The sequence below is a fragment of the Nicotiana tabacum genome, chromosome 11, assembly GCF_000715075.1.
Source record: "Nicotiana tabacum cultivar K326 chromosome 11, ASM71507v2, whole genome shotgun sequence".
Taxonomy (NCBI): domain Eukaryota; kingdom Viridiplantae; phylum Streptophyta; class Magnoliopsida; order Solanales; family Solanaceae; genus Nicotiana; species Nicotiana tabacum.
In genome coordinates this window covers 175796058-175868146 of record NC_134090.1, presented here as the reverse complement: position 1 = coordinate 175868146, position 72089 = coordinate 175796058, and the positions used below count along the sequence as shown (strand labels likewise).

The following is a 72089-nucleotide window of genomic DNA, read 5'->3' as shown; positions in this document are numbered from 1 at the left end:
AACACTGAATAGTTAATTAAATTTTCATTTTAATATTTTTGAAATCATAAATTTCCTTCAATTTAACTAGTAGAAGATGAACGTTACAGAATAAATAATAATGTTTTCAAATTTCAATATTAAATATCCCATAATCATCCCAGAACCAGGTGTCACAAGTGCATGAGCATTTACTAGGAAATAAAATAAAATACAGTAACTGTCCGGAATACAAATTTGGATAGAAAGAAAATGCAAATACTCTGAAGGATACTCTACTGGCTGCGGGTCGTAATATGGAATGCAACCCACCTAAGTCCCCATGTCAACCATGCCGCTGTGCCCACTAGGCCATTAGCCATACATGTACTTGTACAACAAAATGTACAGCAAGTGTAGTATGAGTACGAAAACAATGCGTACCCAATAAGTATCCAGTCTAATCTCGAAGAAGTAGTGGCAAGAGGTCGATTCCGACACTTACTATGGCCAACAATAATATGCCGATAATATAATTAATCATTGATTTTATAAGACGAGTGTAAACTCAATAACACGAAGCAGGTAAATAATTCTTTTGTTAATAGGAGATTTCCAAATTTATTTTCATCTTTTAACAATTTATATCTCCGGCCAATGAGGCCACATTAATTATCAATAATTCCAAACCAATCAATTAAGTCATGCGCAAATCATGTCGAGGTCGCACAGTCCGATCCAACATAATATTTATATTGTGCATTGCCGGAGGGTCAAACGGCGCGAACCATAGATGCATCTATTTAATCTGCTGAGGCGTTCGACCCGTTCCACAAAAAGGAAAACACAATCAAACAGTCAATCAAGAATTCATCAAAGAGCAATTATCCAAGGAAATATAAATCCTCTTTTACCGGTTAAGAAAACAAAGTTTAACCTTTTAGAAATTCATTTATCAAGTTCGGTATGATTTAAGCAATTTAAATTGACAATAAGGTTACAGATATCGCAAGTATAACATGCTTTTGGGGTTCTAAACTACCCGAACTTAAGCGTAACAGTAGCTACGCACGGACTCTCGTCACCTCGTGCGTACGTAGCCCCCACAAATAGAAGCACATATTGAATTATTTCACCTATAGGGTTAATTCCCTCTTACAAGGATAGAAAGAAGACTTACCTCTCTCCGAAGTTCCATAGCCGGCTCCCAAGCCTTTCACAATTCAAACCGATTCCCAACGCTCCAAAACAAGTCAATAAATGTGCAAACCCATAAAAATATACTCTAATACTCGCAAAAATTCGATTTATATAATTTTTCAACTCTGCTCGAAAAGTTGATAAAAATCACCTTCAGGCGCACGTGCCCGAATTTCAAAATTTTTTAAAAATAAACTTTAACCATAACCTCACGAACTCAAATATATAACTTATTCTCAATTCCGTACCCAAATTCGTAGTAAAAATCCAAAAATACCAAATTCTAAATTTTTCTTCAAAACCCCAAATTCTACTAATTTTCATGCTTGAATCCATATAAAATCCCTGTATTTAACTCACAATAGGTGGGAATCACTTACCTCATGCTTGATGATGAAATCCCCTCTTCAAAATCTCCAAAAATCGCCCAAGAACCGAGCTCCAACAATCCAAATGAAAATGACGAAATGGCCAAGTTCGATCCCCTTATGTTCTGCCCGGCTCTCGCTTCTGCAGATCACTTGACCGCATGTGCGATCCCGCTGCTGCAATTTTGCCATCGCTTCTGCGACCCATGACTCAAGTCCATTTATGCATCTGCGGTCTCCCCAGCGCAGATGCGCACCTGCATCCGCGGATAATTTCCGCACATGCGCCCCCAAGCTTCCTTTCTCATTCTCGCACTTGCGATGCCTCACCACATCTGTGACCTCACAAGTGCGGACAACCCTTTGCACCTGCGGTCACTACCCTTCTTCGCCTATGTCACCACCCAAACCGAAGGGCCGCAACGGGTGCCCGAGCCCTACCTGTCGAGCACCCCTAAGCATGCGTCTAAGCTTTAAACCTAATTAACTGTTGAATTACGAGAATAACATACATGAAGAAAACCTGTTGAAAATACATATATACGTATACGTTCAGGTTACAGTGGGCGAGCCGACAAGGCCGTGATAGACAATTATATACCCAAACTAAAAGCCTGCAAGGCCACATACTATTGTCTACAGACCTCTAATAGAAATAAAACTGTACAAAGACGGGACTGAGCCACGTCATACTCATATATGTATATAAGTGTATCGTACCAAAATCAAAAGCAGCTCCGAATCAAGTAGAGCACGCCAACTCTCGCTGATCAAGGATCCTAAGAAGGGGGACCGTCAGCTTGCCTACCTGCACCTGCGAGCATGAAACGCAGGCCCCGTGAAATAGGGTATCAGTACGAAAAATGTACTGAGTATGTAAGGCATGAAAATTTGTACGTAAAATGAATAGATGAAACATAGAATAAAGAAATCCATCTGTAAATCTGAATAACTTTGTAAGTTCTGAAATATTTATAATGTTATGCACGTGCATATAAATGTCGTGTCATGCATGGATATAGGTGTACATAACATCATCAAGCCATTGAGGGTATCCCGTCATATCATCTCAGCTACTGTGGGCAACATCATCAACATATACCAACTGATCAGGTGGTGGTGCGTATATAACGCCGTAACCTTTTTTCCATATCTCATATACATAAATATATACATATAAATACGCGCATATAACGCTGTCTGGTCATGGGTCAATGTACATGCATAAATGAATAAAATGCATGAAAATATGTTAAAAAGCTTAATATTCTTTTCGGATAAACTTTATCAATTGCATATTATTTTGAGACCCATGAACCGAAGATATAATAATATGTCACATGGGGAATCAAGAACACAAAGACCCATAGTATTTCTATGAATAGAGTCATTTATGAAAACAGTGTATTTGCTCATTTTTTCTGTATAATTGGACCGTGCCAAAAAGAAGGAAGGGGTAGCCTTAATATACCTGGAGTAGGGAAAGCTCTGTATAATACTCTTGGAGAAAATTGCACATACTCCTTTAGAACCGCAAAATTTTACGTTGCTACGATTCTAACAAATTCTCGTTGGAATTGTGTTGTCGCACGTTGGATTGTTAGAATCGCAAGAACTAGATTGAATTAGCTTTTGTTCTTGAAGTATTCGAACCAGGAAGGGACGTTTCTTGCTTTAAGATTTTGGACCTTTTCTTGGTTGCTTAGTCTAAATGAAAATGGAATAAGATTGTAGTGAATCTTTATCTATTAAATTCTAAGTGTTTCTTAGTTAGCCACCTAATCCTTAGAATGACTAAGAGTCATTTTATGTGGTTTAGCTAATGCTGCCACGTTACTTTTCTTGGGGGGTTAGGCTTATCTCATAATTCATTAATTAACTAGGTAATGTCCTGTATTACCCGTATAATTAAGAATTATCTCAAATTACCTAAAAGTACTATTCATTTTTTTTATATATTTTATACATCATACTACCGTGGTCATATAGTACCTGGCATGGTACTAGTCCATAATCATCGGGTATTATCGCTCAATCCGTATTTTCTTCCAAATCGGCCACCTTCAACGAAACTCATTTTCTTTAATTCGTGCACCTTTTATCCTTCATGACACTTATTTATCGCTTGTTATAAATTGCGTAAATACGTTAACCTCAAGATAATCTCATCCCCGAGTCTACGTCGATTAACTGAAGACGAAACTTTTAACATACGAAAAAGCGAGATGTAACAGCCCAAACCGCACCTGCGACCATTTCCTCGCCCCTGCGGTCAAACTTGCGCGGGTGCGATTACACCAGAACTGATGCACTTCAGCCATTCCTTAAGTTTCCACTTGATCCGTTAACCATCCGAAACCACCCCGAGGCCATCGGGACCTCAACCAATTATACGAACACGTCCCAAAACACATTACGAACTTAGTCAAGCCTTCAAATCACATCAAACAACATAGAAATCACGAATCACAACCCGATTCAAGCTTAATGAACTTTAGAACTTCAAACTTCCATATTCAATGCCGAAACCTATCAAATCACGTCCGATTGACCTCAAATTTTGTACACTAGTCACATTTAACATTACGGACCTACTCCAACTTCCGAAATCGGAATCCGACCCTGATATCAAAAAGTCCACCTCCGGTTAAACTTCTCAAAAACCTTCAAATTTCTAACTTTCACCAAATGACCCCAAAATGACCTCCGGATCCACTTTCGGTTGCGCTCCCAACACCAGAATCACCATACAGAGCTATTTCCAGACTCGGAATCCCAAACGGATATTGATAACATTGAAATGCACTTTAACTCAAATTTATGAAATTCTTCCAAAATGCTAACTTCCACAATAGGCGCTGAAACGCTCCCGGGTCATCCAAAACCCGATCCGGACATATGCCCAAGTCCAAAATCATCATACAAACATGTTGGAACCTTCAAATCCCGATTTCGTAGTCGTTTTCAAAAATCCAACCTTAGTCCATTCTTCCAACTTAAAGCTTCCGAAATGAGAATTTTCTTTCCAAATCAACTCCGAACTTCCCGAAATTCAATTCCGGTCACGCGTACAAGTCATAATAGCTGAAGTGAAGCTGCTCATGACCTTAAACCACCGAATGATGCGCTAGATCTCAAAACGATCAGTCTGGTCGTTACATTCTCTCCCACTTAAACATACGTTCGTCCTCGAACGTGCTAAGGACTGCTCTAGGGTTGTCTGAAATCACTGTTTAACACCTCGTGCACCTACCCGTGCTACCACAACTCAGTTGAGAATATTTGCCTAAGCTAATCTGAAGATTATTCCTTTTTTTACCTAGCCAAATAGGCCTTAGAGCCCAATTCCAACATTCGGAATTCTTTACCAGGCCTGCTTCCAACATACAAACACCGTATCAATCACTACACGATGCACCAATACATGATTGCATACCTTTGCTGAATCCACACTATGCACTACATAACTTACACCATAATAACATCCTCTGATAACAATAGCCGAAATTTCACGAATCTGATGCTCATAATGCACCTCATGACATATATAAGTCTTGTTTCAACTCTGGCAATACCATCACGATAGACGAGATGTGTAGAAATTCATAACCAATTGCCAAGTCAACAAATCATTGAATCTCTCCCCTTGACTAGAATCATCACCCCATTATGAACCAAATAACGGTATTTGCTCTTTAATATGCTCCATATAATTCGATCGCACTGATCCTAGATCTAATAATCTCTTCTCACCCAGTACGAGCTACTCAGGAAATAAGCCACTTCAAACACGACTAAAAGTCTCATATGATGCCACAATGTGCCAACAAGCTACCAACTCGAATGTGATACATAAGGAAAACAAACTCTGGAAAGGACTACTCAACCTGCGTAACTAATTAGACAACCGAAAAGGTGTTATGAACCTTCCTCAGAAAATGGGAAACAAAACACACAAGAATAGATATAGGGGACTGTACTCAACATCACATTGTTGCGGTGTGCGAGCCGATCCACACATAATACCGTTGTGGCGTGCAACCCTATCCAAACAACATACTCTTGGCGGCGTGCCACCCGATCCACACATAAATCTATATAAGGAGATACTTATCGATCTAGAATACTCATTACTATAAAATACTCAAATATCGGCGACAAGCACGCCAAGTGCATAATACCATCCCTAGGAGACAAATATTGCCATACGCTACAAAACTCAAGTACAACTAAGGTGCGATATATGATCTGAATCTCGAGAGCCATCCTGCTCACATATTACCATCGCTACGCAAAACCTCAACACATATGAAATTTATCAAGCCGTTTCATAACTTACACGGTACAATATAGTAGTACAGGAAATAGCCGACGACAAAACAACATCCAATGTCCGAATACTCCTCCATAAGGAGCGCTATGCTGAAATGAATACATTTGGCCTAATATAGATCCCACATTCACATTTAGATCCATCCACAGACCTCAAGACGATTCTGATCGTACTGCACTAGGCTAGTAACCTTTCAAGGATCCATAATAACCCTTATTCTCATGACACACAAGAACAACCGTTGATTCGGAACAAAATTCTACACTCCACAACCAAATGAATCGAGCGCCCTTCAGGCATAAATTCTCACATTAACGATAGTACCCCAATCTCCATACTTGGTTTCAATCTTTAATCAATTAGGTGACTACATGTCACACTTATACCATCTTCCTATGGGACATGCTCCCACGACCTTCCGCACCAGCTAACAAGTCTGCACATCCATACCACGACAATACTAATCAAGGATCTGCAAGTCAGTACACCAAGCCTCTTATACGGGACACCGATCTCAGGTGACATTAAAGACAACACCAGCTTACTCTAACCATCTGAATCCTTTTCTGCTCATCCGAGCTTTGTGACATTCTTGTCAACACCGAACCACAACCTTGATCCTTGACTTTCAAATTTCATGCCGCTCACCGCACCTATCTTACCAATATGCAAGAACCTAAGAATTTTATCATAACTCCTGAACCACTAATAGGATTCACACTTCATTTTGTATAAACCTTTCACTTTACTCGTTTCAGGAGAATTATTGCACACGCGGCTGAATTTTCATAACCACAAAAAATATGATCCTCAAGTAGTGGTCTAAACCACTATAACTCTTTCGGGATCCGCCTACACATAACATGCCATAATACTCGAATGCATCCAAATACAATCAATTACGGCGACCCTCAAGCCTCATGCGTACCTCCACAAATAACATGCATGACTCCACGTGCTGAAGGAACTGATCATTGCCATCATCATGCCAATTCAACCATTACTAGCCGACCCATCTTCTCCCAATTCATTCTTACCTTGCCCTAGAAATAATAGTAGCTCCATCCAAACATAAAGAACTTAATCCGTACTCGTCTTGAGTGATCCATTTCACAAGACCACATTGTCTCAAAACCCATGAATCATTTCATACCTTCCTTGTGCGCACATTCGCATCTTCAACTGGTACACCCATTCTGATAATTCTTCGATGAATCCAAACTTATTTCCTCTCATTCCTCTCATACTACACCGCAGACCGGAGATAATGTAGAACACTCCAAGCTTCTTTATCATAATCCGCTACAAAAGCTCGATACTAAACCATACTATGGACTCGAAATCCTTAGGCACTATATTTTAACCTTTGAATCCACTAGGACCGTTGCTGAGAATCGCCCACTTTGACTTGGTCCCAAATATAATCAACTCCAAGGCTATGCTAGCGCATGAACACCCTCTCAAAGAAGCACGCAGCTATCTCACCTTCCTTGTAACTCACCTCTACACGAAGTATAAATCCTCAGTCTTTCCAAAGCCGGAACATGAATCGATAAGGCCAATTATAGCACACATCCCTTAGATCCTTTGCTCAAATTATCACTGATGTTCTCTTTCCTTAGTCATAATAACCCACCGATATGCCGATAACCAGAACTTCACAAGTAGGCAACCATGCAATCCAATTCATAGGCTGTGAGGCTATCCTACTTAGCTTGAAGCTACTATTGCATAAACCTGGAACCTACGAAGATTCTTTCTTCATCGTTGACATGATCTTGCACAATCAACCCGCCAATTCTCTCGAAATCTTTCTGTTAGCATTTCATGAACACTCTGAATCCCTAGCCATATTTACATATTCAACCTCTTACCGGATAGCCAGTAAGAATCTTTGTAGAAGCTGCATCAACACCACGCGTCCACTAATCTTCTCATAAGAGATAATCCACCGGTGGAACTACCTGCCGACCTCTTCCAACGACGCTGCGCTGAGTACAATTACTTACAAGAATGGTAACCCATCCTGAGCTCGTGCTCATTCATCAGATATACAAGTCCGTTCACTTCTCATGGACATCAACTAAAGGTGCGACAATACATTCCAATCCAAGGTCACTTGTATCCTTCTTCATATCAAGCAACTCCTTCCTGTTGTATCCAATCTCCTGCTGTATAATAGCCAATATTTCAAATTAAGTCTGTAGACCCAGTCACCGTCCACCATAAATCCCAAATAACTACTCGACTCTTTTAAATAAATTCCACTCTCTCACTTTGGTCAAACTCTCTCACTTTGGTCAAATAAATTCCACTCTCTCACTTTGGTCAAACTCACTCCTTTAAATAACTACTCGACTCTTGTTTCTCATACTTGGCTTTCTAGAAGTTTATCCACCGTAAGACACCTCCCACATGTCCTTCCTCGTCCTTTGTTGCCCAGCTGTTGCCTTAAGTCAAAATCCCTCTTTATAACATCTGAATCAATGGATTGCTACCAACCTTAAACCCCTTCGAAGATCATCTTTCTCGAGTCATCAACACCCAGAACACCGATTCAATCTTGAACCACCGCACACCACCATTTCTGATAGGCACTTTCCGGCACTATTTCGCACTTCCCTGCCCTGAGGGAGATTTGACGAAGACCACAACACCGGCGAACTTAACACATTCGATCAAGGTCGACGACACCACAATACTGATGAAAATTCTACCACGCTCGAAAATACCAAGTCTCGTTACTCTACCAACCCAAATCTGAGCATTCGCAGTCCGATTGCCTTTCCTCTGCCGAAAATAAAATTCTAAATCTCTTAATCTTGCATTGAGTAAACATCCTTCCAAGTCATTCACTGTTGCAATGCATAGACAAGCATCCTACCATTACACCAATATTTTGTGATAGCCATACACGAATCATCATAACAATCAATGCCAAATCTCAAAACCTTAGGTAATACTAATACTGAGCTGAAATGATAGAACAACCTTCCGCAAGGCGACGACAATAGCTCAATCAAACACGCAGGGAGAAACATCCTGCACCATATCTGTAGTACTATTACAATTCCTCAATTCCCGATTTATAATAAGCGCTTCACATCGCATAAGATTGAGTAGGAAAGAAACAAAGGCATAAGCCTCAAAGGAATCAAACCGCACGATGAGGAATTAAGAAGGAAAGTTCTCCTAACAGCCCTATAGCCTCTCGAAGATAAGTACAAACGTCTCCGTACCGATCCACAAGACTCTACTAGGCTTGATCATGACTCGTGAGATCTAAGTGAACCTAGGGCTGTGATATCATGTTGTCACGACCTAAAAATCTATTAAAGGTCGTGATGGCGCCGGACACCACTATCAGGAAAGCCAACACTAAATAGTTAAAATTCTCATTTTAATATTTTTGAAATCATAAATTTCCATCAATTTAACTAGTAAAAGATGAACGTTAAGTGCATGAGCATTTACTAGAAAATAAAATAAAATACAGCAACTGTCCAGAATACAAATTTGGACAGGAAAGAAAATGCAAATACTCTGAAGGAGACTCTGTTAGTTGCAGGTCGTAATATGGAATGCAGCCCACCTAAGTCCCCATGTCAACCATGCCGTTTTGCCGACTAGGCCACTAGCCATACATGTGTCTATACAATAAAATGTATAGCAAGTGTAGTATGAGTATGAAAACAATGCATACCCAGTAAGTATCCAGTCTAATCTCGAAGAAGTAGTGACGAGAGGTCGACTCTGACACTTACTATGGCCAACAATAATATGTCGATAATATGATTAATCATGGATTTTATAAGACGACTGTAAACTCAATAACATGAAGCAGGTAAATAATTCTTTTGTTAATAGGAGATTTTCAAATTTATTTTCATCTTTTAACAATTTATATCTCCGGCCAAGGAGGCTACATCAATTATCAATAATTCCAAAACAATCAATTAAGTCATGAGCAGATCATGCCGAGGTCGCACGGTCCGATCCAAATAATATTTAAACTGTGCACTGTCGGAGGGTCGAACGACGCGAACCATAGATGTATCTAATCTGCCGAGGCGTTCGGCCCGTTCCACAAAAAGGAAAACACAATCAAACAGTCAATCAAGAATTCATCAAGGAGCAATTATCCAAGAAAACATAAAACCCCTTTTACCAGTCAAAAAAACAAAGTTTAACCTTTTAGAAATTCATTTATCAAGTTCGGTATGATTTAAGCAATTTAAATTGACAATAAGATTATAGATATCGGCAGTATAGCATGCTTTTGGGTCCTAGACTACCCGAACTTAAGAATAATAGTAGCTACGCACGAACATTCATCACCTCGTGCGTACGTAGCCCCCACAAATAGAAGCACATATTGAATTATTTTACCTATGGGGTTAATTCCCTCTTACAAGGTTAGAAAAGAGACTTATCTCGCTCCGAAGTTCCATAGCCGACTCCCAAGCCTTTCACAATTCAAACTGATGCCCAACGCTCCAAAACTAGTCAATTAATGTGCAAACCCATAAAAATATACTCTAATACTCCCAAAAATTCGATTTAAATAATTTTCCAACTCCGCTCGAAAAGTTGATAAAAATCACCTTCGGGCGCACGTGCCCGGATTCCGAAATTTTTCAAAAATAGACTTTAACCATAACCTCACGAACTCAAATATATAATTTATTCTCAATTCCATACCCAAATTCGTGGTCAAAATCCAAAAATACTAAATTCTGGATTTGTCTTCAAACCCCCAAATTCTACTAATTTTCGTGCTTGAATCCATATAAAATCCTTGTATTTAACTCACAATAGGTGGGCATAACTTACCTCATGCTTGATGATGAAATCCCTTCTTCAAAAGCTCCAAAAATCGCCCAAGAACCGAGCTCCAACAATCCCAAATGAAAATGACGAAATGGCCAAGTTCGATCCCTTATGTTTTGCCCAGCTCTCACTTCTGCGGATCACTTGACCGCATATGCGATCCCGCTTCTGCGATTTTGCCATCGCTTCTGCGACCCAGGACTCAAGTCCATTTCCGCATTTGCGGTGTCCCCAACACAGATGCGCACCCACATATGCGGATAATTTCTGCACCTGCACCCCCCAGGCTTCCTTTCTCATTCTCGCACCTGCGACGCCTCACCGCATCTGCGACCTCGTAGGTGCGGACAACCCTTTGCCCCTGCGGTCCCTGCCCTTCTTCGCCCAAACCGCACCTGCGACCATTTCCTCGTCCTTGCGGTCAAACTTGCGCAGGTGCGATTACACATGATGCACTTCAGCCATTCCTTAAGTTTTCACTTGATCCGTTAACCATCCGAAACCACCCTGAGGCCCTCGGGACCTCAACCAATTATACCAACACGTCCCAAAACACATTACAAACTTAGTCGAGCTTTCAAATCACATCAAACAACATCTAAATCACGAATCGCAACCCCGATTCAAGCTTAATGAACTTTAGAACTTCAAACTTCCATATTCGATGTTGAAACCTATCAAATCACGTTCGATTGACCTCAAATTTTGCACACAAGTCACATTCGACAATACGGACCTACTCCATCTTCCGAAATCGGAATCCGACCCTGATATCAAAAAGTCCACCTCTGGCCAAACTTCTCAAAAACCTTCAAATTTCTAACTTTCGCCAAATGACCCCAAAATGACCTCCGGATCCACTTTCAGTTGCGCTCCCAACACCGAAATCCTAAACAGATATCGATAACATTGAAATGCACTTCAACCCAAATTTATGAAATTCTTCCAAAATGCTAACTTCCACAATAGGTGTTGAAACGCTCCCGGATCTTCCACACCCCGATCCAGACATACGCTCAAGTCCAAAATCATCATATGAACATGTTGGAACCTTCAAATCCCGATTCCGAGGTTGTTTACTCAATAATCCAACCTTAGTAAATTTTTCCAACTTAAAGCTTCCGAAATGAGAATTTTCTTTCCAAATTAACTCCGAACTTTCCGAAATTCAATTCCGACCACACATACAAGTCATAATACCTGAAGTGAAGTTGCTCATTGCCTCAAATCATCGAACTCCGTGCGAGAACTCAAAACGATCGATCGGGTCGTTACAGAATCAATCCCAAGTTTCTCATGCAGGAAACCACTCACCAAACCAACTCAACTAATTCATGCGGGCTTATAATTAGAGATACTATTGTTTATAAAAATAGGAAATCTTCTTCTATTTTTTTATCAATATGGGACAAATAAAAGAACAAATTTATGGGAATTAATAGTATTACGTACATTGCAACGTGGCAACTCGAAAAATTCTCATCACAAACCCCTGGTTCGAGGACTCAAGGGTCAAGGGTCATGTCTAATTAACTATTTGTCAGTTTATGTACAAACTCAAGTATTGGGACTTGAATAATTTGCCCCTTATTTCTGCAACTAAAGAAGGCAAAAGCAAAAACAATTCTGCAATTTTCGTTCACAGGAATTAAAGTCCAAATGTAAGACCATATACACCACGTTGGCTAAATCACCTTCCCCCTCTGCCAAAACCATTTACACTGATGTCATATTTCACACGTGTGTGACTTGGGAAGAAAGCAACAATACTAAGAGCCCGCTTGGCCATAATTTTTTTAAAATCTTTTTAAAATTTTTTATTTTTTTTCGAAATCAGCGTTCAACCAGAAAATTTTAAACTTTCACTTGAAAATAAATTTTGAAATTTTTCGAAAATTTTAAAAACTCCAAAAAACTATTTTTCATAATTTTCACTGAGATCACTCACAAAAATTCAAAAATAGCTCAAAATTATATTTATATTCAAACACAATTCTAATTTTCAAATACCATTTTCACTTGAAAAAAATTCACTTTTTTTCTGAAATTTTACAATTCTTATATCCAAACGTCCACTAAGTAATCTTGTGATTACATCACATAGTGTTTTGATTAAAACTTATGAGAATTAAGCGAATCTCTTTCTCTTTACTTACATAATTTCGGAAGAGTTTAGTTAATAGGATTTACTCAAAGAAAGAATTCAAGTGAAATTACTTTTGAGTTTAAAGAAAACGTCTCCAACTAATACTTAGGAAAATCCACTCTTCTTTTTTGTGTTCGATTAGGGATCGATAGTAATAATATTTATGTCACGGTCTTATAGAGGCAAATACATGATTTAATGTGTTTTTATAAATAAATTTATATTATACATATATCAAAAGTACTGTGTTCAGACAAATTCGACGACACAACAACTCCATCTGCCCTCGATGGCAAGTAGGGGTGTACAAACCGAACCGGAAAATTGCATCAAACCGAAAAGTCAAACCAAACCGATTAAAAAACCCGACTAGGTTTGATTTGATTTGGTTTGGCATTGAGTAAAAAGCCCGAACCAAACCGACATATCAATATATAATTTTTATATGTACTTTTAAGATTTTATATAGAATTTTCTTTAAAAAATATCTAGAAATATTTGGGATTATCTTGCGGAATATAATATTTAATAGTATATGAAGCGCTCCATATTTATTAACCTTAAATAATGGGTTATATGATCACTTTCTCATCAGTGTTACTGAAATGCGTTAATCTCTTTGTTCTTCCATATTCATATCATATGTTAAGATCTATTAAATTGTTATATCTTTTTCGAATGTAAAGTGATTATTATTATTTAGGTATCATATTGATTTTTATGTTTAATTACTAAATTCGGTTAACCTTGAAAGTGTACATCAACAAAACATTATTGTCAGACGACTAAAAAAATAACTATTATGTGTTACTAAGAAAATTCTCTCATAAGAATATTTTAATAGATAATATGTTTGTCAACCTTTTATATTTTTATTAAACATATATTTACTTATCAATAATTTAACAAATAAAGATTGAAATAATATTAAAGTAAAAAAATCCGAAAAACCCAAAAAATTCGACAAAACCAAACCGATATAGTTAGTTTGGTTCGATTTTGATAAAAACAGAACCAACTCGGTTCATGTACACCCCTAATGACAAGTATTGTCTGTTTTGGTCAAACAAATCAAAACCAAACCAACCCGGTCCATGTACACCCTTAATGGCAAGTATTGTCTGTTTTAGCCAAACAAATTTTAGAGATTTATCCTTTGGGATATACTATCATCGAGCCTAAAAATGTGTCACATTACGTGTTATAAATTCTTCATCCACTCCCTCCTATTTTGGTATGAAATTTGTCTAAGGTTTTATGTGCCCCTTGTTTAAAAGTTTATTAGTCCTCTTTGATCTGATCTTGTCAACTCGCCCTCCTTTATGGGTGTCACTATTTCGATGTCTTTTGAGCAAGTATGAAGTTAAAAGTTAGAAATAATTTTGAGAAGAGAATACAAACAAAAGTGAGAAAAATATTCAAAAAATAATTCCTACAGTACCATATTATAAATAGAATATATTCGATTAGTGAAAGGAGAATTTTAGCGTAACTCATAAAGTTATTGTTATGTGATCAGTAAATTTTAAATTTAAGCCGTAAAAATAATTTTTTGTAAAAATACTGGATAAAATAACATACAATATATTTTTATGATCCGATTCTTTTTGGAAATTCGTTTATAACAGGAGTTGAAATTTTGTAATAATATATTCGATTATTATGAAATCAATGAGCTTCAGATTTCCGAGATGAGAGGTCAAGAATTTTGTCTTTGGAAATTTTGTACACTGCATTTGAATGGGAGGTGGGTTTTAAGGATTACAACCAAATGAGTGGCTAAAGCCCACGTTGACACATATGATAATTCACGTGCCAAATTACACCCAATTTCGTCACTTTGTGTTGACCAAATAAGCAAAAGAATCCTATCCATTTTCTCTCCTTAGTATTTAATATTTGTGCATAATTTTTTAATTTTTTATGGTCCAAAATAAATAATTTTTTTAGATTTTAAGAATGAATTAATTATTTTTTCTTATATTGCCTTTGAAGTAAATAGTATTGGAGTATGTGTTAGGAGTGTTTATATAAAAAGATAGTAAAGGTTAATATGATCAATTTCACTGCTAATTAATGTTAAAAGGTGGATTTCTTAATCTGTTTGAAAACAGCTAAAAACTCACTTATTTGGACCGGAGAAAGTATCAATGGGCGGGCCAAAATGGGCTAAGTCAATAAATGGATGTATTAATGACCTGTCGAAAAGTTACTTGGCTTAGATAGGCTGAGTCAAGATGAACTAAAAATAGGCCATATTTCAACTCGTCTAACTATTACCAAACTTTAATTAATGTGTGTTGTTTTCTTTTGATTTATTTAATTACCAAATAAGACTTTTTTCTTGTTATAATCATATATAACATAATAAACAAAAAAAAAAGAATTATTTTAAAGATATATTAACCATGTTGCCTATGACTTAGTTTTAATTTAAATATCAGCTCAACTTTAGATGTGCTGAGATGAACTAGATTAAAATGGGTAGAAATTTAAAAATAGCCAAATTTACAACTGGTCATTTAAAAATAGTCCAGTTTTAAAAGTAATCAAAATTTAGCCATTTTTCATGTAAAGATAAATCTGAGCGAAAACACTGTTCAAAACCCAAAAAATACGCCCGTATATTATACTGGAGTTCCAACATAAGTATGCTTGAACTCTAGCATAATATACTGGAATTTCAGCAAGTATAAATGTTCAGTATAATATACTGGAGTTTGGAGCACCGGTGCTTCAGTCTCCCGTATATTATACAGGAGTCAGCAAAGTATACCGGTCCAGCATAATATGCTGGAGTTCGTACATAGATACACCGCGAACTCCCATATATTATGCGGGACCGGTTTATGTTGCAGCAAAATAATAGCTATTTCTTATTGACTTCGTAAACGGTGGATATTTTTGAATGACCAGTCCAAAAACTGGCTATACCGTGCTATTTTAACATTAAAATGAGCTGAGTTCAAATGGACAAACAATGAGCAACCGAACTTTGGACGAATCGAGCGGGTTGAATGATTTTGGACTTAAATTGCACCTCGATTTGAAATCTTTTATTTTATTTTCTTCTACTCTTCCATTTTACTAATGCTGGGTCAACATAATAAATTTAATTAATCACATGTTGTTGTCTTTTAGTCCTTTCCTTGTCCACCAACGGATTGAACATGATGTACGTCATATGTTGAACTTGATTACTCAAAGGTTTGTGATTAGAGCTTTTTTTGGAATATAGAATTGTAGATAAGAAACGTTTTTATTCCAAATAGATTTATTCCGGATAATTCAAATTAATTAGTCAGGTCAGTAGGATTTAAAGATAGATGATTAAACAACAAAAAGTTGATTTTAGAATCGATCAGAATCATTGCTTGAAAATAGGCAGCTCGATGTGCTTTAATTTTTCGTTACTCGCGATTCAACCTTTAAGATTTTTAGTATTAAAAATTATTATATTTTTAAAATAATTTATTACAATTTTTAATAAGGTTTTACACTTAAATTTATACTTCGTTTCAAAAGTTATGGATTCAACTGAATCCGTAACTATATTAGTATATCCGCCTCAAAGTGTAATAGACTTTTTTACTCATCAATACCATCAAATAGAGACGGGTCTAGAATTTAAATTTTATGGGTTCAACATTTAAAAAATTTAGCTGTGAATCCATTATCTTTTAAAAGTTATGGGTAATTGTTATATATTACAATATTAATAAATTCTTATACATAAAATTATACTCCACATCAAAAGCACCGAATCCAGTTAAATTCGGTGTCAATACATTGCATTCGCCTTTACCATTAAAGGATATCTACAGGTAATTCTCCTTAAGGTATGAAATATCTTTAAAATAAGATAAATTACAAGCTATAACAAACAAATGCGACTTAATATTCGAGTGATTGTGTATATAACTTAAATTTATTTTTTTCGGCTTCTCTAAGCTCATTAGTTTATTTTTTATCCCAAATGAGATATTACACGTGTCTTCTTCTTCTTTACCTAAGCTGGACTTCCTCCATTGGCCCCCACTTTTTCTCACTTTTGGCCCCACTCTATACCTAAAGTTTTCGAAATTCATTAAATATGTATAAATAATAAATTTTGAATTCATTAAATTAAATAAGATGTCGTAAAAATGTAAATCTAAACCTATAAAATTTGAATTTTGGATCTGCCTCTAACTATATCCATATCACTCTTTTTCTATATGTATGCACTATCAGAAAACGTTTAAATGTACTCTTCGTTATACTTTAAGTCCAAATATACATATGCACTTAAGTTTAAATGTATCCTTTTTCCGTTAAGTTTGTCCAAAGTCCTACGTGGCACTGATATTTGATGAGGTGGATGCCACATAGCTTACCGCCTCAGCGCCCCTAACCCATTTTACACATCCCTTCTATTTTTTTTTTCCACCACTAAAATTTTATTCCCCACTATTGTCACAATTACCGCTATCATGAAAAATATTGTATTTCAAATTTTAGTCTTTTATGTATGGATTAGGAGTGCTGAGGTGGCATGTCATATAAGCATCTACCTAATCAAATATCGGTACCACGTAGGATTGGATGTCCACCTTGGACAAACTTAACAGAAGAAGAGCATATTTAAACCAATAGTATTACATCAAAAATATATTTGGACCTAAAATATAACGAATGATGTTATTAAACTTTTTTATAGTACAAGAATATACTTGGCTCTTTGTCGTTTATTTTTAATTCCTTCTAGATCTCAAATGAAATGTTACACGTGTCTTATGTTTCTTAACCCAAGCTGGACTTCCTCTATTGGCCCCCACTTTTCTCACTTTTGCCCCCACTATACATTTTCTTTTTCTATATATATATATATATATACACACAGCATTCTTAATTCAGTAATTCACTCTTTCTTCTTTTGTCTCTTTTTCTTATTATTACTTTCTCAATCTTTAGCCATGCATACAATCTTACCAAACCCTTCTCTTCACAAACCCCACAATTCTCCTTCTTTTTCTTGTAAAATTCTCATTAATCCTTCTAAGAAAAATACTATAACACTTCCTAGAAGACATACTCCACCGTTTCTACCACCGCTGCTGCCACCGTCATCGTCACCGCCACCGTCACCGCCACCTTTGGCTGAACCTAAAATATTTCCATTAAAATTTGAACCTCCAAAATTGAACCCTCTTCAGAAACTTGCATCTTTAGCCTTGGACATGTTAGAAAAATCTGTGGTAACAGAGCTGGAAAAGAAACATAAGCTGAACCGGACAGTTGACCCGGAAATTCAGCTAGAAGGGAATTTTGCACCGGTTCAAGAATGCCCGGTTCAGCATGGGCTTGAGGTAATTGGTCAAATTCCATCTACTTTAACGGGGGTTTACGTTAGAAATGGTGCTAACCCATTATTTGAACCGATTAACGGTCATCATTTATTTGACGGTGACGGAATGATTCATGCCGTTAAATTGGATTCAGTTAATAATAAAGCTAGCTACTCATGCCGGTTCATTCAAACAAGCCGGTTGGTTCAAGAAGCTGCATTGGGCCGACCGGTTTTTCCTAAACCGATAGGCGAGTTGCATGGCCATTTGGGGTTGGCTCGGCTTTTACTGTTCTTTGCCCGAACTAGGTTCGGGTTGGTAGATGCTACCAAAGGAACCGGCGTGGCAAACGCCGGTTTGGTTTATTTTAACGGCCGGCTTTTAGCTATGTCGGAGGATGATCTTCCGTATAGCGTCCGTATTACAGATGACGGTGATCTTGAAACTAACGGACGTTACAATTTTGACGGACAAATTGATGATCCATTGATTGCACATCCTAAGGTAGACCCCATCACAGGGGAACTTTATACTTTGAGTTACAATGTATTGAAAAAACCTTACCTTAAATTCTTCAAATTTGACACGTGCGGTAATAAGTCACGTGACATTTCTATTTCCCTCCAAAATCCAACCATGATTCATGACTTTGCCATCACGGAAAATCACGTGATCATTCCGGATTATCAGGTGGTATTCAAGTTATCCGAGATGTTACGGGGCGGGTCGCCCGTAATCCATGACCCGGAAAAAGTTTCTAGGTTCGGCGTGTTGTCGAAAGACGACCACGACGAATCAAGAATTCGATGGATTGAAGTTCCAAATTGCTTTTGCATGCATTTATGGAATGCATGGGAGGAGATAAACGAAGACGACGATGAAACCCTAGTGATTATAGGGTCATGCATGAGTCCACCGGACTCCATTTTTTCAGGAAGTGATGAATCATTAAAAAGTGAACTATCCGAGATCCGATTAAACTTGAAAACGGGCAAGTCGACCCGACGGGTTATAGTATCGGGTATGAACCTAGAAGCGGGGCAAGTCAACAAGAATAAACTTGGTCGAAAAACTCGGTATGCATTCATGGCAATAGCTGATCCATGGCCAAAATGTAGTGGCCTAGCAAAAGTCGATTTGGTCACGGGAAATGTTACAAAAGTTTTATATGGAGATGAAAAATTTGGAGGCGAACCCTATTTCGTGCCGAGCACGAAAGAAGGTAAAGAAGATGAAGGGTATCTTATGAGTTATGTTAGAGATGAGATGAAAGAAAAATCAGAATTAGTTATAGTTAATGCTTCAAATATGAAGCAAGTGGCCTTAGTAAAATTACCTAAAAGAGTGCCATATGGTTTTCATGGTACATTCGTTAGTTCACAAGATATATGTAATCAATCTTCTTGTTAATACTATTCATATATATAGAGTTAGTAATAGTAAAAGTTTCAAACCTGATGAAGCAAAGTGGCCTCAGTAAAATTACATAATAGAGTGACATATGGCCTTCTTTGGTACATTCTTTAATTAGTTTTCACAAATCTATGTAATTAATTTTCATGTTAATGCGATTCAAACAATTTGAGTACATTATTAGAAAACTGCCTAAAACCGTCTAAAAATGTCGATAGAAATTGGTCAAAATTTTGGAAAAACCGACCAATTTTCGACCGACTTTAATCAGTCGAAATTACGTTGGTCGGTAAAAATAGCGACCGAAGTTGGTCGCAATTTCCGACCGATTTCGGTTGGTAAATTATTTTTCACAAATGACCCAAAAAGAAAAAAATTATCGAAAAAACGATCAAAGTCGATCTGTATTTTTAATTATGCAATTAAAAAATGCACCGTCAAAGACTCGGACCAGGGTCTGTATTGTGGCAGGATACTATTATACCACTAGACTATTGGTACATTTTGGGTTAAGACTTTCTTTTAATTTATTTGTACTCTTTAATTGCATTTTCGGGCGAAAATAACTTGTCGATTTCGTTCGGTTTTATTAAAAATATAAAATTATCTACCAAAGTCGATAGGTTTTTTTTAAATAATTGACCATTTTCGGTCGGTTTTTCTGAAGATTAATTTTAATTTAGTTTCTATGAAAACCCGATTGATTTCGGTTGGTTTCTTAAAAAAATAAATTTTGCGAAATGCAAAATAGTTTCCTGCATTTTGGTGCCAAAAAAATCGATCGAAGCCGATCAGTTTCGTAAAAAAAATTGAAAATAAAATATTTCGTAAAGGTCGGTTGGCGCGGATGATTTTGGCTGAATTTCTAGTCGTGGTACAAGAAAATGATTTAATATTATCGAGTTCGATTTTCAAAAAGATTGGTATCTTTATATTTCAAGGAATTTTAGAAAATGGATGACTATATCTATATATATATTAAAGCAAGAAAGTTACCATATATAATTAACATTATGGTTAAGCCAAGTGGCAAGCTAATAAATATCAATAGTATATGGTAATTTTATTCTATATTTGACTATTTTAGTTAAATACAAATAATATATATATATATATATATATATATATATATATATATATATATAATTTGAATTAAAAGATAATTTCGAATTTATAGATAAAGTTCTAAAATTCAATTTAAATTAAAAATAAAATTTATCTTTTTTGTCATGTTATCATATGCAATCATGTTAGGAACTTTTGTTATTTTTCTAATTATTTAAATACTATTTCGCCTCTAGCAACAAAAAAAACTACTCCATATAACTATAAAACTATTTCGCATTTAAAATCCTATAAGTATAGTTCTTTAAAACACTGTAGCTAGATTTGAATAAAATGAAATTCTTTTAAAATAAATATAATATATAGGGTACACATCTATGTTTATGTAAATAACAAAAAAGAGATTATAAAACCAAATAAAAATTTATTTACATATATAATAAAGTAAATATACATGCTAGAGAAAGAAACATCACAAAATCAGTCAATATTAAAAAAAAAAGTTGTTTCTTTTTTCTTCTTGAAGAATATTTGTTTCAAGAGTCAATTTGCATAAATGGACATCAAACAAATAACAAAACTTTAGCTATACAATTGCTATCATTAATTTCAGTTTAGCACATTCAAGGAATTGAAGGGTATAAGCTGGGGTTGCTCTGATGGTAAACAACCCCCACTTCCAACCGAGAGGTTGTGAGTTCGAGTCTCCCCAAGAGCAAGGTGGGAAGTTCTTGGAGGGAAGGATGTCGGGGGTCTATTTGGAAACAGTCTCTCTACCCTAGGGTAGGGGTAAGGTCTGCGTATACACTACCCTCCCTAGACCCCACTAAGTGGGATTATACTGGGTTGTTGTTGTTGTTGTTGTTGTAGCTATAGTCAGGCCAATATTGCAAGGGTATAATATTTTTTTCGTTGAAAAATATTAGTTTTGAATCATTAGATTATGTGAAAGGTTTTTTTTTTTCAAACTCAACAAGAGAGAAATTGGTTTCTAATTGATAGTTTCTATAGCGACTTTTAAGTGTAACAAAGAATATATATATATAAAAAATTGGTATGACGTGAAATATTTTTTTTAAAATGTAAACAAATTATTTCGAAAAAAAACTTTACTTTTTTTAATTCAAAGATAATAAAAAGATAAGATATTTTTTAACATTAGTAGAGAGTTTTAAAATAATTATAATAGAAATTATATCATGGATAAACTTAAAAACCCAAAATCTTATGGAATATTTACATAATATCCGGCCATATTTATTGTTTGCTTTTTATAGCTAATATAAATATATGATATATCGATAACACATGATTATACACATATTATATATGGATTATATATATAAATTATTATTCAGTTTTTAAATTTAAGTGGTCGGGTGAGCACCTATTTAGGCTGATTAGATAAAGCCAAAAGAAAAATATGAAATAATTTCAACCAAAGACTAAAAATATAATTAAAGTTCATATGTAGACAATTTTTATTAAGACTCATTCTTTTATAGTGAAATAAATTAATTTTTTGTAACAAAAGAAATAATGACATAAAAAATAAGATAAAAGAAAATAAATATTGAAAAAAAATGTTAGAAAGATCTAAAAACGAGAAATAAAAGATGACAACAAATTTCTTCTTATGTTTCATCTTTGTAGAGAATAAAAATTTTGAAAGTTAATCTCATTGATTTCAAATATTGTTTTTCCAACTCAAATACATGGTGTCGAAAAATAAACTACTTGACAATTTTAAGACAATATATGCATTGTTTTATAATAGTAATCAACTAATTTAACATTTGATGATTGAAAGAACAAATTTTTTGTATATATAGGGTATTAAAAATTCAAATTCTGGGGCTAGAGATATCGATAAATTTTTGTTGTAGTAGTAAAAGAGTTAAGTCTTATCCAAAGAGTCATTGTCTCAACATTTGATTGTTTTGCCATAAATATAAGTTATTATTTTGCTTCCTGACTATTTTTAGGATCCAATGACACCGGCAAGAATGATATCAAAAAAGAAAAAGAAAAGAAATGGTTAATTTTTTTCATATTGTTAATATTCAATGATTATATGTATTTACTGAGAAAGTGTAAATTTTAAAATTATTTACATACAATCCATATAACTTAAATATTTGATATGATTAGTGTCCGCGCATTCGTACGGGTACTAATACTAGTTAAGAAGAAAAAGACAATTAAGTGAAGAGGGAGAAAGGGATATGAAGCAATAACAACAAAAGAAGTGCGTGCATTTCCCGATCAAAGAAGCCAAAGTATATACAGTAAGTTTTAGATGCTGTTGAGAACATGTTGGAATTACCAATGTCTTAAATTTTGGTAGCAACCATACTTTTTTTGAGTCATACTTAATATTGTTATGCTTTCGACCACCCCTAAAAAGAAAAAAAGAGAAAAGGCAAAGTGAATAAAAGAAAGGAAAAGAAAGAAATAAAAAGATAGATAAAGAAAGTTTCAGAAACACTTAAACGAAGCACAAACAAAGTAAGCCGGAATGACACATGCGGTCGAAGAAAAGACATGTTAGAAATGGTTAACTGCCTAGGGACATTGCATCCCCCAACGTGAAATTGCAATATGTGTTAAAACTCTAACGCTAGCAAGTTTGTTATTTATCCAGAGATTTCGAACCAGTTAGTTTGTTAGAACTTTCTGGCAGATTACCATTACCAAACAAGATCCAAAGGGCCCATACTAAAAAGCATGACTAGTTCAGACCAAAGTGTCGAGGATGAAAGGACGAAGAATCAAATGCTGAAAGATGAAATGGATAAGATGAGACAGGAGATGAAAGAAATGCAGTTGGCCTTAGCTAGGGTACAAAAAGCGTCTGGCCCTCCCGTTACTCTCACTCTCCCACCAGGACACACGCCGGAATACCTTCTCCCGGGCCCTTCGACAAGCTTCCCCAGTTACCAATACTGTCAGGGAAGAAATGCCTATGATCCCCAAGTTTCACAACCCAATCAGAACCCTCTTCCACCAAATGTTCTTATTTTCGTGGCACCCCCACCAGCCACGCTGCAAAGATCATCCAGCGAGTCATTGTTTCAGGCTCACGATAACCAATATTACCTCTCTGAACTAACCTTCAAAGCATATGTAGAAGGGAGGTCATCAAAGAGATAAAAGATACGATGCAAGATTTTAAGGTAAGAAAGTTAAAGGTGAACAATGAACAATATACTCAAATGCAGAAGGTTGTGAATAGTCCAAATTGCGGATAAAAGGCTAGAAGCGTGGGGATACAATATCCAGGAATGATAGTAGTGTCGTCAGTGGCATACCTTCTAGCCTATGGTTTCTAAGTACCGAAAGGTCTAATTAGAGAGTAAAAGAAGAGTTAGAGACTATGTGATGTCTCGCTTGATGCTCCAGAATAACATAAGGAAATCTATGGTGCAAGCAAGTTGAAGGAAGGTTGTGAACAAGTATAAATAGATATGTGTAGGTCGCAAGTAAAAGTATAGTAGAGCGACAAGGTTTTAGGAAGACAGGAGTAAGCATAAGAAAAGGTGGGTGAAAATGTGACAAGAATGGATAAGTTCTTGGGATTAAGCTCATAAAAATAATAGAGTTGATGGATTCTCTAAGTTATAAAAGGATCAATATAGCCAGAATGAACTCAAAGGAGTCTAAGACTAGTAGCATTTAGAAGAGATGGAATGTTGCCATGGTAGTGGAATAAGGGCATAATTGTGATAGATAAAGGATGATGTTTGGGACTTCAATTGAGTAATGACTTGAAGAGGATTTCATGAATTGTAAGGGGTTAAAATACCCATATAAGGTGAGTCACAATGGGATGTTATAAAGTACGGTTATAGAAGTATAGTATCACCCCTAGGTGGATCAATCTTATTACTCTGGATATCCCCGATGAGACGCGAGCCCTAGTGGCGGTGTTACATAAAATATCAAGTTATCAGTGGTAGATGATGAATCAACATTAAGGTGAATCAATAATAGATGGATAAAAGTTCAACAATATGAGATGAGATTAGACCATCAGTCTTAAAGATAAGCAACGAGGGTAACCTGGAGTTGGTTGCAGACCTCAATAACGATAATCAAAGTATGAATTATGGTATAGTATGACCGACGTGGATGCAGTAAAGTCATACAAATGGATAACCTAGTCTATAAAACAAGATATAGCAATATTCACAAGTTCTACGAAGTACCGAGCAAAGAACTTCAACTTTCCAAAAGTAAAACTCTCGTCAGGCCTTGTCACTTGCGAGGGTCTTAAAACTTACTAAATTCTGTTATCCATGAGGGTACTAGAAACTTACTTCTGAGCATGTCTGGCACCTGATTTCCTCACGGAGGGTTTCTCCGGAACAAACAAAATTTTCTACCCCTGTTTTAATCAAAGAAAACTTGTGAGTTTAAACATGGTGGTTGGTTTGCGGCCTTGACTTTGAGGGCGATTGCTCCTTCACATCCCATGATAACTTCGATTTTAACTCGAAAGACCTTGCATGTTTATTAACTGACCACTTTCTCTATCACCCGTATCACGAAAAATACCTCTGATCCGTTCAAACCCAATAGCATTCATCAGTTGTGTTGTGCTCATGCATTGACATATACTGAACCTTTGTGTTTCACATGAATCCAAATGCAAGTCAATTTCCACCCACTCAGTAAACATGTTGTTCTTTCCTGACTTAACCCACTGGCCTTGGCCTTGAGGTCTATTGCTCCTTCTCTAAGATTATAAGCTTAATTTACTGTGAAATAAGTTAGTTTCTTTTTATGTTATTAAGAGGTCCTATCTATATTTCTAACAAATTATATTATTTGTTGATGATGAAGCTAAGTTTGAATATTTCCAAGGTGAGATGAACCATCAGAATAAAGAAAATACTCAAATGAAATATGGGTGGGGCATTTGCATCTATACCCACTTTTTGTGTCACATTTTAACTTGTGTCCTCTTTGCAAAAAAATTGCAAGTGTACCCACCTTTTCGCATAACTTCAGCATACGGGGCTGAAGTAGCAAAAGCAATCACGCAAAACTTCAGCATTTTAGTAGCGGACCTGAAGTTCAGCTCTAGAGCTGAAGTTTTTGTGTTGTAACTGGGAAACTTCAGCTCTAGAGTTGAAGTTTTTTTACCACCTATTAATATTAGATACTAGAGCTGAAGTTTTTGTGTTGTAACTGGAAAATTTCAGCTTTTGAGCTAAAGTTTTTTTACCACCTATTAATATTACATACTAGAGCTGAAGTTTCCAGTTACAACACAAAAACTTCAGCTCTAGAGCTGAAGTTTTTGTCTTTGTAACAGGAAAACTTCAGCTATAGAGTGTTCAATATAGCAACATGCATAGCATTTTGTCCATTACTGTTAAGCATTTCTGAGCAATTTGGGCAGTAAGAAGATGCTCGTTAGCTATTCGCAACACACGGCATAGCATGAATTAGGATCAATATGAGGGAAACCTAACTGCTTCTTCATTGCTCATCATTCTTTTTTTTCTAAAGAAACAACCATTTAGGTAGTACTATTAGTTTTTTAAACGACACATTTAATCACACAGAAAGAGCAAATGCAATTTTATCACCATTCACCAACCATCATCTAACCAGTCAATTGAGGAATAACAGCGAACTTAAAAATTTCAATGATGTCAAAATCGTAGGTTTTATATTGTTCTAAAATTGAATAAGAATGAGAGCAAGAAGAAGAAGAAGAAGAAGAAGAAGAAGAAGAAGAAGAAGAAGAAGAAGAAGAAGAAGAAGAAGAAGAAGAAGAAGAAGAAGAAGAAGAAGAAGAAGAAGAAGAAGAAGAAGATGAAGAAGAAGAAGAAGAAGAAGAAGAAGAAGAAGAAGAAGAAGAAGAAGAAGAAGAAGAAGGTACAAGTTAAAAGTTTAAAAAAATGGGTATAGATTAAATGGGGGCGACTAAATAGGGCGCCCATGCAATTTTTACGATATGGGATTAAGTTACAATGTAGTATAAGTTAAGGGAAATTTCCGTTCCTATACCATATAGGAAATTCATAGTTTGCATATTACCTTTCATGCTAATAGTATTTCTACAAAATATAGACCATGCATTAAATAAGGAATCATTGTAGCTGTAGGCTTCCTTATTTAGGCGCGCTAAAATTGGGGGATTAAATATTCTTCCAGATCTTCCAAACGGAAATCACGCTCATTAATCTTCTTCGTCAGTTTCGTTTCAAATTTAGCGTCTCTACATCAAACGCAATTATTCTTCTACAATTCAAAAATGAATTGATTATTCTTCTACAATTCAAAAATGAATTGATTATTCTACTACAATTCACAAATCAAAAACGACTAAATCTTCTACAATTCTTCTACATCAAACACAATTATGTTCAAATTTCAGTAATACAAAGCAAAGGAAAAGAGAGCAACAATTCCACCATTGATAGCCATTAAAAAGCTTTGAATTCAAATTTGGATTTTCAAAAATCATTATTTGTTTGGATTGGGTGTTGTTGCAAATAATTGAAAATATGGTTTGGAGTTTATATCTCAATTTTGAGGGGTTTTGGTGAAGATTAGACTTGGTTTTGGCTGAATTTCGGATTGAAACTCGAAGAGGAAGAAGAAGAAGAAGAAGAAGAAGAAGAAGAAGAAGAAGAAGAAGACATGGCATACATTATATTGCAGAAATTGTAGATAAATTGTAGTTAAATTGTATTCTATTGTTTATTTTTTTTCTTTTATTCATTTAACTATTGTATGAAAGTTGAACAACATTGTATAAAAATTATATTTAAGTGGTATTATATTGTAGTTGTATATAACTTAGTAGAAATAATGTATGAAAATTGTAGATAATTTATAGATAAGTTGTATAATATATAATTAGCTGTATGAAAATTATTTTTAGTTAGTATAAATCAGATACAAAATATACAAAAGATATATTGTATAAACTTTGTATGTAAGTTTTATGTTATTGTAGTTGTATTTCACTGGGTAGAAATAATGTATGAAAGTTGTAGATAAGTTGTATTCCTCTATAACGGGAGATGTTGGCATATCAAGTAACTTTAGTGTTCCAGACGAACATGCATGAAAATAAAGATTAATTCTGTTATGCACAGTTTGTAGATATTTTGTAGATAATTTGTAGAAACATTGAAATTCTATATTTTCATATTAATTTTTCAAATTATATGTAGTTTTGTCGTAGATTAAATGTAGAAACAAGCCATTGTGAGTCTTATTTGACTCATTCCTCACATTCAACCTATTCTACAAATTCATGCCTCTTTAAATACAATACAATCATACTTTCTTGAATTTAAAGGTATAGCAATATATATAACTTAAAAAACATCTTCTCCTCTGCAAAAGTTAGCTCCAAAACAGACGAAGTGGAATAACAAGCTCCCATCAAAACTTTTAACACAAAAGCTCAAAAATAAATAAACAACACTCTACAATTTTTCTAAAATTTATCTACAATTGCTGCAATATAATGTATGTCATGTCTTCTTCTTCTTTTTCTTCTTCTTCGAGTTTCAATCTGAAATTCAGCCAAAACCAAGTCTAATCTTCACCAAAACCCCTCAAAATTGAGATATAAACTCCAAACCATACTCCCAATTATTTACAACAACACCCAATCCAAATAAATAATGATTTTTGAAAACCTAAATTTGAATTCAAAGCTTCAAAGCTTTTTAATGGCTGTCAATTGTGGAATTGCTGCTCTCTTTTCCTTCCCTCTTATATTACTAAAGGAACCTGAAATCATAACCATCAAAAGTATTGTTGTGTATGAACTTTGAAGATTTGACTTCAATTTTGACTGGTTGTAGAAAAAAAACCTTGATTTTGGACGTTAATGGTAGATGGTTTCAATTGTTTTTCTGGTTTTAGCAGAAGGAATAATGGTTTGAAATGTGGGTGTGTGGTGATATGTGGGTGAGAGTGTGGGGTTGGGAGAGAGAAACGTGGAGGTGGGGATTTAGAGGAATATACGGTACCTTTAATTTAGGAGTGATATAAGGTACAATTAATGTACAGTTAAAACACATTATGATATAGAATTGGTAATTAGGTATACTAAATGTAATTAAATCAAACTTTAAACATTGAGGGTAATATAGTTTCTATATGGCATAGGAATGTAAAAATTCCTTTATTTAATCCATATATATTAGATTTATATAATTAATTCAATTATATGACTTTTACAAAGGTAAATAAGAAAGGTGGGTTCGTGGATATGCTTCATCTTTTCCCTATTCATATTCTTTTCCTTTTAAGAAGTATCTTATCCTAAGCTTCTAATGGAATACATTAGATACTTATAGTTAAAAATCTTGAGATTCTTTATATCTTAACTAGGAAAAAATGTTATGACAAAATATCATGAGCTCCACCAATTAAATCCTTGTTCCTGTTTCAAATTATTTGTACCACCTGACTTTGTGGTGAACATTTGGAGTGTTTGGAGGAATAAAACGGTTGTAAGTGTTTTAGCTATCATTTAACTAATAGACTTTTAACAATATGTTGGATAAACAAGGTAAACATATTATATTTCCTCCTATTGCATAGGACAATAATGAATTCACCCATCATAGTTCTAGTGCCTACTTTTTTCTCATATGCCACCCACTACTAAATAACAAGAATTAACGACGAATAAATTTTATAATTAAACGGTAAAATTGTAAAATTCTTCGCTAATTTTATTTAATTTAGTGATGGATTAGCGATATATTATCAAAATATTTTGTTAGCTACAAATAGTATAGCGCGACAGATTATTAGCGGCGAAGTTCGTAACTTGTTCAGATTATTTTTTAGTTGTGAATCTTTTGATTGACAATATTTTATTTGTATATACTTAATGTTTGTGATTTGACAACTACAATAAAAGATAGCCGACCTATTAGTTTAGATAGAAAAGATACGTTTTTCAAGGTTTCATCAAAGATCATATACTAGTATAATATATGAAAGTTAATGATTTATTTATTTTTTATTTTTTATTTTAAAGGTCGACTTCCTCTTTTAACTTTTCTTATGTATTTCTTACTTTCAACTTTCTAAAGCACTACTTTTAGCCTTAAAAAAAAAACAATACTTTTATGGAAGCTATTTATTGCGAAAAGACTATACTATAAATGGTAGGTGTCAAGCCATATATTTCGTATTATGTGATCCTTCTAAGCTGAGAAAAGAGCTTCAATCACCATCAAAAAATTATATTATTTAGGTAAAAACTATTTTTTAATGTATATATGGCAGTCGATTTATAAAGTATCTTGCATTCACACAGATAAAAATTATATTTTAATGTATATATGGATGTTAACGGACTCCACTTTATCTAGCATATGGAGACAACTATATATTATGTATTAAATTTTCTTGACTTTTTTGTGTATTTAAGTTTTAAAATTTTAAATTCTCTTTAGTGAAAATCATGAGTCCGCTATTGACTAAAACCCAATGAATATCTCAAACAGTCGACTTCAGAGATAATAAAAAGGAGTCTAAAGTTTCTTAATGGCAACACTGCTACCCATGATAAATATCACTAATTCACAAAATGCATAAACTTTCTAACGATTTGTTCTAGTTAAAAGTGTGCCACTTGAAAAAGAACCACTTCTAACGATTATGCTAAAAATAGCACGGGCTAGCCAGTTTTCGACTGGTCATTAAAAAATAGTTAGCGTTTGCAAAGTTATTGAAAAATAACCAATGTTTTGCTGAAACACGGAAAATTTTAGCATAATATTCTGGATTATGGAGCTTCTGCGTATAAACTTTCAGCATATTATGTTGAAACTCCAGCACACGGAAAGTTTCAGCATAATATGCGGGATTATGGAGCTCATGCATATAATCTTCCATCATATTATGATGAAACTACATTACATTATAAATTCCAACATATTATATTGGAAGCTCATATGTAAAAAAATTGAACTCCATCATATTTTGCTGAAATATTTCCGGATTTTTAAGAGTAATTTTGTTCAGATTTTATCTTTACATAAAAAATGGCTAAATTTTGATTACTTTTAAAATTGTGGCTATTTTTGAATTATCAGTTTTAATATGGCTATTTCTGATTTTTTTTTCTCCCGATTATGCTTTGGGAGGCCATCCACATATTTGTGAGTTTTATAACCTGTTTGCCCAAGCTGCAAAATTCAGCTTATTTGAGAAGTATTTTTTTTCAAAAGTACTTTTGGTGAGAATCAGTTTGTATTTGGCTAATTTACTTAAAAAACACTTTTGAGTAGCAATTAGTGTTTGGCTAAGTTTTTAAAAACTACTTCTAACTGTATTTTTTTCTTCTCAAAAGTGCTTTTCAGAAAAGTGCTTTCGGAGAGAATCTACTTTTTTCTCTTCTTCAAAACTGTTTCTGCTTCTACCCAAAAATACTTTTTTACTCTAAAAGCTTGGCCAAACACTTCAATTTTGAAACAAAAATAATTTTTTAAAAAAAGTGCTCTTGGCTCGAAGAAACTTACCAATTGACTTCTATCACTTTTTGTATGTATGCGATTATGTGGAGCGGGAGGGGACATACAGTTGTTGTCATCTTGCTCTGCCCACATTCCTGCAACTTCTGATACTATGAATAAGTTATACATTCATTTGATCTAGACCCGTATAATACTTGAGGGTAATGTAAAAATTATGGGTGTTTAATGGGTGGGCCGGGCCGGGCTGGGTAGGGAATTTTAGTACCCGTACGGATTATGGTCCGGGCTGATTACGAGTTGAGGCTTACCGGGTTTAACGGGTTCGGGTTCATCCAGGTAAAACTTGAACCGTAAGGGTTACGGGTTGAGGGGTCCGGGCCAGGCCGGGTTTAGTATTTTTTTTTTTTTTTTTTTTGTATTTTGTATAACTATTGTTAGTTATATAAAGAATACAAGGAAGATGGGGAAAAATTGCACTTATAAATTGCAAGTGCTATTTTTATTTCAAAATTCAAACTTACAAATTGAAAGGTTTACATTTAACAACAAGTAAATTAACCAAAAAAGAGTAAATTCAAAGGTTTTGCATTGCCTTAGTAAGTTTTTCATAATCAATATGAACTGAGTGACCTTCTTCTAGAGTATTAATTTCGGATGGGTTACCATGTGTTAATATATCTCCAAGTTCCTCGTCTTCTGGGCTATCAACATCTTCACATCCTTGATTTCTTCGCTCCGATCTAATCCAACCTCTGAAACATACTAAAACTTCCAAAGCATTGTTTCCCAATGAGTGACGGGTGTCTCCAAGTTGTTGTCTTGCTTGGCTAAATGCACTCTCTGTTGCAACAGTTGAAATTGACACATTCAGCACGTCCCGAGCCATGGCGAAAAGAACAGGAAATTGCTTTCTATTCTCATGTCACCATCCCAACGGTGAGAATTCCTTTGTGTGGAGCTCTTTTTGCTTCTGCAAATAGAATTGAAGTTCATCAATGTTCCTGCTACTGGTTTGAGTGTTAGAAAATGTAGAAAAAATATTAAAACTATCAAGGCCTTCTTCATCATCCACAGTAGCAGAAGTGGTACAGTGCATAGTGGGATTAACATTGTCTACACTATGAGCAACATCATCAATTACATTTGCATAATAATTATATAATTGTTGTAAATATTCATTTAGCTTGTTCATACAATTATATAAATATGGGGTTTCAGTTGGTCCAATCTCCATATAAGTATATAAAGCATTCATTAATTGGTGACAATCACACATCTTATAGAAGGATTTAAAATAACACTAATTAAGTAAATCAGAGGAATTGGAAAGAAATATTTTTTGAATTTTGCTTGCATTTTTTCAACAACATCCCTATATTTTTCTTTCTTCTTAAATTCAAAGAGTAGAAAAGAAATTTCAGCTATATGTACTAAAGTCATAGTAACAGTAGGGTAATATGCTCCAAAAAACTCAATAGTAGTTGTATAAAATTTATGTAAAAATTTAACAACATCATTAATGACCTCCCAAGTAGTAGTTGTTAACATACGGTTTGGATCAGTACAATGCGCGTTAGCAACTTCAGTTATTGGGAATCTATATTTGTAGCAATATTTTAAAAATATATATGTATAATTCCATCTAGTAACAATTTCGTCTGGCATGAATCTGGGTTTAAGGTTATACTGGACACGCTTATTCTTAAATTCCTTTATTCTAGATTGTCTATTATTTCCTTGAATAACACCAACTGCTCTTCTAACATGAGTAATCTCAGTTGGAAATAAATCAAGACCACTTTTAACAATTAAATTATAAATATGACATGCACACCTAACAAGAAAAATTTCACCAATAGGTGGTTGCAAATGCAGTTTTAATATTGAAATTGCGGCATTATTGTTAGAAGCATTATCAAAAGACATACACAATACTTTTTGCTTGAGATTATAAAATTCAACAACTTCACAAATAGTACTACTTATAAACGCAGCAGTATGACTCTGATCTTCATCATATTTAAAAGCGATAATACGTCTTTGCATACAAGTAGAATCATCTATTCAATGATATGTAATTGTCAAATAATCATTTCCATTAACAGCATAGTCAATATCAGAAGTTAGAGAAACTCTACAAGGAAGGTGGTTAAACAAATTACGTATGTATGTTTGATATTGTCCATGAAGACTTAAGATATCAGATCTACAAGTACTTCTAGGGATACCTTTAAATAAAGGATTGTAAATCCTTTGAATATACATAATAAGATATGATGAAGAAGCAAAAGGTAGACAACCCAAAGCAATCATTTTTGCTAACTCCTCATGATCCTTCATTTTATCATATTTCACAAGACATCAACTAGTAGGGTCTAGAGATGATTGATTTTCATCTCCATCATATCCCCATTTTATAGGATGCTCAATTCTCATATGTCTACTAAGTGTCTCAGTACCCCCTAATTGTCCTCCAGTCTTATGTTTAAAAGTATCATTACAAAGTTTGCATTTAACTCTATCAGTACCTTCTATTTCCTCAAAAAATTTCCAAACCTTACTTCTTTTTTTACGATTACTAGTCGGGGCCATAGGTGATCTACTACTAGCAACACGACCATCACCCCTGCTAGCAGCTCCAACACTACTAGGTGTAAGTGGTATCTCATCTTCCATTTCTAATTCATTATCATCTATACCAAAATCTTCATGCAATTGTTCATAATCTATATTATCATCAGGTAATGTTTCAGGAATATTTTGAGAGGTATTTAAATTACTACCAGATGCTGAAGCTGAAGTACTACCTCTTTTTTTATTTCCCCGATTAGTAACCTTTTTACAAACTCTTTTTGCAGTATTAAACATATTGTAAAAATTTAACTACTAGCAACAAATAAATATGCAAATAAAATAGTAAATAAGATAAAGAGTTTGAGGGAGTGCACCAAATTCAGCAATAAATTGAGCACTTGATGATTTCGCAACTCCAATATTACCACGAAGAAACGTCAATTGTTCCAATTTTGAAGTTCAATTGTTCAAACTTCAAATAATAAATACTACGATAAATTAAATTCCAAAAAAAAAAAGAGTCAAATAGTTGATTGCACTTTAATAAGTGAAGAATGAAGATTGAAGAATAAGAGAATATGAGAATTGAGAGATGAGTGAAGAAATGAGAAAGAGGGAGGGGGTATTTATAGTTTTTCAAAGGGGAGTTAATTTTTAAAAAAAAATCCAAAATTGGGCTATTTGTGCAATTCAGCTGTTGGGTCGTTGCCAACGGTTAGATCTGGGCCGGTTAACCGGTTTAACAACATTGTTCATTGACCGAGTTAGACCGGTCCGGGTAACCGCTATTTCGAAGGTAAACGGTGCAATCCGCCAGTCACCCTTAACCCAGCCCAACCCAGACCCCTTCTACCGGTCTGGGCAGATTCGAGTTTTAATCGGTCTGGGCCGGTCCGGAACCGGGCTAACCCAGTCCGTTTAACACCCTTAGTAAAAATCAGATGATTAGAAATGTTTATAAAAGACTTCAAAAACATAGAGTATGGATTATTGTTTTTATTATGTCCATCAAACATTTCACAATATTTTCATTCAACTTATTTGAACATGCCATTCGATTTCTCAATTCATTTTCACTGCCAAAGAAATATAGCTGTAAGTTTTAACCTTTTTGGTGAGTTGGGATCAAATTATTTATGAAATGGTACATTTGTCCTTGAACTCCAAATGTATAAATACGTCCATTACTCCGTTTTGCTAATTACAACACAAGGCAGACTCGAGCAGGTTTGGCAAAAACAATCTCATACCTCAACCAATGCCATCTCATAGCTCAAAGAAGATGAGATATTTATCTAGGATTAGGATTAGCCAACAATGGCCGATACTGCTGGAAGGATTCCTCTTTGGATAATAGGTATTGTAACTGATATTCTCAATTCCAGTACATAGACCAAATATTAAAGTACAAGCAAATGTTCCTAGATTCATGAAGATATAGAACAACATATAAGAGAGCATAATGAATGGCGAAAACAAGGTAGTCGTGTTAAATGAGCTTTTAGAGACGCGGGCGCGTGCCCTTTTTTTAACCGAAGAACAGATACATTGCGAAGTGCAATAGAACACTTCTTCAACATTTGCTAAGCCAAGTAAGAGCTTCTTGTTTCTCTACATCAGTTAAGATGTCATTTGGTATACAGAACTCAGATGAAAATATCCAAACAAGAAACAACAAACTTTAAAGAAACTTATATTAGAAATAAAGTGTATGAAACATTCGAAAAGAAACTACCATACAGCTAGATGCTGTAGCTTTTCTACCTAGAACAAGACTCACCCCACCCCACCCCAAACAGGAAAGGAAAACTAAGTAAAAGAAGAGTTACTGGATGATAATCAAAAGATTAAACAAAGTTAAACGCGTCCATCCCACAGAGATTCATTCCGAACCTTGCTAGATCTCAAGAGGGGCTCCACATCTCTTGGAGGGTTTAAACCGAGATTCTTAGCACGCTCCCATCTGTCCAATCTGCTCAATCCAAGACATGGTCCATAAGCCATATTCAAGTCAAATTGCCTTAACAATTCCTCCTTCCCGTCATAATCATCTGAAAATTTTGATATAAGAATAGGTAATACAAGAAGAAAAAAAAGAGATGGAGAATAGAAGACATAATAATCAGAAGCTTGTTATATTCTTAATATGTCCAGTTCTGAAATAAGTGAAAAGTTGTCGGCAGATTCCAAAGATTGTGAGTATTTCCTTATTTTAAATACCAACCAGTGACACATAAAAATTCCGCAAGCTACAATCCCTGATAACACCATACAAAGAAGACTTTCAATCACACTACTTATCAGAAATTTTCTAAGGGAGGTTGCATTTTAGTGATAATTCACCAGCACAATCAAGAATAGTACTACAAGCATTTTTACTTGGCTATGTTGATGATTTTCATGGAGCATCTGTGTTCAACTTGAATAGCAGCAAGTTTGTCTATTCTCTTTCTATATAGACAACTCATCGAAAAGCTAATTTCAGCAGCCTTGTTCGCAACTCATTTATACCACAAACAAATCAGGAGCAGAAAAAAAGTAAGTACCCTGGGTTCTCTTACTCCATTCTTGCAAATTTTTACCCTCTACCTTATGTAATCCATTGTCAACAAGAGAATAGTTCATGAATGAGGTAAACAACATCATCTCCAAACAAATGTGCATGTTTATCACTTATAATTTCACATCGTAGAATATGTATACAGTCATTTAGTGAACGTTTGGTTCATTGATTAAGCAGGATGAGGAAGTATGAGGATCAGTGATCCTGCACAGCATGTATCTGATAGCAAATGGTATGGTCTTATTACTTATCCCTCCGTCCATCATTTGAGAAATATCAATGCAAGAATAGTCAAAGGATAAAAAACCCAATGGATAAGAACTTAAAAATTGACTAATGACTAATCGTCTATGATTTTTCTTTCACAACTCACAAAGTGCTAATAAACTAAGCCTCTTTAATGTGTATTCGGCTTTTCAATTTCACAACGCTTCAGAAAATGTTGTTCAAATGTAATATGAATATATATCACTAATGATCATTTCTAAATAAAATATAACTATATATGCATGTCGATTAGCATTGATTAACTGATACCGTGTATAAATTGATTATATCATATGTCTTTGTATTAACTGAAAGTGTCTTATCTTGTTTTCTTCTTATTGCTGATTATCTAGATCAGAAATTTGTGCAGAGTAATTCTATTTAGTATACTTTGAGCATAACGTAATAAACAAAATTAACGCACAGGTCTATAGTTACACATCAAGCGTGTTAAAAAGTCTTTCTTCTTATTTAACTCTGTTCCAGTCAAATTGTGCCATATAATTTAACAGAGGGAGTACTAGGATTTGCTTCATATGGTCAATAACTAATACTCCACATGTATCATTTGAAATGCCATCAACAATGGAGTAACAAACAATAGATTTGGCATTTCAAACCAAAAACAACTTGTAAAAAAGGCGAATTATTGTAAGACCAAACTAAACAAGTTTCAGGTGTTTCAATCTAATCATGAACAACAAGGGGAATAAACATTAGGGCCAAGAATATATCGTACTAATTACACAACGTCAATACAAAACGATAAGGGGCGAGGGAAATTGTAGTATTAGGTGTATTAGCTACGAAGAAAAACAACTGTCTGAAAAAGCATCAGCAGACTATCATATGCTTCATATATTCCACTTTATATGACACTATTTCCTTCTTAATCCATTCTAAAAAGAATGACACATTTCTATTTGGAAAAAATTAACTTTTCACCTTATTTTACCCTTAGCGAGAAGCTTTTATTGCCACCGAAATGTTATGACGTGTTTTAAGACCACAAGTCTCAAAAATCTTCATTATTTTTTAAATTTTGTGCACAGTCAAACTGTATCACATGGGCGGATCTATGTTGGGCCAAGCAGGGTCACCGTCACATCGCTTTGCCGGAAAAGTTTACCGAATACACATATAAATGATATGCCAAGAAAAAAAGGAGTATAAAGAATATAAAGTGACACTACTTGCTAAACCTGCACTACTTGGTCCGCCGATTAGAAGCTTCACTTACAGATTTTAGGTTCGAGCCCCAATACCAAATGGATTTTCTTCTCTCTTTTTTTAAGTTTTTGAGCTTCAGCTGTTTAAAAACATTAGGTAGTAGGGAAGTTTTGAACTCGTGACCTCCAAAAGATTTCAAACCAGCTACACCACCAAACCAAGTATTCTACTGATAACTTAATTCCCTTTATAATTATGAGGTATTATTGAATACAGTTCAAAAATAGTACTACTTGAATAGTGTAGCTGATATGATCTACTTTTTTTTTTTTTGCAACGTAAATCATCTGTTTACTCTTCTAAATGTGACATAAAAATTCTGCGTACGCCAACCACTGATCACATAAATTCTTACGATAACTGATCTGTAACTTACTTTACACTCAATCAAACACTGGAAAATAATTTAAATGGATTATCAAAGGAAAATGCTTACCTTGCAAATTGGGAGAGCCGTAGACATTTAGGGCTGGAGAGTGGGTAAATTCAGAGCCGATAGCAGCCGCTTGCTTTGGTGTTATAGATCTCTTCGTAGTAATAGCAAATGGTGATTTTGAATTTGTTGGCTTAGTGATTCCGCCATTCTTATTCTTCTTTTGCCTATAGAAACCCTTCATATCAAATTTCGATGCCATTCTCTCTCTCTCTTTGCGATCTGATTTCAAATTCAAATTTTGAATTCTTCCTTTCAGAGGAGGGTGCATTGTTATTTATACCTTTTAACTTTGGGCCCATTTGCTTTTGGACGGGGTTTAGATTTTGTGCATTTCGTCAACTGTCGTGCCCGTATTCTAATGGGCTTTTAGCCTCCTGAAGAAAATGATCTTTACACAAATAGCCATCCAAATTTATTGTTTACTTTTTCTAGTTATATACAAAGTTTATACATTGATTATACATAATTATAAAAATATAATATATAAATTATGCATATATTATACTTTCACCGGCTATTGGATGAGCGGCTATCTGGGTTAATTCTTCTTAATTGTGTCAGATTTGATTGGTTTATCCTCTTGGTAGAAATGACACCAGGTAGCCACTCTAAAGAGAAACTATTTAGGAATTAGCCAATGCATTCTGAATTTTGATTTTTCGAGACAAAAATATTCTGAATTGTCCTAAATTTAAGATTTTAATTTCAAAACTTTAGGACAAATAAATAATCGCTAATTTGTAAATAACAGTCCAAATGGCTGTTTGTGCACTTCGCACACAAGATAAAGGGTACATTTGTGAGATCTTTGCACAAATAGTTGGTTGGATTAACTGTTTACTTTTAAACTTTTACATTGATTGTCCCTCTATGGAACTGGTATTTATTTGGAATTTTTACTTCTTATAGCAGAGATTGATACCTTATTTATTTTAAATAAATACCCTTTTAAAAAATTATATTTCATAGCTACCTTTTAATTTTTATAGCCAAATATCTATTTATGATTACCTTCTACCCTTAAGCCATAAAATACTCTTTGTATTATTTTTCTCTCTCATTCTTTTAGATTCTTCTCCACCCCCTCTCTCTCTCAACTCCAGTCTTTCTCCATGAATACAACCACTATTCTCCACTGATTCATCTCCATTGTCTCGCGAAATTTTCATTGTCAATGGGCTAGGGCTCTGAATCAATGTCGAAATCAAGCCCTAAAGAGAAAGATCCACCCCATTCTGATGGTCGTTGCTTTGCAATGAAATCTGGACATGGCCACTGCAACTCTTGCCTCTCACCACCTCCATTGCTATTTTTCTTCATCTACCAAATTCGCAATTACTAATAAAAGAAGACAATGTGCTATTGAAAATAAGGAATTTCTTTCATTTTTGCGCCAAAATTCGTGAGTTTCGAGTCAGAATCGCGGCCCTCTTGACGAGACGACATTAGGGTTGTTCTTGAACAAAGACGACGGAGTTTGGGGCGGAGCAACTTGAAGAGCCTGTTACCTTTTTTTCATTGTATTTCAATGTATCTCGCTGTATTCTATGTATTTCATTGTATTCATTGTCTTTTTTTCCATTGTATTTCAATGTATCCCGCTGTATTTCATGTATTTCATTGTATTCACTGTCTCGCTATATTCCATGAATGTATTCATATATATATTTTTTAATTAATATAACTTATGTATTCAGATGTATATATGTATTCAAATGTATCTGCAGTATGTATTCATATGTTTTTGCACTATAGATGACCTGCTATACTTCATGTATTCAATGTATTTTTATGTATTTAACTGTATTCAATATAATTATATAATTTCTCTGAAGATTGCTATGTTTTTGGGGTGTTTTTAGATTGAGAATCTTTTTTATAACTGAAAATACAAATTTTGTATGTTATAATTGAGTTGAGTTATATTAGGAGTCTATTATGTTAATTGATTCACTTTCCGTTTAAAAATAGTTGAATAGACCATGAATTGCTACGTTACTGTATTTGCAAATACATATCGTGAATACAGTCGAATACAATAATTTGTCTAGCTGTAATCCCCTGTTTCACGCCGTGAATACAGTCGAATACAATAATCTGTCTAGCTATAATCCCCTATTTCACGCAGAGAAATGCTACTGTATTTATGGACACAACAACTTAAATACATCGAATACACTCTAAAAACCTGAAAACATAGTTATAGGAAGTAATATAGTAAATGATAGCTACAACTAGCTAATAATCACTAAACAATAGTGGTTTGTGAAAATTTCTCTATTTATTTTTTGTCAACAGACGCTTTTAAGTTTAATGAAAATTTTATGGACTAAATACCATTCAGCTCCTTTTTTTCCATTTCTTCTTCTTTTCACAAAAACCACCACAATTCTTTAATTTTAAAAGTTTTAAATTTTTGTTTGGTGGTTGAAATTCGAAGTTAATATTTAATTATCATTAAAATCATTTGAGTATTAACTATTTGCACGTAAAATTTTTGTTCCGGCACTAATAATTTGATGACGTGCTTTAACAAATTTAAGTCTTTTTAGCCCTTAGAAAGTGTTTGAAGAAAATAAAGTAAAGGTGTGTTTGGTATGACAGAAAACATTTTCCATGAAAAATGTTTTCCTAGAAAATATTTTCCCGAAAAATGTTTTCCTAGAAAATATTTTTCCGAAAAATGAGTGGCTAAATCACTTATTTTCTCTTGTTTGGTTGGTGAGTGAAAATTTTTTTCCGAAATATTTTCTAGTTTTTAGTTAGAGAATATAAATATTTATAGGAAAATAATTTTTTCTGTTACTCTCCTCAATCCGCTTGTTCCAAAATTCTCATATTTCTTGTACTACTTCCCCATCACCCGGATGCTATTTTCTTCAAGAATTTAATTATTCTTTTCAAAGTTCACACAAACCCAAAGGAACTAATGCGTTGCTACTTTGCTTTTCACACAAGAACAACGTTGAAATTTGAACTTGATAGCTTAAAAGGAAATACTTTATTTTGTTGATAAAGAAAGTATCGTTTCTACAACATGAAAAGAAATTACTCATTTTATTGAATGAAAGAAAATGCTTTCTCTATATCATCAAAAAAAATACTCATTTTGTTGAAGTGAAAGAAAATATTTTTTCTAGATCAGGAAAAGAAAATACTTAGTTTGTTGAAATAAAAGAAAATACTTTTTCTTAATTTTTTCTACGTCATGAAAAGAAAGTACTTTTTTTGTTGAAACGAAATAAAATACTTTTTCTATTTCAAGAAAAGAAAATACTTAATTTGTTGAAACGAAAGAAAATACTTTTAATACATCATATTTTGCTGAAATAAAAAAAAAATACTCTATCTACAACATGAAAAGAAAGTACTCATAATAATAGTTCTATTTAGGGTGGGTGGTGGGCGAGGTTGGGGGTAGTTTGGGGGTGGGATAGATAGGGTGGGCGATGGGTGGGTGAGATGGAAAATAGAGTGGAGAAGGTTGAAAAAACGTTTTGAAAAATATTTTCCCTTATTTTGACAGGGATGTTACACCCCATGTTTTCGTACTTAGGAGTACGTCGTAAGTCAATTGATGTAAGCTCAGAAATGAAATCATCTTTGAAAAATTTATAAAGTAAGTTAATCATGTTATCATGGAAGTTAATAATATTTAAGATCATGAATAAAAAGTACCAAGATGGCTGGAAGGCTTAGAAGCTAAACGAATTGAAGAAGATAAGTTTTGTCGAAAGTTTTTGGTATTACACTGCGTTCTAAGGTGACGTATAATGAATATGAGACTTGTTAATCATGATTGAATGAGTGTAAAGCCATAATATTAATATATATGATGTTTGGACATAAAATATAATGTTTTGGAAAAATTGGATTTAACTTACGGAAAAATCGAGTTAAGATTTGCCTTGTAACGAGCCGTTTTGAGAAATTAAATTCGTAAGATTTATGATGTCATTTTGGGACATATATCATACCAAAATAAAGGTCTTGGAACCTAGTTTCCAATGGACAAACCCATTTATTCATACGACATCGAGATAGAGAAATATAGATTTTTAAATTAAGGGTCACCAAGTGATGTTGCCGCACTTCGGAGAAACTGGCAGGTTTATAGGCCAAGTTGCGATGCAATTTTCTCCCAATATATTGAGAATTACATGGATATCTTTATATTGAATTAAATCTCTATGTGTCTAGTTTTCAATGCTTCAAACCGTTTGTCAATACAATATCGGAGTAGAGAGATACAAGTATACGAAGTGGCACTGCTCAAGCTGCCAAGTAGGCAGCTTACCGACCTGCTTGGAGAATTTAGGCGGTGGGCTTATAAGTTGTCTATATCCATTATATTTCGTCAATATCCAGAGATCAATTACAGAAAAATACTCTCAAATTCTCCAAGAACTTGTCCAAGGTTCCAAGAACTAAACTCAAGAGAAATCAACGCAAATTCTCATCAAAGGTGTTAAAGCCTACAAGAGAATACTTCTATGATGTTGTGGTGTGATTGAGGGCTATTGTGAGCTAAGTTGGGATGGAGTTTCGAGTTGTAGCTGCTGTCCAAGGTATGTATAACATCTTCTTAATTGTGCCTAAGGTTAATCTTGTGTTGGTTGTGTTGTTTGAGTGAAAAACCATAAGATGCACTTGAAGGAACATGAGAACGGTTGTCTTTTTGGTTGGACTGTTTTGTGGTTAAAAACATAGTTCGTGGCGGCAAATTATGAGAAAAAATTTGATAATGTTATGGCTACTGTTGTTAAGCTTTCCTAAGTGTTAATTAAATTTATTGAAGAAGAAAAGATGAAAAACAAGTGATTGACGATAAAAATTAAGGTGCTAGATGTATGGGGCTGTTTTGGAAGACATTTTGTGGAGGTTTTAAACTAGAAATAATATGGTACATATAAGTATGATGTTCTAAAGGATGTAAACTAATTTATGGAATAAGAGTTGGATTCAGTTTATATCTTGTTATGAGTAAAAAACGAGCTTGCCGCTCAATATGATTATTAAGATAATTGGAGAAACTCATATTGGGTTATATTGTTATTGTTGCTAGTGTTGGTTATATTTGTTATTGTTGGGCTATTGATGACCCTTAGTGGTCTTTGGGATATATTAAAATAGGGGAGTTGCTGCCCGATTTTTCTTAAGTCATGCGACTAGCCAAATACGATGGTACGACATTATATGTCAACGACAATATCATTTCACTTGTTGTAAATGCAAGAAGTTATGTTGAGCTTGGTTGAGTAATAAGGAAGAGATCATACAGGTACGTTAAGGCTAATCCCTTCCTCCATTTTGGCATGATCTCGTAATTACACAAGTTTGATAACGAGGCATAAAGAGAAATTCATATTGCTGGATTTATGTACATTTTTCTAGTCTCATAAATTACAGTATTCTCCCTTATCATATTCAATTGAGTATTGTCTTCTTCCAGTTATGAGAGCAGAGAGTCTATATATATAGTATTACAGTATTTTCATTACCATCGAGCTATAATCGATGGGCAGACCCCTATTAGGCAACCTATGATCAGATGGTAAGTTATATGCCGAGCCTACTGTGGCCGAGTGCCTATGAGCGAGCCCATCATAATCGAGATACAGAGCCTAGTACGGCTGAGCGCCTATGAGCGAGCCTACTACGGCAAAGCAGTTATATATATACTGAGCCTTATAGGGCCAGTCAACTATTTTACTTACTATATTGAGAGAGTTGAGTCAGTATCAGCATGTAAGCATATCTTCAGATTATCTTTGACTCTCAGTTACTTTCAGTTATTATATTATCAGTTCAGTTTCAGCTTTCAGTTATTCTGTTGCCTTACATACTCGGTACACTATTTCGTACTGACGTCCCTTTTGTTGGGGGATGCTGCATTTTATGCCTGCATTCCCTGATAGGTAGTTAGATAGATTTTCCCAGTAGACAGAGTCAAACATCAGCTTGGTTCGTACGCTCCATTTTCTCGGAGTTACCAGGTCTTTACCTTGGAGACTATTTTATATATACAGGTTTGATGGGTAGGTCGAGGCCTTGTCCCGATCATGATACAGTTCAGTTATCTCTAGAGGCTTGTAGACGAGTTATGTATATTTTGGTCTATCAGTAGACGTTCATGGCGGCCTCATATATATATGAGCTTTTGGGTATGTTTATCCCTTAAATGAGAGAGATGATATTTTAAGATGATTCAGAGTATGACCTCATCGGCCTAAGTTAAGGGTTACCCCTCTAGAGTTCACAGTTACAGAGTGGTACACTCGGGCCGAGTATGGCATCGGGTGCTCGTTGCGGCCTATCGATTTGGATCGTGACAAGGGAAAATATTTCCTCTAATTGGATGGAAATGAGATCATGAAAAAAAATATTGTTTAAAACATTTGAGCTAACCAAAGATGAGAAAATTAAAAGTTATTTTTCGAAAAATATTTTTATTCATACCAAACACACCCTTAATCATATAGTATTTGCATTTGTGATCAACTATATATTAATTAATCTATTAAGCAAGTCTTACAACTATTCAACTTTAGTATTTCCTCCGTTTAATTTATTTGATATTCTTTTTCTTTATGGAACGTCTCAAGTAATTTGACATTCTTTCATTAACAATACAACTTATTCTATACAAGTTACACATTTTTAAGAACAATTCATTTTACTATACAAGTATAAATTTTCACGTGATATTTTCTATACTAGTTTTCACACTATCACTCTAATATTTCTTCAATTACTTTCGGTATGCGTTCGCGGTTTGGTAGGGCTTTATCATCATTTCCTATTGCGGTTTGGTAGGGCTTTCTCATCAATTCCTACTCATTAGGTTATGTTATTAAAATTGTACGTAATGACATCATAAAATGACGAAAAATGATACAATATATACAAATATTATATTCATCAAAATAATACAATACAATATATTCAAAGAGCCTTTGTATAATTTACGAATTCAGCTTAGTAGGGACCTAAATACAGGAATTTTTTTTCTCAGAGTAAGACCACGCTTTATGACGAAAGGGGAAGAAATGACAGATCACATGTCGATCTGTGATCAAAGAAAACTATACCTGAAGAACGGGATAGAGATTGACAAGCACAAAAGAGTAAGCTTGGCTATTAATCTACGCTCATTGATGAGACGACGACATAGAAAAGAAAGTATACCTTTTGTCACCTTGTCACTTAAAAGTAAAGAAGAGATACACACTTTGGAATCAAAATTTGGTGGAATTTGGGATGGAATCAAATGCACTTGCGGTTAAGACAAGTCCTGCATCTCCTACGTAATGCAATTGACCGACCCTCCATTTCTTTCTTTCAATAATGCCTTCGCTTCAGTTCAAAACGCTATTTACCAAAGAAAGATTACCTTTTTTTTTAATGGAAGAAGTCGAAGGGGTGAACGAGCACTGCGGTAACAAGCCGTAAGAAAGATGAGCAGATAATTCCTTCTGCCGGCCTTTATAGGAGTAGGAGAGTGCATGGTGACCAGAGATTGAGCCAGGATTTTAAGTTTGTGGGTTCGAGATTCTAATCATATTAAGTTACTGGGTTCTACATTAATAAATTGTACACATTTAATGAATTTTTTCTAACAAATACAAGGTTCGAACCAAAATTACTGGGTTCAACCGAACCCGCATCGGACTCTCTAGCTCCGCTCCTGGTGGTGACATAGACAGACATCCAATCCTGCAGTAGCTAGTTGCTCGGCCTTAATCTTGGGCTGATCTCAGACTTCAATCAACCCCGTACCATATGTAACAACCATCCAAACAATGGGCTGAGAATTCCAATGCTTACACAATATATATCCAACAAAATTAGATGTACCAAAATTCATGAAATATAGAAAGAGTTCCAACCTGATCACTACTACTACTACTACAATATACCAACAAAAATCTGATAAAATAAACAGGTAAAATATTTTGATAAAATGGAATTCAAGACATTCAAAATTGTGAAAAACCAAATGCCTATTAATTTTGTAGTCACTTTTTGCCAATGACTTTTTCCTTGACTGTTTCCCATGTACCCTTTTCTTCCTCTTCGTTCTCTGTTGCCTTGTCCAAGACCTTCTTTCCCATCTCTGAAATTACCTAATCAAAATAAATTAAGAATCATAATAAGTTGTCAAGTATATATTAAGATAATAAAATGCTGGCATGAAATAATAGCATTACAATATTTGACTAGTATCTGTTCTTATTATCAGTTTAATATATGATATGTGGGCCATTAAAAAATATGATGGCCTATTGACAACTTCAACCAAGTGTTACTTATTTCGTTCGAATTATAATTACCTACTTATATGTTGTGTTTGGTACGATGGAAAATATTTTCTGAAAAATATTTTTTTTAATTTTTTTCATATTTTGTTGGTTTAAATATTTGAAACATATTTTCCTCAGGAACTGATTCTTATGTAATTAATAATTCAATTTTTTACCCTACAAAATAATTAAACATGAAAGAAACATTATAGGTCTGATTAAATTTGGAAAAATTAAAGTCGGAAAAAAAACAAATTGTAAATAATAAATGGAATTACATCTCCAGCACTAGAAGAGACAGTCTCTTTGACAGTTTCACCAACGCTCTTTACTTCTTTAGCACCTTCCTTCACTGCTACTGCTGCTTCTTTGATCTTTTGGGCCGTCTCTTTATCAACTTTTGCCTGTAAAATTTATATATTTTCCAAAAGAGAAAGGAAGTACAAAAAAATGTTCAGAACAATACAAACAAATCATCACTTTAAGAGTAAAATAAACATGTACCTATTAAGAAGAAAATTCTATGTATATATTCAATGGTGTGCTCCAGTGGTCAATGAATTAGGTGAATTCAAGACCTAAATACTAGTAAAAAAAAGGAAAGAGAGGGATGGAATTTCTTTCGCTTTTGGCATAGCGAGCCCCTGGTGGAAGGCTCGCGGGACAGGCTATTAGCTCAGTGGTAGAGAGCGCCCTGATAAGTGCATTGATGTGCCTTGGCTAGGGCTGCTTCGGGCGGATTGAGCGGTTATTTACTCTTAACAGTTTGGCTTAACGGTTATCGGCTTTTAAATGTATTAATCCGCTAGCCATCCGATAAGATATCGGGTGGATTGGTATCGGTTTACCTCTTATCGGGCGGTTTACAGCCTAATTCAACCTATATTGTACGCTACAGAAAAATGACAGTAGAATGGGAGATAGTAGCAAGATAACCTTTTTGGGGCATTTGCAGCAATTTAAGGGCATAAATTCGAAGGTAGATGGTATCATTGGCAAGATTTAGGACTTCATGTTAGCTAGACAGTACAATTTATCCATACAGATCAAATGGTTCTTCTCTGTTTGTTGTGGAAGCTTATTGTTTCCCCATAATCACGAGCATATACTAAAACAATACAATTTAATGTTAAAGTAGAGACCACAAGTTCAGATAAAATTTCCTATTTGTGAATTCATAATTCCAAATTAATAAGCAATTGAAGAATATAATATTACGCAGTGCACAAAAGAACATATCGGAATCTAAAAAAAACATCTTCATGCAGTTCATACTTTTCACATTTTCCCTGACCTTTCTTAACGGGCTAACGGGCTAACGGATTATCCGTTAAGAAAATTGAATAATTCACCCCTAAATCGATAAGTCGTTAATAAAAAAATTCAATCTGTTCCCCGTCTATTAACCCGTTAACCCGTTACCAGTAAGCCATTAAGCTTCGGTTCGGATCGGTTTTCGGTTTCAGATCGGTTTTGAACACCCCTAGCCTTGGCTGTGAGGCTTCTCAACCCCATAGATAGTTCAATGTGCTCATCAGCGCCTGACCCTGAGATGTGGATCATCCCATGCGTCCTAAATTTTAGTTTTGCAGCTCAATTTTTCAGGGCCTCGGTCGCACTTATTAGGGCGCTCTCTCGCTTTTAACATAGCGAGCCTTGATCGGAGGCTCGCATGACGGGCTATTAGCTCAATAGTAGAGAGGGTTATGTCTCAATAGTAAAGAGCTGCGAGGGCTCTCTGTCACATGGATAGTTCAATGTGCTCGTCAGCGCCTGATCCTGATCCTGAGATGTGAATCATCCAAGACACATTAACATAGCGTACTCCCCCTGTTTGAATCGGAGTTTGAAACCAAACTCCTCCTCAAGAGGATGGACAGATAATTCGGATAAGATTCAATGTAGATCCAACTTTCTATTCACTCGTCGAATCTTGGATAGTCCGAGTCTTTTTAATCTATCCTAGGTCTTGGTGAACAAAATTACTTGATGCATATTAGGAAATAGTACGTAACACATACTCACAAAAAATAATCTAAATACTCACAAACTGATCCGAACACTAATTGTTCTTTCCAAATTCTAAAAACTAAAATGGGAAAATTGAAACTTACTATTTCAGAAGGTCTTGTGGCAGTAACAAAGCCTCTAGAAACAGAAAAACTAGTAGCAGGGACTAAAACTCGAGCAGAATTAATGGAGTTGGACATAGTGAAAGCAAGTTTCAAGTTATTAGCCATATTGCTTCTTCTTCTAATTTTGCAATTTGCTTTTTCTTTGCTTTAGACGGTACGGTGATTTTTTCTGTAGTATATTTTCCTTTTTGTTTGTCCCCTATTTTAGTTGTTGTGTTGTCGTGTAAACTTGTTTGGTGGAAGCCAAAGAGGATGCCACGTGTCTGGTTTCTGCGACTTTATTGCGAAAATGGAGAATTTTTTTTTTTTTTGGTCAAGAGAAAACTTCTCTTATATGGCTATTAAATTGTCTGGACCTTTTCAACTCGGTTTGAAAAAATGGCCAAATCAGTAATTTCTTTAATTTTTTTCACTGATAATTAACCTAAATAGTTATCTACCAAATCGATTAAACTAAATATAATCGGTGAATATATAACATGTGTATAATTTATATATAATTTATTTATAATTATATGTAATCAATGCATAACTTATATATACCCACTAGAAAAGGTAAATAATGAATCCGACCGGCTATTATGATCACCTAATTTTTGACCATGTTTGAATTTATTCCCACTTTTCACACTCACTTCCCACTTCCCCCACTCTCTCCACTCATGTTCCCCACCTATATTCCTCATTCTTCCATCACATAATCTCTACTTATAACATACGACACGCACACAAAAAAGGGGCGGAAATTAGCAAAACATTTCAGCCATAAATAAGATTTTTTTTTATAATTTTAAGTATTATTATAATATTTTTGTAACTATAAAATAATATTATTAAAATAACATGACGTTTTAACACTAAAGTATTTTTAAGTATAAAAAATAGCATTCTTTTTTAAATCATTAAATAATAAGTGCGTAAAATATAACAGATGGAGTAGAGATAATTCAGAAAATACTTACACCTATCATCTTCATTTTTAGGCATTTAATCCCTCTATTCTAATTGATGGGTTTCTCGGTATTTAACATATAAAAAAAGTTAACTTTTAGAGCTAATTGAACTGATTGAATATAACCCTATCAAATAAATTGCTAATTTTATTTCTTAAATGAATAAATGTAGTGTCAACAATTTTATAGTATTCAACAATTTGGACCGATTTTTAATTTACACGAATAATGAAATACAAGAATGTACCTAGTAAATATGTATATATTTAGCATTCAGTATTAGATTCTATGTTTGAAGATTTTAAATTTCAGCGAAATATATACATCACTAAAGAAACAATCTTAAACAAAATATATGGATTTATTTACATAATCAAGGAATAAAAATAAATTGGACGTTTGCACGTAAAACAGGTTTTTTTCCAACAGTCTGCATTAAATATTTTAGATTGCAGAATTATAAAGACTAAAACATCCTAAAGGATTTTTTGTAATACATTTACTAATTAGTAATTATATAGATCTCAATCCTTAGAATTGATTCAATCGTATCCAAATATTAAAGCAGAATTATCACCTTTTTTTATCAAGAGATAATTGCACTAGTGGTCCCATAGTTATTGAAATTTTTTAATTTTGGTCCTTGTAATATTTCACTAAACATATTTAATCTTAAATTAATTAAAATTTGTGTTCTTAGGCCCTTTACATAGTAAATATTTTAAGACAAGTAAAACATTTGGATTGATCGGCCAAAAATAATTATATTTGCTAACTAATTTTTAAAAATATACATTGATTATGTATGATATATATATATATATATTTTGGTGACTATTATTTTTTAAAACTGTGTAGTTTTTTTAATATTTTATATTTAGATTATTTTAGACCTATAATACCTTCAAATATGGAGTAATAATACAAATTTAACATAATATATAAAATTTAAATAATTTAATTGTCAATAACTCCTTAAATTTGTGAAAATTAACAAGCAAAAAGATCAATAGCGGACATTTTGATTAGTTGAAGGTGTCTAACCAGATAATACAAGGAACCAAAAATAAAATTTGGCGATAATTCATAGACCAAAAACACAAATTTCCCTTTTATCATTAATAATAAAGATTCAAAATAATTAGTCATATCTTTTTCATATTAAAAAGATCCAAAATAATTAGTCAAAACTTTTCCATATTAAATATACTCTTGAATGGCACATATAAATAGCCATCAATTAGCTTAATTAGCCACAACAACGCCATTAACAAAATAGTACAAAAATTCAATGGCTTTTTCTTCAATTTCCTTCATTATTTTCTCCTTACTTTTTACTTTCAATTTTAATTCAGTTTTTGTCACTTCTTTATCATATAATGTTCGTATTCAAAATAGAGCAACTCAACCTTTAATCATCAAATGTTTATCAGATGAAAAATTTTATGGCCAACAAACAATTAATCCATCAACAATATGGCCATTTAGTGTAACAATAGGTGAAGAGACTCAAGGTGGTGTTTTTTGTCAAATGGCCATAGGAAATAAACATGGTTTATTCAAAGTGTTTCAATTTTCAAGAGATAAAGCTTTTTGCAATGGCCAAACTTGCAATTTGTATACTACACAAGATGGACTTTGTTTTGACTTTGGGAATAAGTGTGTTATATTTTTTAAATTTATTGGTTAGTTGGAGAATGTAGTAACAATTTATCTTGATGTTAGTAGTTGATTTCTCAAATAATTCAGTATCTCGAAATATAAAAATTGTTGAAAAAATATTTCTACAATGTATGTCGTTTATAATTCTTCATTGGTTACAATTCTGTCATATATGTCTTATTCATCGTGTTGAAAATCAATTTTAGTATAGTTTCTTATGACCCTCCTTCGTTGTGTTGATGATTCTTCTCGATCTTTATTACAATGATTACTTTCATAGATCATCATCGTTTAAATTTTAGGACAAGATAAGGACATCATATATTAGGGCACTTTAGACATTATATGACATTTATGACAGGAAAAGAGGGCGAATAATGAAAATTGGAATATTGTGTTAATCTCGGGTTTGTTAATTTTATTGCTTTATCTTGAAATAATTTATCATAGGATTACTATTCCACCATCTGTCAAGTATAAGTTATTCGGATATTATTTTTAATCCTGGAATAATTTATCCCAGGATTAGTAACCAAGTAAGGGATAGACGGTACTAAATTCTTATCCTAGGATTATTTTTACTTATTCACTATACCAAATAATCTCTAACAAGAAGGTGATTATAATTATCGTAAATCGGGCAATGACCAAAGAGAAAATTAAAAATCCAACAGGAACAATTAATTCATCACGTGATTACTAGAAATTATGCTTGTAAAACCAATATCATGCGAGATAAAATAACAATTTACAAGAAATAAATTGAGCAAAAGCTAATAAATCAATATCATATCTATTGGTACTAATATATCGGCTCCTGTTGCTTTTTTGAGCCGAGGATCTCCTGGAAATAGCCTCTCTACCCTTCGGGATAGGGGTAAGGTCTGCGTACATATTACCTTCCCCAGACCCCACTTGTGGGATTATATTGGGTCGTTGTTGTTGTTGTTGGCATGAGTCATAATTCATGATTATGTTATTGCTTCTGAAGTATCGGAATTAGTACAACAATAACCTTCGTCCACCTATTTGAATAAAAATACTCCTACCGTTATTTTTTTGGCTCAACATTATCCTTATTACTAACAAAAAATTCATTAATTTTTTTTAAAAATTAATATCCACGTGTTATCCACGTGTCACTGTTCCATTGCGTAACTTAAGATTCACCCCAAATATAATTAAACTCACAGTAACTCGTTCGAATATTACCCGCTCCGACTTTAAAACACATCTCTCTCCCTCTTTCTCTCCCTCTCTCCCTCTCTCTCTCTTCTCCTCGTTGCTGCTTGGCGGAATCCATCGGTGAATTCGCCTGAAATAGCAACAAACACAAGTCTCATCTCACTTGCAAATTATGAATAGAAAATTCATTTTTTACTAGACTTAGCACAATAATCTAATTTAGAAAATGGAATCCATGAGAACAAAATAGAATTCAAAAGAAGAAAACAGATACTAGTGAAGAAATTATCTAAAAAACTTCCAGCTATTATTAGTATAGCATATGAACCCATTGTGTGTGAAATGTGACAATACCCGTTATACAGAGGAGAAAAGCTTACATATTAATAGAACAATAGCAAAATAAATTTAAAATAGAAATGCACATTACATATACAGTAAAAAATTAAAAATAATCCTCAGATTTTCATAGAGGAATGACAAAAATTAGTGAACAAAACCCCAAAAAATTTCAAATAAAAAGAAAACTTACACAATAAGGGATACCCATTACACAAACCAAAAAAAAATCTAAGTTTTTTGGCATAAAGAAGAATATGACACTTCCTTCCATCGTCCATAAAAATGATTCTAATAGAGAACTCAATTTTGGATTTGCCTCATGAATAATAATAGACATACAATCCGTACAAAAACACTCATAAAAACAAAAATGGCGAAAAGGCAGAGGGGTGTGTGTGTTGGAGAGGGCGGGGGGATGTATGTGTGAGAGAGACAGTGTGTGTTATGTTTAAAAATTGGCGGGTCAATATCCGGCAGGTTATGGGTGAATTTAATTATAATTTGGCGTAGGGTTTATGTTAGGCAAATGAAACGGTGACACGTGGATATTAATTAAATTTTCTTTTTCTTCTGAATTTTCTGTTAGTAATAAGGGTAATGTTGAACCCAAAAATAACGATATGGGCATTTTTATTCAAATAGGCGGAAGAAAGGGTATTTTGTACCAATTTCAATACTTCTAGGGCAGTTTTTAGGATATGATAAAGATTTTTCCTTCAACGGCATAGCAAATTACTATAAGTTAGCATATTAACGGATATTTATTTTATGATAACAAGAGCGTTTAGGAAATAAATTCTTAAGAAGATACCAATTTCCAATTACTTTGGAAATTGGTAGCTTGATATGTTTTCGTTATCATATTTCCATATTTGATAAATGTTTTTAAGTTAAATATTTAAATTTACCAAGAGCAATAATCAATAGTTTACTTATAGTAATTTGCTCTTCTATTGAAAGGAAAAATATTTATCACTTTGCTACTTTATGGGAAGTAAATTAAATCATATCCTAAAGTATGTTGATAATTACTCAAACCAAATGTGAACTAACTTAAATCATATGTCCCAAACTTTAAAATTCCAAACTATAAATAAGATATGCAATAGTGAAGGCAAAACAAATTAATTATAACAAAAATGGCTTTCAATACCAATTCTTTCTTGATTCTCATTGTTGTTGTGTCTTTAACTTTGTCTCAATTCTCATTTTCTTCTGCAGATGATACAACACCAAGTGTTCATCTCATTGCTGATTTGCCTACCAATAGAACACCAACAATGCAAATTACATGTAAAATACAAACAGGATTGCCTTTACTTTCTGTAACTATGGTACCAGGCCAAGAATTTCCATTTGATGCTGGTATTGTTAATGATATTTATGTTTGTTTTGCTGAATGGGGTGCTATTTATGCTTGGTTTAATGCATATGATCCACTTAAAGATGACAAAGGTAAACCTATAGTTTATTGGTCAATTAGAATTAATGGTTTTTTTAAGAGTTGGGATAGAGTTAATTGGGTTGGGGTTACAAATTGGGTTAACTAGTTTTCCCTTTTGTATGGTTGTTACATGTTATTGTATCTTATTATTATTTTAAATAAAATGTTTATTTTGATTGTTACTTAAATTTTATTGTATCTTATCATTAAACCCGTCGTTACTTAACGATCGAAGGTGCTACTTTACAGCTTGTTTGGATGATTGTTACTTATTGTATTGTATCGTATTGTTCCTTTACAGAAAATATTTGTTTTGATTGTTACTTAAGTTTTATTGTATTGTATCGTTATATCTGTTGTTACGTAATAGATGAAAAGTATCATTTTATGGAAGGACCGATTTTATGAAAAGTGTCTTGCCCTTCTTTGTTATTTAATAATCTTATTTATCCTTTACTTGGTCTTTTTATATAATAATTCTATCTCGTATCTTATTTTTTATTTTATAATATTGCAAGTTTATTGTCACGACCCTAAAACCAATCCGGTCGTGATGGCACCTGTCGTGAAACTAGGCCAGCCAGCGCGACTCCCAAATCAACCCATTATTCCATAAAAGTCATTTTTAAGCCATTAATTAACAAAAAAAAATCTCATAACATAAGTCTAAATAACCAGTGCGGAAATATAACACAAGCCCGATATCGGGGTGTCACAAGTCACGAGCATCTACAAGATCTGTCTAAGTACAGTAAAGGCTAACAAAGTCTGGAAGACAATACTAATATAATCTAGGGAACAACTACCTTATCGACTCCAAGTCCTGCTAAATAAACGATCAACTCTCGCTATCAAGACCCGCAACTCCTAGATCTGCACACAAGGTGCAGGGAGTAATGTGAGTACGCTAACTCAATAAGTAATAAAAGTAAGTGAAAGCTGAGCAGCAAGAAAATAGATAATTTCACGTCATAGCACTACAACAAATACAGTACATTTCCAAAACAGTACCAAAATCATTATCTCATAAAAAGCTCAGTTTCAGTAAAAACCTTTTCTTTTAAAAACATCTTTCAATAGTTTCAAACAAGTGATGAAACAGTGAGTAAAAATGATAGAAACGTAAACAGCCCATCGGGCAAGACATGTATCATAAACCGCCCCTCGGGCAAAAGATCAACAGAACAAGCCCCTCGGGCTACCTCACAATCACTCCTAATTATCCCCTTGGGCAACAACATAAATCAGAAACAGCCCCTCGGGCAACATCACATCACTCACACTGGGTGTCACACCTCCTTTTTCCGCACCCGAGAGGGCGCAAAGGAGTTTTTTCCAATTAAAGGACAATCGAAACGGGATTGGTTTAATTATTTCAGAGTTGCCACTTGGGAGATTTAGGGTGTCCCAAGTCACCAATTTTAGTCCCGAATCGAGGAAAAGAATGACTCTATATTACGGTCTGCGTACCAGAAATCCGGATAAGGAATTCTGTTAACCCGGGAGAAGGTGTTAGGCATTCCCGAGTTCCGTGGTTCTAGCACGGTCGCTCAACTGTTATATTCGGCTTAATTATCTGATTTTATACAAATATGAACTTGTGTGCAAATTTTATCTTTTAACCGCTTTCATAATTATTATTATTTTTACAAGGAATTGCAACGTCGTGAAAATATACCTCGAATCACGTTACATCAATGTACACGTGATTGTTGACATATCTCGACTTGGTTGAAATTTGGATTCGGGTCACATAAATGTGCACCCGAGTTAAGGAAAATAAACTATTAAAGGCGCGCTTAAAGCAACTAGCGTATTGTTATTTTGGGGAAAGCCATGAAATTCGCTAAACGGCATGTCCCGAATTCTAAGTATTTTTATACATATACATTTAGAGGGCCCCGCACTTTGTACATCTTTGTTTGTCGAGGCTGGTCTCATTCCTTATGAAAAGAATTTGCAACGTCATGGAAATGCATCTCAGACCACGCCACAATCAATGTACCCGTGGTTAGAGACACATTTCGATTCCGTTGAGATTTGGATTTGGGTCACATAAATGTGCACCCGAGTTTAAGGAGATAACATTATTAAGCATGCGCTTAAAGAGACAATCACGTTATTATTCTGGGAGGGCCGTGAGATTTGCTAAACGACCCATCCTGGAAACTGAATGCTTCGATAATATACATTTAACGAGGGCCCCGCAGCTTGCGCGTTTTTTATTTATTTGTCGAGGCTCATCTCGTTCTTATTTTAAAAGGGTATCCTATAACAACTACGTTTCTTGTCGCGTTTGTCTCTACTAATCGAAAACAGTAGATAGTCCTAATTAATTACATGCTTGCAAGTTATCTATAACAAAATTCCGAGTTCTTGCGCAAAATCAGAAGCACGGCCACGTACACAGTCAGCCGAGCAAAAATTAAAGGCCCAAATCCAGCCCACGCGTGATGGGCCAGACCTGGGCCATTATTTGTCCGGTGCAGGCCTGCTTGGTCTGTTTTGACCTGGGCTCAACCTTCGTGGGGTTGAGATTGCAAACCCTGTGTTCTTTGTCTTAAAACATGGTTTAACAGTTATATATGGCAATTTATCGGAAAGGAAAGAACTTAACTAGTAGTGTACGATTTTCATGCTTGGCATACATTACAGACTTATACTACACCATTGAACTAAATCTGAGATACAACCTACTGCCTTGGGCATACTCTTATCACCAACCTATATACACAGTCTAACATTCAACTACCATACGTTGACATTTATTAGGCATGAAGACTATCTCCAGCATCCAAAACAAGAATGTAAACTATTACACATTACATGAATATTTAATGTAACAATCTATGTATAAAAGACATTCTTCAGGACTTTTCATTTGTATTCATGCTCAATTTTTCCAATTACATTTGACAGTGCATTGGTTGTGTACCTGGTATAGAGGACAAAGAAGAAAGGAATGATCAGCTGGGCAGTATGCAGTAAACACAGCAACAGCAGATACACAGCAACCACACAGCAACAAACCAAACCCACAAGTGTTTTCCACAGTCCACAGACAACCAGCAACAATTTCCAGAACAAAGAGAACCAGCAGATGGTCGAGCACCAAACAAGTAATCCCAGAAAAGAGTAATAAGATGCAGCCAAGAAAACCCAGAATGTTCAATGCAGTAACAGCAGAAAATCAATAACCACAAAAGCTGAGCAAACAGCCAACAACAATCAGCAAAGACAGCTTGAACAACTTGAACTCTTACACAGTTTTCAAATGGTACTCATTCACAGTATTCTGAAATCTCTAAAAATTCCAGCCTTTTGTTTTCTTTTTTTCTGAAGACTAAAAGTCCAGCCCTTTTTTAGTTCTGCAACAGCTTATTTATAAGCCAACAACCCAGTGCAGTCAAGCTGCCTGGATCCTGCCAGTTGCAATCTGCCCATACCCCTTAACTCCCCATGCCTAAAGGCATCTTTCTCGGTAAACTTAATCAGCCCCCCATGCTTTGTCCTATTGCTCTAATCAAGGATTATGGGTGCAATAAAGTATTCATTTGAACCCATGCTCTTATGTTTTGTTCCCCATTGTTAATAGTATTTTAATTAACACTTGACATATTCTTAAGTTAAACCCCTAATCAGACTTTGTCTTATGCCAAAACTACCCTTAACCTGGCATGTTACTGTATTACCATAACTCTTAATAATTAGTATATAAACCTCTTTGATTTCAGCTAACTACTGACTACTTAACTTAAACTCAATGCTGCCTTCAGGTGAATCTGTTAGCTTTCCACAGTTAACAATCAATTTTCAGCCTAAATTCAAGCCAATGATTCCAATTTAATCAAACAGGGGTGCCAATTAAAGGGTACAAGTTGGTCATGCCGACACAAGTAACACCAACAAGAAACATGCATAGTAATCAATACTGAAATGCAACTCCTGATTTTCTAATCTTTCAAGCGAATTTAGTTGACGACGCTTATTTAAACGACTACGCGAACTATAATATACAGCAAACAACCAACAAAATCAACAAACAAATCAACTTTAAACTCAAAATGTACACACAGGGATAGACGAGTCAGAAACCAAAACAAACCAGAACATGTACGACAGATAGAGTTTAAGATGACAAAATAAAAAAGGGAAAATACCTCCGGGACCTGAAACTAAGACTGACTCAATGCTCGAACTCGGGCCAGGTGATTTTGGGGTCTAATGGACTTTAACCGAAGCGTTCTCAACTGAGAACACTTCGGTAAAAGTCTGCTAGGCCCTGATCCTGCCACTGATTCGGACAAAAACCCATAGATCTGAATCCTAGGGCTCTTGAGGTTCGATTTGGGAACCGTTCAATTCCAGTCAGATTCGAACGGAACCAAAGCCATTCAGGGGGTGAGGGAGGTCAGGAGGGGCTATGGTGTGAGTTTGGGGTCAATCGGTGTAGATCTGGTTTTTGCTCGAATCTTCGTTTGAAGATTCGAGAAGCTACGGGTTGATTCGAGGTGAACGGTTAACGGATTCATGTTCATGGTGGTTGGGTGCATCGGGGATGTTATTTTGGTGGTCATCGGAACTGTGGTTACCGGGCTCACGGGGGGAAAACCTAGGCTGCTAGGGTTTGAGAGGAAAGGGGTCCTGGGGAAGATGGTGAACAGTGGCTGAAGGGGGTGTGTGGCTTGGGGCGTGGGGGTAAGGGGTTAGGTTTATATATGTATTGAGGGTTTAGATCCTGGCCGTTGGATCAAGTGAGATCCAGGGCCAGGATCTACTCATTGAAGAGAGACGACGTCGTTCGGGGGCTGATAGTGGGTTAAGACCGGGTAGGGGATTGGATCGGGCCATGTTGACGGGTTTAGAGGAGGGCCTGGATCCGTTGGATCAATGGGGTTGGACGGCTTAGATCATCCCGCCTGAAACGGCGTCGTTTGGGTAAACGAGCAGTCTGATCAAGACCGTCCATTTGAATCAGATCAACGGTTCTAATAGGGGTATTGATACGATGTCGTTTGGGGTCCTGCTGGGGCAGCCTGGGTTGGGCTTGGTCTTGCATTGGCTTTGGGCCTCATTTGGGGTCCAAACCGATTCCTTTCCCTTTTTTAATTTCAACAAATTAACCAAAAATTCCTAAAAACAATGCAAATAATTAAAATGAACCTACACACATATTGGGTAACACCTACAACAATAAACACACATATTAGAATTTTTAAAAATGGTTAAATCACAGCCTAGAGTAAAAGCTGCATATTTTTTGTCAATTTTCTCTTAAAACCGGACTACGGCCTGATTACACACGGCGTTCTTATTTTTTGTGTTTTGGTAAGATTAATTGCAACACGGGCCGAACCACAAATGACTAGCAGCACATGTCCCGTGAAAATTGTACCGCGATGCCATTTATTATTTTTGATTTCTTTTGGAGTGATTGCTTGTGGAGCAAAAATCACGTATTTACAGCTGCCCCTCTTTGCCCGAAGACACGAAGGGTTTTCGCGCAAAGACAAAGCGGGTGATTTTGCTCATCTGAGTACTCCGTGTGAAGCATTTTTGGAAAAGATTTGACCGAACCTTTGCTTCAGAGGTTTCCTACATATCCTGGGCTGAACAGGAATCAGGTCAATGTAGTTCGGGGAATTTTGGTAGCTGGGACTACCGTGCGATTGTAGTGCTTGCTGCTGTTGTGCGTTGTTGCATGCTGCTGTAGGATGCTACCGCTCACCGATCTCCTTGTTACATTGTTCTAAAAGGAAAAACAAGAAGCTAAGCTAGACTATGGAACATGAGATCTCATCCATCTTCAACTTGTTCTTGTTGCCTTGCTTTCTTGTCGGCTAACGCTTTCCTCTGATGCCCTTATTTTGTGAACTTGGGGGATGATGCTGGTCCTTCGCCTTTTCTGGATGCCAATTTTCATCACTTTGCTTGATTTGCTGGGAACATGGCTTTCTTCTTTAAATCTTTCAATGGTTTCTTCAGTGGTCTGGCTTCCTTCATCAAAATTGTTATATTGGGCATGCTACAACGTTCCCAAACTGCTTCTTCTGAGACGCATTCCTTCTTCCTTTTGAATCGCGCGCTTGCTTTTGCAGCTTTCTGCTTTTTGGCGCTGGGGATTTTATTGTTTCCTGCTTGGGGGATCTCTGTTGTACCCTTCCGCCTTCAGGTGGGGTTACTGATTCCAAAATCTAGAGCTAAAAAGTATTCCCGCATTATACTGGTGGGCGACCTAGAACTTAAATGTATTCCCGCATTATACTGGTGGGCGACCTAGAACTTAAATGTATTCCCGCATTATACTGGTGGGCGACCTAGAACTTAAATGTATTCTCGCATTATACTGGTGGGCGACCTAGAACTTAAAAGTATTCCCGCATTATACTGGTGGGCGACCTAGAACTTAAATGTATTCCCGCATTATACTGGTGGGCGACCTAGAGCTTAAAAGTATTCCCGCATTATACTGGTGGGCGACCTAGAACTTAAAAGTATTCCCGCATTATACCGGTGGGCGACCTAGAACTTAAATGTATTCCCGCATTATACTGGTGGGCGACCTAGAACTTAAATGTATTCCCGCATTATACTGGTGGGCGACCTAAAACTTAAATGTATTCTTGCATTATACGGGTGGGCGACCTAGAACTTAAATGTATTCCCGCATTATACTGGTGGGCGACCTAGAACTTAAATGTATTCCCGCATTATACTGGTGGGCGACCTAGAACTTAAATGTATTCCCGCATTATACTGGTGGGCGACCTAGAACTTAAAAGTATTCCCGCATTATACTGGTGGGCGACCTAGAACTTAAATGTATTCCCGCATTATACTGGTGGGCGATCTAGAACTTAAATGTATTCCCGCATTATACTGGTGGGCGACCTAGAACTTAAATGTATTCCCGCATTATACTGGTGGGCGACCTAGAACTTAAATGTATTCCCGCATTATACTGGTGGGCGACCTAGAACTTAAATGTATTTGAAATTGTTTCCCCGTTCTTCCGAGAAAATTTTGACAATCGGTAGAAAATTTTCTGCCCCGGTTTTTGGTGACTTCCCTGGCGTTGCCTCTCGCTGCCATCATCAATCCTTTGTTTTCCTGCAGCAGACAAAAGGATTTAATTAGTTTTAATCGTGGTGGTAGAGGGTGCCTTTCCGGCGGATGATTTTTCCTCTCTTCCCCTTTTCTTGCTCTATGTCCCCATAATTGGTTAGTGGACAAAATTGCCTGCTGGGGGTCTCTAGCCTTCTGGGGCTGGTTTTCAATTTGTTCCCTTTTCTGCTTTTCTTTAAGCACATGCTGTGGGAATCTGCTTTTACTCCTGAAACCATTCCCTTTGGAGCTTACTTCCTCCAAAACTGCGAGGAACGATTATTGCATTGCCTAGGGCCGGCTTTTAAGACTGTTTGTGTTATCCTGCATTGGATGAACTCCCCTTCGGTCTCTGGTAGTAAACTTTGAAAAATCCTTTTCAAGACAAATTTTTAGGAATAGAAAATAAAAGATAGAAAAGGAGAAAATCTTTCTGAACCAATATTCGGTGGGAGAAGAAACTCAGAAGAACTTATCTGGAGGACATGACTGGTCCTCGTGATCATGTCGTACACCATAGATTCCCGACCCAGTCTATTTGTATCAATCGATTTGCCTTATGGTCTGACTTGCTGGGGATGATAAATGAGTGTCCATTTCATTGCGAATGTGGTAGCTTTTGTTGATTTGTCTTGTCGCCTCATAGTGCCCTTCGAGGGGTTTTCACTGATGAGACTCTCTCTTTTCTCTCATCTCCCGGCGCCTTATGGTGCCTGTGAAGGTTTTCACCAATAAGACTCTCTCATTTCATATTCCTCATCTTACATCGCCTCTCGGTGCCTATGAAGGTTTTCACCGATAAGACTCTCTCCTTTTATTTCTTTCGAGGAATCGGGGTGTTGTAGATACGACCCTCTCTTCTGGATATTCCTTTGATCATCGATTCATTCCCAATCTTACGATCCTCTTCTTTGCTGGGGATCGATGTATTATTCTCGGTCTTATTTGCCTGACTTGGCATCTTTTGGACATTGATCGGGAGGTCTTTTGGACGTTGATGTTGGTTTTGGTGTGGGGTTAAATAAAGGCTATAAAAATGAAAATAATTTGATGGGTGATGTGCTACAACTTTTGGAATCAAACCTTTGTTGGAACTTAAAACATAACCTCTGCCCCAGTTTTCTTGCTTGGGGAATTTATTTTTTACACTTATGTTGCGCTATGTGCATTACGCACACTGTGCCTATTATGCACACTATGTACATTATGCATCCTATATTCACTATGATGCATACTATGACCGAGCCGTGAGGCGCCTACGTATCCTCTTTGAGGAATCAGGTCAAACGTAGTTCCCGCAGTTTTGTATTTCTTATGATTTTATCTTCCTTTTTCTTTTCCTTCTTTTCATTTTCTTTTTCTTTTCTTTTTCTCTTTTTTCATGTCTTTTCCATTAGTGATTCCAAAAGAGGGGTATGAAAGAATAACTTAAGGCTCAAAGGGGGAAGCAAGGGTTAAAAGTGTTTGGATAGAAGAAAGAATTGCCTCCGTCATCTCATTATCCAATAAATGCCAAATACAAACAAATAAACCAAAAATTTCCATAATTAAAGAAATTACGATAATATCTCTTGACTGCATCTGAATTGATAGCCATGTCGACACATCTACCTTCGACATCTGTCAAACACAAGGCACCGTTGGACAATACTCTGGTCACGATATAAGGCCCTTGCCAATTTGGGGCGAATTTGCCTTTTGCCTCGACCTGATGTGGGAGGATCTTCTTCAATACCTGCTGCCCTACTTCAAACTTTCTGGGGCGCACCTTCTTATTATATGTTCTTGCCATTCTCTTCTGGTACAGCTGACCATGGCACACTGCTGCCAATCTTTTCTCATCTATCAGGCTCAACTGTTCCAATCGAGCTTTGACCCATTCATCATCATTAATCCCGGCCTCAGCGACAATTCGGAGGGACGGAATTTCGACTTCCGCTGGTATTACGGCCTCAGTTCTGTATACCAACAAATAAGGAGTTGTGCCTATGGAAGTTCGGACAGTAGTGCGGTAACCCAACAAAGCAAAGGGTAATTTCTCGTGCCATTGTCTGGATCCTTCCACCATCTTTCGCAGTATCTTCTTGATATTCTTATTGGCTGCTTCGACTGCTCCATTTCGCCTTGGGGCGATATGGGGTGGAATTGCGGTGTGTAATCTTGAATTGTTGGCATACTTCTCTCATCAAGCTGCTATTAAGATTCGCACCGTTATCCGTGATGATCACTTTTGGGATTTCAAATCTGCAGATGATATGGGAGTGAACAAAGTCCACCACTGCCTTTTTGGTTACCGACTTGAAGGTTTTAGCCTCAACCCATTTGGTGAAGTAATCAATGGTCACAAGAATGAACCTGTGGCCGTTGGATGCTGCCGGCTCGATAGGCCCAATGACATCCATTCCCCATGCCACAAATGGCCAGGGTGCTGACATCGTATGTAACTCTGTTGGCGGAGAATGAATCAAATCTCCATGTATCTGGCACTGATGGCATTTCCTCACGAAAGTGATACAGTCGTGTTCCATGGTGAGCCAATAACACCCTGTTCGAAGGATCTTTCTTGCCAATACATATCCGCTCATGTGTGGCCCACAAACTCCAGCATGTACCTCCGCCATAACCGTCGCTGCTTGACTGGCATATATGCATCTCAACAATCCCAAATCCGGGGTTCTTTTGTACAATACTCCTCCGCTGAGGAAGAAACCATTCGACAAACGCCGAAGGGCTCTTTTTTGGTCTCCAGAGGCATGTTCTGGATATATCCCCATTCTGAGGTATTCCTTGATATCATGAAACCAGGGTTCGCCATCTACTTCTTCTTCTATGGCATTGCAGTAGGCGTGCTGATCACGGACCTGGATGTGCAGAGGATCAACATACATTTTGTCAGGGTGGTGCAACATTGATGCTAAGGTGGCTAAGGCATCCGCAACCTCATTGTGGATGTGTTTGAACTTCACCGATCGAAATTGCTTTCTCAGATCATGCAAACATTGTCGGTATGGTATGAGTTTTAGATCTCGCGTTTCCCATTCACCCCGAATCTGGTGTACCAACAGGTCCGAGTCTCCCAAGACCAAGACGTCTTGGACATCCATGTCGGCAGCCAAGCGCAGACCCAGAATGCAAGCCTCATACTCGGCCATATTGTTGGTGCAATAGAAGCGTAGTTGAGCCGTAACAGGATAATGCCGTCCTGTTTCAGAAATGAGTACTGCCCCTATTCCAACCCCTTTCGCGTTTGCAGCTCCATCGAAGAAAAGCTTCCAACCCGGCTCCTCAGGTAATTCCAACTCATTTGTATGCATTACCTCCTCGTCAGGAAAATACGTTCTTAAGGGCTCGTATTTTTCATCAACGGGATTCTCCGCCAAATGATCGGCCAGCGCCTGGGCTTTCACGGCTGTCCTCGTCACATAGACGATATCAAACTCTGTGAGCAGAATTTGCCACTTTGCCAACCTTCCCGTGGGCATAGGTTTCTGAAAGATATATTTTAATGGGTCCAAATGGGATATGAGATAAGTAGTATACGAAGACAGGTAGTGCTTCAACTTCTGAGCTACCCAAGTTAGGGCACAACATGTCCTCTCGAGTTGAGTGTACTTGACCTCATGTACTGTGAATTTCTTGCTAAGATAGTAGATGGCCTGCTCCTTCCTTCCTGTGTCATCATGTTGCCCCAATACACAACCAAATGAATTTTCCAAGACCGTTAGGTAAAGAATTAAGGGCTTCCCAGGCTTCGGCGGGACCAATACTGGTGGATTAGACAGATACCCTTTGATTTGGTCGAAGGCCTCCTGACACTCTGCCGTCCAACCTACCGCAGCATCCTTTCTCAGCAACCGAAATATGGGCTCACAAGTTGCTGTGAGTTGGGCGATGAACCTGCTGATGTAATTGAGTCTACCCAGCAAACTCATTACCTCTGTTTTGTTCCTTGGCGGTGGCAAATCTCGGATGGATTCAATTTTGGATGGATCTAACTCAATCCCCCGTCGACTGACGATGAATCCTAGCAGCTTTCCTGATGGAACCCCAAATGCGCATTTGGCCGGGTTGAGCTTGATATCATACCTTCGGAGTCTTTGGAAAAATCTCCTTAGGTCTGCTACATGGTCTTCCTGACGCCAAGATTTGATGATCATATCATCGATGTACACCTCGATTTCTTTGTGTATCATGTCATGAAACACAGCAGTCATTGCTCGCATGTATGTTGCCCCGGCGTTCTTCAGTCCGAACGGCATTACCCGATAGCAATAAGTTCCCCATGGCGTAATAAACGCTGTTTTTTCCGCATCTTCCTCGTCCATTAGGATCTGATGATAACCCGCATAGCAATCTACAAAGGATTTGATCTCGCGCCCTGCGCAATTATCGATCAAGATATGGATGTTGGGCAATGGAAAATTGTCCTTGGGACTTGCTTTGTTGAGGTTGCGGTAGTCGACGCACACCCTGATTTTTCCATCCTTCTTTGGGACTGGTACCACATTGGCAAACCACTCGGGATATCGAGTGACCCGAATGACCTTCGCTTGCAACTGCTTAATCACTTCTTCTTTGATCTTTACACTCATTTCTGTTTTAAATTTCCTTAGTTTTTGCTTGACCGGAGGGTATGCCGGGTCAGTGGGCAATTTGTGAACCACTAAATTGGTGCTTAATCCAGGCATATCGTCATATGACCATGCAAAAACATCTTTGAATTCCATGAGGGTTTTGATCAATTCTTCTCTGACATTCGGCTCAATGTGGATGCTAATTTTGGTCTCTTGGACGTTATCAGCGTCTCCTAGATTCACAGCCTTAGTGTCATTTAGGTTAGGCTTGGGTTTCTCTTCAAATTGGCACAGTTCTCGGTTTATCTCTTCGAAGGCTTCACCTTCGTCACATTCAGATTCATCATCACAAACGACCTCTTGCATCATTGAGTCGGATTCAGATTGATTTATTAGACTAGGTCGAAGATCCGCTGTGCATGCCATGTCATTAGAACCAGTAAAAAGAGAATTGTTCAGAAAGAAAAAGAACAAAACAAAATTAAAATGGGACAAAAGAAAAGAACTTTATTAAACTTGCGGGATAAAAGGGTTCACACTTTTACAAAAACGAAAGTAAAATTTGGATTACACCCTTGAATAATCCGGACAAAACAAAACACACAAAACATAAATCAAAGCCTACTACCAAGACTCCCCTCGGACAGGAAGAGGAGTAACTGTCCAATTGTTGGTCTTGGCCTCAGGCCCCACAAACTGTATCTCTGCTCTGCTGGAACCTTCTCCAGCTTCCACCATACTGACATCCGTGAATAGCCTCTTAAAACTCTGATTCAGGTCTTCATTTATACCGATCAAAGGTCCTAGAATCTTTGGGACCGGTGACCCCTTGGCACTTGCTTTAACAAAAGACCGTGAGAGACGTGGCACTGGTTTAGGTAGAAACCAGACCCTCTTCTTCATTTTTCGCGCTTGCTTCCTATCTGCTGCGGTTGGTTTGAACCCTAATCCGAAAGTTTCCAGATTTTTAGGAAGGGAGACAGGTTGGATAATCCCTTGAAGCTCGACTCCCAGGCCTTTTCCCGGCACAAATCCATTACCCAGCATTTCTGAGATCATCATGACTGTTGCGGCAGCTACCTTAGGGTGCGGGATGATTTCTCCTTCAGAAATTTTGCTGGCCGACCCCGTATCAAAAATCTGGTAGACCCAAAGACCTCTGTCATCAGCGGTCTCTATGAAAGGTACAATGGTTCCGCCCATGGTGCACGTTGTATCCTCGCCGTGTAACACGATCTCTTGTCTTTCCCACTCGAACTTCACCATCTGATGTAGGGTGGAGGGCACCGCCTTGGCTGCATGAATCCATGGTCGACCTAACAGCAGGTTGTAAGATACTGTGGCGTCTAATACATGGAATTCCATGGTAAACAGGACTGGACCGATGGTCAATTCAAGTACAACATCCCCCACAGTGGCCGTTCCGTTTCCGTCAAACCCTCGGACACAGATACTGTTCTTGTGGATCCTTCCGTGGTCGATCTTTAACTGGTTCAGGGTAGATAATGGGCAAATATTGGCGCTTGAGCCGTTATCTACCAATACTCGAGTTACCACCGAGTCTTCACATTTGACAGCTAGGTATAGAGCTTTATTATGCTCTGTACCTTCCCCCGGCAGGTCATCATCTGAGAATGTTACCCTGTTCACCTCGAAAATCTTGCTGGCAATGGTTTACAGGTGGTTTACAGAAATCTCACTGGGTACATGAGCTTCGTTCAATATCTTCAACAGGGCCCGACGATGCCCCTCAGAATGGATCAGTAACGACAACAGTGAGATCTGGGCCGGTGTTTTTCTCAGCTGCTCGACCACAGAATAGTCTTGTACTTTCATCTTCCTCAGGAACTCTTCAGCCTCTTCTTCGGACACAGGTTTCTTGGTTGCAACTGGGTTGGTTCTTCTTAGCTCCACCGAAGCAAAACATCGACCTGATCGAGTCAGCCCTTGCGCTTCACAACTGACTTCTTCCACCTGTTTTCCTTTGTACATCACCACCGCCTTTTCATATTTCCAAGGCACAGCCCTGCTGTCAATCATCGGCAGCTGGACCACAGGCTTTATGGTCACCAGTTCTCTACATACCCCTTTTAACACGACTGCCGGTGTGGGCGGGATCCTTGATATTACCAACTTGCTTGGCTCGGGTTTGCTTGTTATGGCGGACAGGCTCTTTCCCAATATCACTACCGTCTTGACGCCTTCTCCCTGCGACTGTACACTCGTTCCTCCACTGGTCGAGACTCCTTTCGGGGCGGCTTGGATCATCATCACTGTTTGTGAGGGTTTTCTCAATTCTCCTCCCTCGCACACCAACTCAATCATGTGAGTTTCGTGGTGCGCTGGCAGTGGGTTTTGGTTGATGTTAGGAGCTTGTGGTGTCTGGACCTCGATCTTATTGGTGTCAATAAGATCCTGTATGGCATGCCTTAATTTCCAGCACTTCTCGGTATCATGCCCGAGCATCCCTGAACAGTATTCACAACTGATTGATCGATCCAAATTCTGAGGTGGGGGATTTGGTTCTCGAGTCTGGACAGGACTAACCAAACCCAATTGCCTCAGTTTGTGGAACAAAGCGGTGTAGGTTTCTCCCAGCTCCATGAAAGTTCTCTGCTTCCGCAACTTGTCATTCCTAGCATCTGGATTTCCCCGAAAGCCTGCCCCTGAAGGGTTTCTATATGCCCTTGGTGGAGGGTAGGTGTTTTGTGGTGGTGCATATATGTTCTGGGGAGCCGGCGCGCGCCATTGTGGGCGAACCGGAGGCTGAGTGTATGCTTGGGCTTGGTGTACGGAACAATGTGGTTCTCGAGGTGGATAGAAATTTTGTGGTGGGTTGTATGGGTATTCTGACCTGTGAGGTCTGGGTTGGTTGTAGTGCGGCCTGCCAGCCCTAGACCAACTGCCTGCCTCGATCGTGGCAACCTCTTCTTTCTTTCTTCTCAACGCACCTCCCGTGCCGCTTTGAATAGCCTGGGTTGTGGCCTTGAGTGCCGAATAGTTCAAGATCTTGTCAGACCTCAAACCCTCTTCTATCATGACCCCTATCTTGACCACCTCGTTGAAAGATTTTCCAACCGTTGTCACCAAGTGACCAAAGTAGGTTGGATCCAATGTCTGCAAAAAATAGTCCACCATCTCTCCCTCTCTCATGGGAGGATCGACTCTAGCTGCTTGTTCTCTCCAGCGGAACCCGAACTCGCGAAAACTTTCCCCGGGTTTCTTCCCAGTTCTCAATAATGTGAGACGGTCAGGAACTATCTCGAGATTGTACTGGAAATGACCTGCAAAAGCCTGCGCCAGATCATCCCACGTGTACCACCTGCTGGAATCCTGCCTGGTATACCATTCTAATGCAGATCCGCTCAGACTTTGGCCGAAATAAGCTATCAGCAGCTCATCCTTGCCGCCTGCCCCTCTCATTTTGCTACAGAATCCCCGCAAATGTGCCATGGGATCACCGTGCCCTTCATATAAATCAAACTTAGGCATCTTGAACCCAGCCGGGAGTTGGACGTCTGGGAAAGGGCACAGATCTTTGTATGCTACGCTGACTTGATTGCCCAGCCCGTGCAAGTTCCTGAAGGACTGCTCCAGACTTTTGAACTTTCTCAATACTTCATCCTGTTCAGGGGCCTTAGCCGGCTTCTCAATCTCTGCCGGCACTTCCAAATGTGGATTGTAAGCCTGTGGTTCGGGGGCATGAAACGTAGGCTTGGGGGGATAATATTGTGTATCGTGAGCCTGAAACAATGGCTCACTGGTCGTTCTTTGCAAAGGGGCTGATGTTGGTCCCACAAAAATGGGAATATTGGGTGTTGGGAGAGGTTGATGGGGTGGTGGAGCCTGGGAATCATGAGGGCTTCTTTCTTGATGATAAAGGGGATTTGGGCGGCTTGTGGAAGGGCCGGAGTGAGGGTATTCTGGCATGTGTCCCAGTGTTTCAGGGCTCTTTTGTGTTTTGGCTATGGCTAGCTGCATTGCATTCATCTCTAGTCCCATCCTTTCAATCTTTTCCATCGCTTCTTTTAGCAACTGGCTCATTGGCCTTTCTTCCTCATTACTATTCTCTGAAGTAGTCATGCTTGTTGCTACCGGTCCTTTGGATCTGGTTTGGTATGAGTGTGTTGCCAGAGTTCTTTAACAACTAACTTGTCTGGATCAGACAACAACAAACTTTGTTAGCGTTAGAGTTTAACAGATTTGATCATAACACGTAGAGGATGCAATGCACCTAGGCAGTTAACCGTTTCTGCATGCTTTGCTTCAAACAACATGCATCATCCCGGTTTGCTCATTCGTCCCTCTTTTAAAGTATTTTGGGAAACCCTGTGTTTTATTTTATTATGTATTTTCTTTTCTCTCTTTATTAAAAGTGGTCGAATCTTATGGGGATTGCCTACGTATCACGTCCCCGCGTGAATTAGACCAGGCGTAGTTCTGCCTTAAAGTAAAGAAATACAAAATTCTTGTGAAATCATTAAATTCATTCTCAAAATTTTGCTATTACAAATTACTTCAAACAAGGAATAGCAACAATACAGACTCCACGGTTCTTTGACCCTATTTGATTGAAGGAAAAAATAGAAAACAACATATGGGAAAACATCAAAGCCTAAATAAACAAGACTCAACCAAAGGTTAATTTTCCAACTTAGGGACCCGCGAGGCATCATTCGGCCTTTTCGCGGGTCTAGGTGCGAGATCCCTTTCGAGTTGCTCCAACTCGTGCATGGTCTGTTTGACATAACCCATCACTGCTGAGAGAACGGTAACGCAAGTCATGTTCTCACACCGCCGACACCGTCTGATGATGGCATGGGCAATGGCCCTGATCTTATCTCTGGTTTGTTTCTTCTCTATGAGTAGGTGTCTTATCTGATCACTGCACGTCTTGAATACCTGTGAGTCCTGTATATGCTGATTCCTCAGCTGCCGCACTTCTGTCTTCATTTGGGCCAACAAGTCGTAACAGTATCTACTCTCCAATTGGAAATCCCTGGCCTGCTTAACTGCTTTAAACTCAAGTGTAGCCATCTCTCTCTTTATTTTGGCAACAGTCTTCTCGTGGTCACATTTCAATTGGTTCAAGCATCGGCGATGCTTATCTACTCTTGTTCCCCACTGTGCCTTGAACTCTGCCATGACCTTTTCGGATTCTTCTAACCCGTCTCGCCATTCCGTGATCTCTCTTTTCAAACCCTTTATCAACCGCTGGTCTGATCGACTTCTGGGCTGCTCATCAAGAGACAATCTCAATTTTTGGATTTGGGCCTTAAGTTCTTCATTCTCTTGGATCAATCTATTCTTTTCGCTTCGATCCGCCGCGATTTGTACGCTGTTATCGAATTTCAGACTGTCCATTTGTAGCTTCAAATCACCAATCTCTGCCCGATAACCCTTCTCTTTTGCTAACCAGTTCCATTGCCCTTGGGATGATTCTACGAAATCTTTGAGATGCGGTCTCTTAGCTGGTCTTTCGTAGGACAGGCTACCTCTAAACCAAGCGTGATATCCTGGGAAGACTTCCCCTTTTGCCGTATCAATCACACAAGTGTTTGCTGTCAGATGTTGGCATTCACTCCAGATTTGGCGAACTTCTTCTTCAGGGAAATGACCATTCGGACTGATTTCAATCACTTGGGTACTCAAATCTTCATCTTTCGGTACCACTTGGTACCTCCCAAGTTGCCTCAAAACCCGATACGGTGCATAGGGTTGGATATTTTTCAGTCCATCAACAGAAAGCGAGGCCGGGTTGCCGGCATGTATATGATTTCCTCAATAGGTGACCATCCGAGCGTCCATTGGATTTGGCTGGCAGTGAGAGTTCGGAGAAATGAGGTCCACGATGTGACTCCCTCAGGTAAATCGAGCCCTTTGATTCTCGTGTAGAATTCTCCAATACAAGTTTTCTCTGGCGAACCATAACCCAAAAGCGAGGAGCGATGGCATAAATGATCGGTCATCCACATTTGCAACAGTAGGTTACATCCTTCGAAAAAGTCACCCCTGGCTCGACAAGCAGTGAGAGCCCGGAAAATGTCAGCCACAATCATAGGCGCCAGAGTACTTTTATCTTGGGTAAGCAAAGTATTGACGACCCCGGTTATCTTTAGATCAATGTTTCCATCTTTCCTAGGGAACACTATAAGACCCAGAAAGGCTGTCATAAAAGCCACTAGCCTGTGTTCGTCCCACTTTT

At 36.5% G+C, this 72089-nt stretch overlaps 3 protein-coding genes across 3 annotated transcripts; 1 reads left to right on the top strand and 2 right to left on the bottom strand.

Moving 5' to 3' along the window:
* Positions 1-17753: 17753 nt before the first annotated feature.
* On the top strand, positions 17754-19586 carry LOC107782076 (9-cis-epoxycarotenoid dioxygenase NCED6, chloroplastic-like). Its single transcript, XM_016602905.2, has one exon. It carries the CDS (start codon positions 17791-17793, stop codon positions 19570-19572), a length of 1782 nt encoding a protein of 593 aa, XP_016458391.1. The 5' UTR covers positions 17754-17790; the 3' UTR covers positions 19573-19586.
* Positions 19587-35354: 15768 nt separating this feature from the next.
* LOC107782073 (uncharacterized) lies at positions 35355-38423 on the bottom strand. Its single transcript, XM_016602902.2, has 2 exons — positions 38183-38423; positions 35355-35737 (listed from the first exon to the last, which is right to left on the bottom strand). Exons 1-2 carry the CDS (start codon positions 38379-38381, stop codon positions 35544-35546), a joined length of 393 nt encoding a protein of 130 aa, XP_016458388.1. The 5' UTR covers positions 38382-38423; the 3' UTR covers positions 35355-35543.
* A 7317-nt stretch (positions 38424-45740) lies between these two features.
* On the bottom strand, positions 45741-48807 carry LOC107782075 (uncharacterized). Its single transcript, XM_016602904.2, has 3 exons — positions 48600-48807; positions 46764-46889; positions 45741-46308 (listed from the first exon to the last, which is right to left on the bottom strand). The coding sequence occupies exons 1-3, from the start codon at positions 48723-48725 to the stop codon at positions 46201-46203; spliced, it is 360 nt and encodes a 119-aa protein (XP_016458390.1). The 5' UTR covers positions 48726-48807; the 3' UTR covers positions 45741-46200.
* Between the last annotated feature and the right edge of the window lie 23282 nt (positions 48808-72089).

Bases quoted from the DNA above. Each gene is read 5' to 3' on its own strand.
- LOC107782076 (XM_016602905.2), top strand. From the start codon at position 17,791: ATGCATACAATCTTACCAAACCCTTCTCTTCACAAACCCCACAATTCT.
- LOC107782073 (XM_016602902.2), bottom strand. From the start codon at position 38,381: ATGGCATCGAAATTTGATATGAAGGGTTTCTATAGGCAAAAGAAGAAT. The intron at 35,738-38,182 runs GTAAGCATTTTC...CAAAATTTTCAG, and splicing joins CGGCTCTCCCAATTTGCAAG to ATGATTATGACGGGAAGGAG.
- LOC107782075 (XM_016602904.2), bottom strand. From the start codon at position 48,725: ATGGCTAATAACTTGAAACTTGCTTTCACTATGTCCAACTCCATTAAT. The intron at 46,890-48,599 runs GTAAGTTTCAAT...TAAATTTTACAG, and splicing joins CCACAAGACCTTCTGAAATA to GCAAAAGTTGATAAAGAGAC. The intron at 46,309-46,763 runs GTAATTCCATTT...TATTTTGATTAG, and splicing joins TCTCTTCTAGTGCTGGAGAT to GTAATTTCAGAGATGGGAAA.